This window comes from Culex pipiens, chromosome 2 (assembly GCF_016801865.2).
Source record: "Culex pipiens pallens isolate TS chromosome 2, TS_CPP_V2, whole genome shotgun sequence".
Classification (NCBI taxonomy): Eukaryota; Metazoa; Arthropoda; class Insecta; order Diptera; family Culicidae; genus Culex; species Culex pipiens.
The window spans coordinates 24,689,143-24,750,090 of NC_068938.1; the positions used below are offsets into that span (position 1 = coordinate 24,689,143).

At 34.8% G+C, this 60,948-nt stretch overlaps 1 protein-coding gene across 1 annotated transcript; it reads right to left on the reverse strand.

Moving 5' to 3' along the window:
* Positions 1-14,043: 14,043 nt before the first annotated feature.
* LOC120414555 (caldesmon-like) lies at positions 14,044-59,858 on the reverse strand. Its single transcript, XM_052709062.1, has 7 exons — positions 59,806-59,858; positions 33,928-33,985; positions 23,477-23,699; positions 18,848-19,844; positions 18,715-18,790; positions 14,375-14,566; positions 14,044-14,221 (listed from the first exon to the last, which is right to left on the reverse strand). The coding sequence occupies exons 1-7, from the start codon at positions 59,856-59,858 to the stop codon at positions 14,156-14,158; spliced, it is 1,665 nt and encodes a 554-aa protein (XP_052565022.1). The 3' UTR covers positions 14,044-14,155.
* Between the last annotated feature and the right edge of the window lie 1,090 nt (positions 59,859-60,948).

Here is a 60,948-nt window from a genome sequence, read left to right on the forward strand (position 1 = left end):
TAACATTTTTCAGTATCTTTTGCAATGAACGGTGAATTTAGTTAAAACATGGATGTTTGACATAAAAATTTATTAAAAAAGCGTTTTCTGAATTGCAGAAAAAAATGATTTTTTCAGCACTCGTCGTACTTATTTTTAAATGTACGATTCGTGCTGAAAAAATCTTCTTTTTGCAACTTGTTGCATAAACTACTATTTTGAAGAGATAAGAAAATTCCCTACATTTTGCTTTTTAAAACTTTGTTGATTTGCGATGTTGATGTGTCCATGCATAGTTCAAAATAAACAGGAAAAAAAAAGATTTTCTCGGTTTTGCCCAGTAAGCTCTCATTTTTTGACCACCGATTGAAAATATGTCTTTGCAAAAACAGGAAAAATTAAATTTTCTCAAACAGCTAATTATTTTATTTTTATCTCTATTCAATAAAAATTATTTTGAAATTTTAAAATCATCCTTTTTTGGACAGTTGACACAGACAGACATGTTGGGCAGAATTTGAAAAAATGTAATAATTTTTGTTTAAACGAGCAGAAAATTTCACTAAATTTTCATATCTTATATCGGTGGTCAAAAAATGAGGGCTTACTGGGCAACACTGAGAAAATCTATTTTTTCCTGTTTATTTTGAACTATGCATGGACACATCAACATGGCAAATCAACAAAGTTTTAAAAAGCAAAATGTAGAGAATTTTCTTATCTCTTCAAAATAGTAGTTTATGCAACAAGTTGCAAAAAGAAGATCTCAGGAATCATAAGTCGTACCAGCAAAGTTAGACATTTTTTAACCATAAAAAAAAAACATGTTACTTTTTTCTTAAAAAGGTTCTGAAAAGGGTTAATAACTTGAAAACGGTGGATTTTATTAAAATTCCACTGAGTAATTTTTATTTAAAAATTTGATTTTTCATCAAAAAAATAATTCAAATAATTAACCTTTTTAAAGTTTTTTTTGAAAAGTTACTCTTTTTTCAATCGTAACCTTATCGAAAAATGTTTGCCCCAACATGTTCTGAAAAAAGGCATTTTATGTCCCAAAAAAATATGTTTAAATCCATTTTTCACGGAAGGGGATTATTATGCAACTTTCTCGCTTTTCCGAAACCCCGATTTCAAAAATATTCTGTCGTTGAAAACTGATTTTATCTCAATTTGAAGTTAACAAAAACCTAACACATCACATAAAACATCAAAAATAGGTCGGTATAACTCAGAATGTAAATTTTCATCAAGATATCAATTTTTACTTTCCAAAATATATTACTGAAACAGCACACCCTAAATCGATTCTAGAGGTGCCTGCAAGTTGCATAATAATCTCAAAATCAGAAAAAAACTTTTTTTTCTTTGTACCATTTTTTTTGTTTTTTGTGTAGTTCTCATCCATATCTACAAGTTTGCCCAAGAGACTGAATCGATCAAAAAATTCTTCAAAAGATGCAGAGTTTTGGTTTCTTTTTTCTTTTGTCAACTGCCAAATTTGCATGGAGAATGATATGGACAAACTGTTGATGATTACAATTACAATTAGGAAGAAAATGTTGATTCCATAGATGCTCACATCATTTAATAATTAGTTGTTTATGGATTTATTGGTATCGATATTTCTTCTTCCGATGAGCTTGCTTTTAAGAAATTTATGCAATTCAATATTTTGACGAGCTTTATTTTACGAATGGTTAAGCAAATACCACAAAATTCCTAATTAATTATATTTTTTATAGAACTGCAAGAACGTCCAAGAGTTCTTTAAAAATAATATGTTTTTTAAGGACATTTTAATTTGCAATCCGTCATGTTACTATTTTAATATTCAAGATATTAAAATCATGTATTTTCAAGTTTCTTTTTTTTTGTTAAAACAAATACAAAAAAAACACAGTTTTCATTCGTTAAATCACACTAATCCAATACTTCGTAACAAATCTCATACGTCCAAATGACAAACTGCAAGAGTGCAGTGCACTCAATGGCAATCGCTTCATCGTTTCTAATAAGCCGACCGGAGTAAACGCTACTGCTGATGCTGCTGCAGTTTGTTGTTTGCTTGACATGCCCGAAATTGAAGTCGGTAATTGTTTAGTCAACCGAACGCGGTTCTCAAATTGGTCTCAATTACGGGTCCCGCCCCAGCATCAACTGAGGAGCACACACACACACACACTTCCGCACAAAACCTTTCCGGCCAGGCCAGTTTGAGGAAGGGACGTAGCAGACGTTGCCGGTGTGGTGGTTTGACGTATTTTGGGAGAAATGTTTTTTATTGTTTCGGAAAAACATTTGTATTAATTATGACAAGAGTTGATCTTAAACTTAAACATAACTTTTTTACAAAAATGTATGACGAGTGGCAAATTAGCACAACATACCACAACATCGACGAAATGTATTGGTCCGATTTCGGCACAAATTGAGGGGTTTGCGGAACCGTTGGAAGTTGTCGCAATTGCCATCATGCGCTGTTGTACCTTTTGGAAAGTCGTGGCAGCAGCAGTAGCAGGCAGTACGTGTGAGAACATTTCCAAGTGATTGTTTGTGGCGTCATAAACAGACTAAGCGATAAATCATTTCGTTCTGGGGAAGCCGTTGGCTGGGGGGAGGAAGCCAAAGTCCAACGTAGTCGGAGCAAATGCGACAGAGAGAAGCTGTGTAACGGTAGACCGGCTGGAAGGTTGAGCAAAAGTGCTTCCAATCGCTCAAAACGGTGAAGCCTTGGAGACCCGCAAGGCAGAACGTTGTCGAAGTTGATGACGACGAGGACGGTTCATCATCCCCAGGACCATAAAACTCGGAACGTCGTCGGTGGCGTCGCCGTCATCATATTCGAAGTCGATGGAATTCAAGTACAACATTCAATATTGAAAGAGATGAAATTACATTGGATTACATGACGTAATGCTTGTTTCAGGAAGAAAAGGGAGGGGGAGTTGGACCATCGTTGGTTGCAGGGATCGCATTATCCCGTGGGTTAACTTTCGGTTTCATGGCGATTTAGCATGTCAGGGATAAAATGTCATGCTGCTGCAAACGGCAAGATATTACGCAACATTGCCGACTCGACGCCCTTTTTTCAACAGCGAAGAGTCAACCGTCATACAAGACCCTTGATTTGTGATGAAGTTTGCATTTTGAAAAACATTGACAGTGCAGAGTTTTTTTCCGTCGCTTCCAGGCAGCAAAATCAGTGGTGATCCGCAAAAAGGACAACCGGAGAAGGAATCCACCAGAAAACAATTAACGATGGCTTACTGCTGCTGTTGTGGTTTATTCAGTGTGGCAGATTTTTCAGCTGAGTATGCAACTTTTTTTAATAAACTCAGACGTGGAATATTCCAGTTAGAATGCGCTGTATAGCGGAATCAAATTGTTGAGCTAACCATTTAATTGTATGCTGTTGCATTTAATGTTTGCAAGATTTTTTTCTTTACAAAATTGATTAACTAAATGTGTGCGCGATGTTTCTGCTGGAAGGATGATGGCCAATAGAAGAGAACACCCTTGAACATTTTCTGTATCTCAATTTCAATTCCTTCAATTTAATGCTGCATCTCAGCAACTCATTGCAATTACTGTAAATTTCAACATTACATAAATGTATAACGATTTTGAACACTAGTTTGTGTAATAAAAGATCAGGATTCTGTACCAAGATAGCAACATGGAATGATTTTGCAAAAAATCATAAAACATAAAACATAAAACATAAAACATAAAACATAAAACATAAAACATAAAACATAAAACATAAAACATAAAACATAAAACATAAAACATAAAACATAAAACATAAAACATAAAACATAAAACATAAAACATAAAACATAAAACATAAAACATAAAACATAAAACATAAAACATAAAACATAAAACATAAAACATAAAACATAAAACATAAAACATAAAACATAAAACATAAAACATAAAACATAAAACATAAAAACGGCAAAATACTCACCAATCAACCTCTCGCACACACAACAATGGTTCAGACATACATGGGCAGTAGTGTTGCTTTTATATGGAAAATCTTCAAAAAGTTGTCCAATTCAACCAGAACAGCCATTTTTTGGTCAGTCCTCGGAACAATCCCCTTAATTTTTGGTGCAATCGGTAAATATCCGGCTTTCTATAAAGCATTTCAATTTTGTATGTGAATTTTTGTTGCTGTTTTTTTATTTTTGTAATTTTCATTTTTCTGCCGATTGAAAACATAAACAAAAATAAATGTTAACAATGAGATAATTTGCAAAAACTTCTCCGAAGACCTTAAAGGTCATCCACAAACCACACTTTTTTTTTATTCCAAAAACCTGTTCAAAATTTTAGCCAAAATGCCAATATGATCTAGAAACGATACACAACTTTGTTTCGACACGAAAAGGGGTCAAATAGAATGCTTTGAGAAGAATGTTTCCCACAATTGCAGTTTTTTTTTTGTATTACATATTGCGGAAAAAATATCATTACCAGATAAGCAACTTTTCACTACTTAAATTAAAAAAAAAGGTAGAATCTTGCAAAACTAACACGAAACAGTACGTTCAATCGACGAAAACACCACAAACAGTGTTCCCATATTCTTTCCCAGCTCCAGCTCTCGCGAAAGCCTCCGGGGAAAGATAAATAAGGATTACGGGGGGATAGAATTGTTTCGCGCCGCAACCACCACATTAGTCGCGATTCCGTCTCTCCTGTTGCACTCCACGCGGTTCCAAAAGGTTTGCCGGCGGATTCCGCATTATTTTATTGTGTGGCTCAGTTTATGTCTTATTGATAAGTCTCACACGCCCCGAAGTTCAATTTTGTCACCATCGGAACAAAAAAAACGAAATAGAAAGGGGAAATGGGTTGGGTTCGGTTCCTTTTGGCCTCGGAAAAGTAAGGGGAGAAAGGATCATCGAGATTCCCGTTGACGAAGGTAACTTCCTGTGTTCAGTAATGTTGCTTTTTGGGTGCACCGAAGGAAATTCCAGCGAGACTAGTCTATTTTATTTTATTAGCATGTTGGATGTGACATTTGGGGCGAGTAGGCTTGCGTCACACTTTACGACCTGGTCCAGGCTTTGGAAGCGAATGAGTTATGGGCGCTTGGAAACTTGTGGAGCTGCAGGGGAACTCCGTTCATCAACAGTATCGATTCTTGATTCTACTGAAAATGCCTTCCGTAGAAGTATCCTCCAATGAAATTGAATTTTTCGAAAAAGCTGCGCTATCTATGCTTTGCCAGCGATCTTCCACGGGGAATAAACATATATATTTTTCCCAAAAAAAAAGGTACACACGTTTGGTGGATCTACAAATATCCTAAAAGCTTTTCCAATAACATTTTGCTGAACAGAACCTTAGCCCATACCCATACCGGAGAGCCCTCGCTGGGTTCGTGGTCGAAATTGAAACCGCTCTATCTCGAACGCTTAAATTTTAGACCCGCGTGCCTCTATTTTCTAACCATATCAATATCACCGAAATAACTCCAACTTCCGGTGCTGGAACCCACTCACGCTGCGATGGGTTGCCTTTTTGGAAGCTGTGCTGCAGGTAGGGGTTTCAGTACCGGCTAAAATTACTACAAATCCAATCACGGTTGATTTCAATTTCCAGGTCAAAATACTGACTTTCAGAAAAACGACATTATTTTTATCAAAATGCTATAGATTTCATTAAATTTGGTTGAAACCCAAGCTAACGCCAGCCTACTGAATTTCAAATGCATTGGAAGGAATCGTCTAAATGATTTTGCATGATTAATTCGTATGTACAAAAATTTACACGCAGTTTTGCCAGCTTCTTTTATATTAATCTTAGTTTTGGAAACTTATTTTTAATTTATTGTGTCTTTAAAGAACTGATAGTATTTCTGGATAGTGAAAAGCTGCTACAATGAGAAAAGGGAAAAATATGTTTTTCGTGTGTCATCAAAATATAATCAAATTTTCAAATACTTATGATAACAGACCCCAGCTTTGCAACGTCACGAAAAACTTTTAAAATTGATTTTATGATCGGCCTCGTACTCAGGGTTGCAAGGTCAACATTGCAAAAATCTGACCAAGTACCGAAACAAAAAATCTGGCAGTCGAATCAATTGAAATTTAGATATGAATTAATTCAAAATCTCGTACAAATCTTATGGTTTTATTGAGTTTCGGCCTCAAAAAGGTTGAATTTACATTTTAATTAAAATAAATATTTGCTAAATTCTTAGATTTTTTATTCATTTGAATCAAAAAGGCGTTCAAAATTAGCAGAAAATATAAAATCTTTCAAAATATGTCAAAATATGGCGATCCCACATAATGGTAAATCTTTATTCTGGATGACACTTTGAAACTAAGGCTATCCCAGATTTAGCAGGCAACCCTGCTCATATTAGAAAAAGAAAATGTATATCAGTTATTTGATTTTATATAAAATTATGTTTTATTTTAAAACTGGTTTGTGAAATAGATTTAAAATATGGGTCATTCCATCTCAACTGTGCACGAAAAAGTGCAAATTTGAAAATTATCCTCTCCAATACTGCTCAAATTTGGCAGAGCTGTTGATACTATCAAAACATGCAAGAATCCCGAATTTCATCCAAATCGGACCACCTCCTCCATTTTTGTACCTCCCCAAAAAAACGACTTTTTGGCGATTTTTGACCAAACCTCCTAGTTTCAAACGGCGATAGCTCAGAAACCACAAATCTTAGAAGTTCGGTCTTAGACTCAGCAGATATTGATCAGCCCGCCTGTGTGCTTCTAGCATATGCGGCGAATGAAGCTGATGTAGGTAATTTCGAAAACACAAAACTTTAAAATTCGATATCTCTGGAACGAAACATATTCATTTCTGTCGATAAGTGATTCTTGTGTAAAATTGGCCGGGGAACACAATGGTGAGGTCAAATAAAAAAAATAAGTTGGGGTGTTTTGAGATACGGCCGTTCAAAGTTTTCAATTGCGCAATACAGGTAGAAAAAATAAATTAATCAACATTTTGATCACGGAAATGGATTCTACGTCCAATTTCCTTCAAAATTGAGTCTAAGACCGACCTTCTAAGATTTGTGGTTTCTGAGCTATCGCCGTTTGAAACTAGGAGGTTTGGTCAAAAATCGCCAAAAAGTCGTTTTTTTGGGGAGGTACAAAAATGGAGGGGGTGGTCCGATTTGGATGAAATTCGGGATTCTTGCATGTTTTGATAGTATCAACAGCTCTGCCAAATTTGAGCAGGATCGGAGAGGGTAATTTTCAAATGCTGTTCCGCTTCAGATGGAATGACCCATATTGTGGTGAATGATGTATTTTGCAAACATGGACTCCAAAAGATCAAATAAGTAATTTTCAAAAAATTATCAACTCAAAATGTAATTTGTCCTGAACAATTAAAATACATTAAGAGCGAGTTTTTCACCAATGTGTAACAGGTCGTATCAAGGTGCTCCGATTTGGATGAAACTTTCAGCGTTTGTTTGTCTATACATGAGATGAACTCATGCCAAATATGAGCCCTCTACGACAGGTAATTTGCAAAAGCTATGAGAAAAAGTCAAACCAATTCGGATGTCTATGGCACATTCTAAAGGGCTTCAAATTACCTTTCGAATGCATCTAAGAGAATTGGAATTGATGAAGTTTTAAGGAAATGCGAGCAATTTTAAGATTTTTTATGTTTTTTAGACCTCAAACTCCAAAGCCCGTTTTACCCCACTTCCCTTTGTCGTAGAGGGCTCATATTTGGTATGAGTTCATCTCATGTATAGACAAACAAACGCTGAAAGTTTCATCCAAATCGGAGCACCTCGATACGACCTCTAGAACAAACCGAGCAATATTTACAAATACTGCCTCTTAATCAATCAAATTTAAAAAAAAAACTAAGCTAAAAATGCATTCATAACAACTTTTTTAGCTTTACATTGAGGCCACCATAAAGACATTTAATAAAACAAATTTGGAACAAAACTGAACACAATTTGTTATGTTTAACCACAAAATCAGTTACCGTAAACCAGGGTGACATTGATAGGATTGCAATTTATTTTTGGAATATTTTCTAACTGGAAAGGTTTTTCTCAAGACTATTATTTTTAAAACATGTACTGGGGTAGGCCACCCAAGGACCATGCACTATCTTTGAAAAAAATAAATAAATAGCGTTTAAAAAAAATAGTTGCGTTGAAAACTCCTATTTTGAATTCCGGGGTGACTTTGATAGTCATAGTTTTTCTTGTTTAAATCAGTTAGTCATAGTTTTTATTGTTACAATCAGATTTAATGTGTTCAAATGTTATGTTTACGTTAAATGTACCAACAAAAAGGTTGCTGATATAGTTTTTAAGAAAAAAATCAATGTTTATATTTAGCAAACTAAGTTTAAAACCTTTTTGAACAACATAAAATAAATTTTAGGTAAAATTGTTAAAAAGTCGGAATATTGCTAGAAATTTGTTGAAACTAATTTTGTATGTACAAATATAAATTTATATTGCCTTTTAAAGTAAATTCAAAGCACGAATCAAAAGTTTTCACATTTTATATGAAACAAGGCTTACCCAACAAACTTCGTCTTGTCTATTTTTTGTTTCTTGACGTATAGCTTGTTTGCTTATTCAGCCTCCTGTGATCAAAATGTGAGTTTACGTAAATTTTCCCATACAATCTGCAGATGCTCCGGAATCGGTCCCAGAGTGGCCAAAGTGGAATTTTTTTAGCATATAAACCTTCCTTGGGCTTACACGAAGCTAACGCAACAAAAAGCGCCTCGATTCGACGTTCCGGGTTCAACTGATTCGCGTTCGAACAAAACCATCGAATTTATATATATATATACAAGCCTTACCCGAAAAACTTCGTCTTTTCCTTTTTTCGTTTGTTGACGTTTTTAGCTTTTTTCCTTATTCAGCCTCCTATGATCAAAATTTGATTTTACGCAACTTTTCCCATACAATCTGCAGACCTTCCGGAATCGGTTCCAGAGTGGCCAAAGTTGCCACTTTTTGGCGTAAGAACCTTCCTTGGGCTTATACGAACCCAACGCAACAAAGAGCACCTCGATCCGAAGCTCCGTATTGAACTGATTCGCGTTCGAACAAAACCATCGACATTTTTTATATATATAGATATATAGATTTGTTCTGCTGAAAATTCCTATAAATTTGTTTTTTTTTTAAATTATTTTTCAAAAACACATAATTTTTATTATTTATAAACTTATTTTACTATTTCCTACTGGAAAATTGTCCAAAGAAGCCAAAAATGCATTCCGTTTTTAGATTTGAAATCATGTTCATTGAGAAAATCATGACACTTTGAGAACATTAAAATAATAATATTCATCAAAATTTGTTCAATTATAGTTAACTAACTTTTTAAACTTTTCTAAATTTTATGAAAGCTTCTTCCAGCAGTACTTTGAACACTTCTTAACCACGAGCAGTATGATTCCTTATCATTCCGTACGTATTTAATTTCTAAACTTCATTTTGCGGAAAAATCTCAAACCTATCAAAGTCACCCCGTTTTACGGTATGTGAATTCAAATGTTTAGATATTTTATTTTACTGCAAGTTAATTTTATTGAAACTTTATTTGCTTCAAAACCTTTAACAGAGAAGCAAAAGAACAAGATTCATTATGTGATTTTATAGATCACTTAGATTTTTTTCAGATTTTCACAATCATAATCATTCATCTTTGTTTTGTTTGTCAAATTATCATGAATTAGTGTATTTGTTTTTGTGTAAACATTATCACTCACTTTTCTGTATTTTAATTTTTAATATCAATCCTGACACGCGAAAATTATTTGTTCTTTTATCTTATTTTTTATTTTAATTTTGAAATTATCATTAAAAAAAACTTTTTAGTAGTTAAATCCCTTTTAAAAACTCCAACTCTTGTTACGTCCAATAAAGCACATATTTTGAATTTGACCCAGTTCGCCCACTAGAACAAGCCCATGAATACCCGCAAAAAGCAAGTTTTTTTAAACTCTAATATTTATATCCTTGGAATATTTGTTTTTTTACGCTTTGATAAATTTAAGATAGAATTTTCTCAAATATACGGAAATTACATGTAAAGACTAAAAAAAAGTTTAAAGTTAATTTAAAAAAAATGCCTGATAAAAATAAGCTGCCTTCAAAATTAAAAGCTTTATCGTAATCCCTTGCAAACTCTCCCGTGAAACAACCTGTTTACATTATCGGAAAATATTTCCCATCTCTCCGGGGCTGCACGTGAGCAGAATATTCACCTGTGCTGGGTGAACACGCGAAAACTGCCGTATCCTCTTGCTCCAAGAACGTGTGTGGTTGTGTAACTGTGTAATGGTACAATGCTGTAGTATCCTTGTGCTGTATCGATGGCTAGTATCAGCAACGATCTGGGGCTTGGAAAAATATACAAATCGTTTACAAGAATTTTCCGCGCAGAGTCTCCCGATTTCGTCGTCGTACTTTTGCCCTGCGGAGAATGTGTGTGTGTGCGTGCATGTGTGTGCGATGGTGATTTACGTGGAATATTAATGAAATAATCACCTACATTATCGGTGGTTGTTCCGACATATAACGCTGGGAACTGGGAAAACGTACCGCAAGAGTCCTCTTCCGATTGCTCGTCGCGTCGCGGTAAAAGCTCGCTCGTCGTGTCGATGGCAAAAGCTGTCGAACGGCACGATTCCAATCACATTACTGTACATCATTTGGCTCTTTCCGGAAACCGGGCAGCAGCGGACACGTGCGCGTCGACACACGCTCACACACTTCATGTATCGAGCCAAGTACGAAGGGACTAAGTGGGAGAAAGTGGCCCTGAATGAATCCACCACGATTGGCCAAACTGCGAATCTACTCCACATCGAACCAAAAAGTTGAGAATATTTTGTCAATTCACGTGGAACAGCACAACCTCGCCCATTCCCTTTCACGACAAAGAAGTTCTCCCAAAAGCATCGATTATGGAGCGTTAAATTTTTGGCCGGAAAACCGTTTTTGGCTGGGCCCACCCCGAAGTGGATCGATTGGGCGCGCGATAATCAGTCGAGATGGGGCTCGATCGGCAAAACTCACCCAAATTGATTTTTGATGTAATGGAGCTGATTTGCATGTTTATGGATTGAGGCCGACGGTACTATGATATGCAATGAAGAAAGGCAAATTTAAGAAATTTAAGAATTTATTTCGAATTTTAAAGAGGCAGGAAACTTTTGAAACATTCTCAATTTTACAATTGATGGACTCGTTTGAAATGTCTTTTAAATACCTTTTTTTTTTTAAAGTACCATGTTGCATTTTCATACAAAACCCACAGTTAAATCACTTTTGAAAAGGTCTTCGAATAGAAAATTTTCCTTATTCATATTTTAAAATTTTAAAATCATTTTTATTGAAAAGATCAGAAAAAATAAAATATCTGAATTTAAAATTCACCTGACTAATTAAATTCATGAATGCCTAGTGCCCAGAAAACATGTTTAACTAAGAACCGGAATCAAATAAAATAAATCATTGGAGCAATTCTCTACGAAATAGCTCTTTTTCAATTTTTATTTCTGTATTTTTTTGTCCGGCTGTAACTTTTTTGGTGCCTTTGGTATGCCCAAAAAGCCATTTTGCATCACTAGTTTGTCCATATAATTTTCCATACAAATTTGGCAGCTGTCCATACAAAAATTGCACATGAAAATTCAAAAATCTGTATCTTTTGAAGGAATTTTCTGATCAATTTGGTGTCTTCGGCAAAGTTGTAGGTTATGGATAAGTACTACAGGGTAATAACAAAATTCATGCCATTTCAATAACAAATACTGTTAAAATAACAAAAAATGTTATGGAATCCTCTTGAAAATTCCATTTTTGCATAAGGGTTTAATAACATTTATGTTATCATAACAAAATTTGTTATTGGTCTGATATTGGTTGAAAGCCACAACAACTTTGGAATAATTTTTTTTTTGTTATGGAAGAATACCTCCAACTGTTATTGGGATGATCGGATTAGTTGTTAAAATAACAAAAAATAATAACAAAGATTTGTTCGAAGAATAACTAAACATGTTATAAGTCTAAAATTACAATAACAATCCAATAACAAAAAATTCATCGCGATGAATAACAAATCTTGTTATAAAAACATAAAATGTTATTGGCCTAGTATTTTTAAATAACAAAAAATGTTATTACCAAGTTATTTTCGTGTGCTCGGGTATACTGAAAAAAATGATACACGGTAATGAAAATAAGTGATTTTTAATTTCACTTTATGTCACTAAAACTTGATTTGCAAAAAAAAACTATTTTTAATTTTTTTATTTTTTTATTTGTTTAAGGGACACCAAATGCCAACTTTTCAGAAATTTCCAGAATGTAATATATTTTTGGCCGGGTTATGAATTTTTGAGTCATTACTATTTTTTTTTAAATCGTAATATCAGTCGCAAAAAATTTCCAACCTATATTTTCGATGTAAAATCGAATTTGTAATCCAAAAATATTTTAGTGAAATTTTGAAAAAGTGCACCGTTTTCAATTTATTTATTTTTTTGAAAATAGTCGCAGTTATTCATTATTTTTTTTTTTAAACTAGTACCCATATTTGCCCTCTTTTGAAAAACATATTTTTGAAATGCTGAGAAAATTTTCTATATTTTGCTTTTTTAAACTTTGTTGATACGAGTCTCAGTTGCTGAGATATTGCCATGCAAAGGTTTAAAAACAAGAAAATTGATGTTTTCTAGGTCTCACCCAAACAACCCACCATTTTCTTATGTCGATATCTTAGCAACTAATGGTTCAATTTTCAATGCTAAAATACGAAACTTTCGTGAAATTTCCCGATCTTTTCGAAGCAATATTTTCGTCTGTTTTACTTTGAAACGTATAAATACTCAAAATTGATAACAAAATATTATATTTTTTTCTAAAGTACTAAAATTATCATAATTTGCAATACGGGTATCAAACGAAGCAAAAATTGGTAGCTTTTTCATAAATTTATAAGAGTTTTTTTTTTTCAAAATTTGCAATATGGGTATCAAACAAAGGGAAATTTTAACTGCATTTTCATTTTTTTTTTTTGTAATTTTTTTTAGAAAATACCGTATTATTTCGAAATAACTAAAATTTTAAAATTTAGCCAGATGGGTATCAAATGGAGCGAACTTTTAAAAGCATTTTCTTTTCATTATTTTTTTATGTAAAATTTTGAGTTTAAATAATTTAAAAAATACAGTAATTTCAAAAACCAAAATTCCATAATTAACAATATGGTTTATAAGTTATAACTTATAACATATTACATTTTCAACAAATATATTCTTTAAGAAAGCATTTAAAACTGAGTTTTCGTTCGTTATCAGCGATAAGTTTATCGCCGATAGAAAGCCCAAAATAACGAAAACGATAGTTTATCGTTATCGTTTCGACGATAACAATAACCACTAACATTATGGTTGGACGATGAAATTATCGACTAGCTTGATTTTCATATATTAACGCTCCCATTTTGTATGACCAGCCAGCCAATTGTATGAAAAAATAAAAGATGCAAAATTGCTTCCTTTGACGTATGGAAGTCGCTGTAATTTTTTTAGCTCTGCGACTTTCACCAAAGATTTCAAATCATGAATCTATGAATATACTCACCTCAGAAAACTCCCACGTCGAACCTCATTCGAAATCTCACCCGACCCGAGGCAACCCTTTTTCCCAAAATCTGATTTATGTTGATTAAATATGTAACCTCTCCCGGAAATACTCCCGAGCTGTCCGGAATGCAGCCGAATCCCTTCCTCTCCGTCCTCAGAGGAATAACCCCGCGTGTTAAAGCTCATCCCCCAGCATCGTTCTTTCATCATCCAGCGCGCCAAATTAAATTCCTCACCACGTGGAAGCCTCGAGCTTTTAATGTTATGAACACCAAAAAGCTTCGACGACGGACGAGCAGCAGCGAGCAAAAATCAATTTATCTAATGAAATTTAAAACGTGTGCCACGTTTGGCTTTGGGTTATAAATTCGAAAGAATTCTAAGCTAATCGAGAGGTGCTTCCGTGGGGTGTTAGTTTTGATGAGGAATTTAATAATTGCTGATAATTAAATATAAACACACTCGTGCTTCGGTGGCTGCTGGTCCGGAGCTCGTTGAAACTGGGCCAACTGCGGATTCCAGGTCACTGCTGAATCAGCTCCTTGAGCGCATCGATCACGGCGACCACCTTGTCAACACCGTTGGAGTTCTGGGAAATAGACAACATTACCCAAACAAAAAAACAGTCAAATAAAATTCCAATAAATCAACGATGGAAATCAATCTTCCAAAACCCCATGGCGCAACGGTGTCTACCACGATTGACTCCGCTCTCTCGGAGAAGAAGATCTGACGTACTAACCTTCTTCGGCCGTTGCAGCTCCGATTCCAGTTGATGTTGTGGTCGTCCCCGCTGCTGGTCATTAATCTTGCGCCGGTTCTTACCTTTGCTGTCCAGCTTGGACAATTTGGACAACACCTTGGTCCGGCTGGGCAGACGTGGGGCCACGTGCGTCCGAAGGCTGTCACTCCTGTCCACTAATTGATAGATGGCCTGGAAAGGGCGCGCGGGTGTCGCAGGACCGGTGTTTTTTGGGGGTACATTGTAATCATGAGATGGGAGAGGAAAGAAGAGGTTTGTTGTAAATAAGAATGGACCGAAATGGAGGAAGGTGTCTCCTCGGAGATTCGATCAACGGTAATCGAGTTGGAAGAGGGTGCATCGGCCAGGGACGTAGAGGTTGACCTGAATGATCCCGTAAACCATTATCGATCATCTATCATGACTAAGAAAAAAAAATACTAAATTTTGCTTGAAAATACAGATAACCTTTCCATGCTTAAAAAAAATTTGCAGCTCAAAAAAAATTCGATTTTGGATGCATGATAAAATATATGGATTTTTTAAACTTAACTAAAAAAAATTAATGTAAAGGAAATCAATTATAAAAACGTTCACAAATTGTATTATTGTAAAACTTTTAACATATCATAATTATTTAAAAAAATAAGTTTTGTTTGCAAACAGATAGCATTTTCCGATTTTGTGCTCAATTTTATGCTAAAAACCGAAAAATTGGTATTTTAATTACAAGTCTTAGAAGTAATTCTATCAGAATTCAAAATTACATAAAAAATAAAGATAAACTTCATTTTGTAACTTTGTTTAACTGAACCTAAACACCAAACAGGTTTTATTTAAAAGTGATAAACTATGTTAAACAAACATATAATTTTGAAATTTTCAAATGAAACATTGAAAGATAACACACATTTGATTTGCAATTTGCAAGAGAAACATTTTTACGTTGTCTAAAGAGTAAAGTATTTCTAACGATTACAAAAAATAACTAAATATCAGAAACAACATCAAAAAAATTCAATGTTTAACTCCAAAAGTATATTTAACTCAGTCTGTTTATTAATTTTCACAACAAAATATGATTTTGAACAATTGAATATAAAAAATAAATAAATGAAATCTACAGCTAAATTAAAATTTCGCAAAACAACTAGATTTCCTTAAATTTTGTACAACAAAAACATCATATTTGTGCTTCCGTAAACTGGGGTGACTTTGATAGCCCGGGGTGACTTTGATAGGTTTTTCAAATGCCCGTAAAATTAATATCTAAATATTTTTGAGAATTTTGAGTATGTAATCATTAAGGGATAGCTTATTATCAAACATATATGGGTAATTCTCCGCCAACTCATACAGCAGTTGCCCCGACCCCTCTTCGATTTGCGTGAAACTTTGTCCTAAGGGGTAACTTTTGTCCCTGATCACGAATCCGAGGTCCGTTTTTTGAAATCTCGTGACGGAGGGGCGGTACGACCCCTTCCATTTTTGAACATGCGAAAAAAGAGGTGTTTTTCAATAATTTGCAGCCTGAAACGGTGATGAGATAGAAATTTGGTGTCAAAGGGACTTTTATGTAAAATTAGACGCCCGATTTGATGGCGTACTCAGAATTCCGAAAAAAAACGTATTTTTCATCGAAACAAAACACTAAAATAGTTTTAAAAATTCTCCCATTTTCCGTTACTCGACTGTAAAAAATTTTGGAACATGTCATTTTATGGAAAATTTAATGTACTTTTCGAATCTACATTGACCCAGAAGGGTCATTTTTTCATTTAGAACAAAATTTTTCATTTTAAAATTTCGTGTTTTTCTAACTTTGCATGGTTATTTCTTAGAGTGTGACAATGTTCTACAAAGTTGTAGAGCAGATAATTACAAAAAATTTGATATATAGACATAAGGGGTTTGCTTATAAACATCACGAGTTTTCGCGATTTTAGAAAAAAAGTTTTGAAAAAGTTGGTCGTCATCGATCATGGCCGTTCATCGTCACCCGCGACAGACACGGACGACAAAACAAAGAGAAACGCAAAAAGTAATGAAAAATTTTGTTCTAAATGAAAAAATGACCCTTCTGGGTCAATGTAGATTCGAAAAGTACATTAAATCTATATATAAAAAATATCGATGGTTTTGTTCGAACGCGAATCAGTTCAATACGGAGCGTCGGATCGATGTGCTCTTTGTTGCGTTGGGTTCGTATAAGCCCAAGGAAGGTTTATACGCTAACTAATTGACACTTTGGCCACTCTGGAACCGATTCCGGAAAATCTGCAGATTGTATGGGAAAAGTTACGTAAAATCAAATTTTGATCACAGGAGGCTGAATAAGCAAACAAGCTTAAAACGTCAAGAAAACAAAAAGGGCAGGACGAAGTTTGCCGGGAAAAGCTTGTTTCCCATAAAATGACATGTTCCAACAATTTTTACAGTCGAGTAACGGAAAATGGGAGAATTTTTAAAACTTTTTTAGGGTTTTTTCGATGAAAAATACGTTTTTTCGGAATTCTGAGTACGCCATCAAATCGGGCGTCTAATTTTACATAAAAGTCCTTTAGATACCAAATTTCTATCTCATCACCGTTTCAGGCTGCAAATTATTGAAAAACACCTCTTTTTTCGCATGTTCAAAAATGGAAGGGGTCGTACCGCCCCCCGTCACGAGATATCAAAAAACGGACCTCGGATTCGTGATCAGGGACAAAAGTTATCCCTTAGGACAAAGTTTCACGCAAATCGAAGAGGGGTCGAGGTAACTTTTCCCGATTTCGTGTGAGTTGGTAGAGAATTACCCATATGCAAAAATGTTACTGATACATTGGATGTATCAAAATTAGTGGCCAAATCAAATTTCTATCAATGTCACCCCGGGCTATCAAAGTCACCCCAGTTTACGGTACTTATGATCAAATGATTATTTATTCCACATTTTTGTTTTGTTATTTTTCTGAAACTTCGGACAATGCTGTATGAAAAGGTAGATCGATTTTTCAAAAAAATATGTTTTTTTACTAAAAATTGTCTATACATTCTCTTAGTAATTTTTTTTATTTAAATCGTTAGTACTTATGAAGGCTACAGTCTGTTTAAAGATCATTTGTGTGTGTGTGTTTTTTTACTGTAAATAAAAAAAAGTTTTATGTTTTTTTTAACCATAAATAAAAAAAACTAAAATTTATTTATTTTCAAAATTGGAAAAATAACAAAAAATATTTTGCAGCTTTTTCAATTTTGCAGTCGTTTTCTCGGAAATTCATTTTTGAATAATTTAAATAAACACACAGAAAATATACATTCGAAAAACAAACCAAATCCTTATACAACTTTTGGCCTTTGTTGCTCAAAAACTAATACACAGTGTTTGATAGCTTTCAGTGACACGACAAAAAAGTAGTTTTTTATGCAACAAAACTTCAAAAATAAAACAATCAGCACGAAAAGTGTATTTAACCAACAAGGTTTACCGTCAAGATTAGTGTCTAACTCAAAAACAGTATCGAAATGTTTTTTTTTTTTTCTAAAATGAATGCTGAAAAGTACATTTTTTTGTTTTTATTGAAGGATGAGACCATTTCGTCATTCGAGCGTGATAAGAAAATTAAGAAGTTTCACAAAGGAATCGCAAAAAGATTTTTCAGAATTTCAAATAACAATAAACGATCGGATGTTAAAAATTATATTATAAAAAACGAAGTTGACTTTATAGCTGTCGGCCACCATTGCTAGTACCAACCACTAGTGTCTTCCATTTTAACTACAAGAACTTCGCCGCCCTGGGCTTCTAAGTGTACTAGAGTATGGCATGGAGCGACGGCACCGAATACCCATATTTACACAAAGAATTTTAGAGCGCCCGCCGCGGGATTCGAACCAGCCACCTCTGGATTGTGAGCCAGTGCGCTGTCCGATTGATCCACACGGGCGGGACAATAATATTATATGGAAAACATAATAATGAAAAACTTTCAAATAATTACACCATTTTTTCAAGTAAGAATATTCAACATCTCAACAAGGTCAATAGAAATATTTATTTAATTAATGAAAAAAAAATTCAATAATAATGAATATCTTTTACAATGCCAACAATTTATAAAAAAATTAAATTTGTTGAATAATTATAAATAAACTGCAGTAAAAACAACTTTGCCAACAGCACAAATTTGAAAACAGTATAAATTAATTTAAAAAAAAATCCGAGCACTATGACAGATAACAATAATACGATAAAATCAGCGCACGTCACTGGCAACACTATTTTCGAATTCAATTAGACCCTTTCAGCTGGTTTAAACGAAATGTTTTTTTTTTTTTTCGTCTTAAAAATCTCTTACCTTAACCAAACTAATCGGAAAATGGGCGTCTGAAGAGGGTTTCTGCTGCTGTTGCCGGAACGTTCCAAGCTGATAGCTGTAATTAGTTGGGATTAGGTTAACTTTAAGGGTGTTATTTAAGGAGAAAACGCACCTCAACTCATCTCCAACTTTTTCTCTTTTCACCAAAATCTTCCGATGGAATTCCAGTGGTTCAGAGTCCTCTGAAAGACTCCCATTTCCGACACTCTTGATTCCAATCTTCAAATCGATGTACACTTCTCTCTGCTTGGTTGCTGTTCCGTCGGCCTCTGATGTGGTTTCCTCTGTGGTCAACTCCTCCTTCTCCTCCTCCTCCTCCTCCTCCTCTTCCTCAGGCTCTTCCTGCTCATCAACAGTCCCTTCCTCCTCTTCTTCTTGCTCAATTTCCTCCGTTGTCACCTCGTCATTGTCTCCCGTATCGCTGCCTGACTCTTCGGTGCTAGTTTCCGCTTCCTGGAGAACCCTTTCCGAGGCACACTTTGCCACACAATCACACCCATCTGCCACCGTGGTCGATTCGACGACCTCCGGAGCACCTGGGCCTCCCTCCTCCTCCTCCGCCTTGTCCTGATCATCATCCACCGGCGGGTATCGCTGGCGATAAACCGTACTCTCGTCCGGAATCGTTTCCCGCCGGCCCGTATCATCCAAACTATCCCCGGCTCGGCCACTTTTCCGGCTGTCAACGCGTCGTTGTTGATCCATTTCCTGCCCCCTTCGCAGGGCCTGATTAGCCCTGTTTGGCCGTGACCCCCACCTCCTGGACCTCCTTTGTTGTCCTCCGTGTTCCTCCCGGTCATCATTGCCGCCATTGAACTCACTCGACGCTGTCAGTGCCGCCTTATCAACCCCGTAATCAGACGCCTCAACGGCGACGGTGTCATCTCTATCATCAACGGCCGCCACCGGATCTGCTTCAATGGAGAGTAATTTTCTTGCCAGCCTCCCCGACGACTTCTTCTGCTTCTTCTTTTCAGCCAAATCTCTGTCATCTTTGCCGTTGACTCCCTTGTCATCGATTTCCACCCCCGGTTGGCGACCGCCTCCTCCTCCCTGATGGTTTGCAATTTTATACTCGTAATCATCGACGTTCCACTTCTCCTGGGCGGCTGAAAAACCAAAAAAAAACGTTCCATTGAGAATCGGTCGAAGACCATCAACCCCCCCAAAGCGGGCGTTCTCCCCCTCCTCTTAACCATGGCTGATTAATATTCTCGACAAAATACTCGGAAAACAAACCCCTTAGCAAACCTCCGTTCGGTTTGATGATGTCGATTCCGATTGACTTTTGTTGGCACGCTTTACGATGGGAGTTTTTTTTTTGTTCCCCTCTCTATTTTCCCAGAACAGGATACTCCACTGAAGTTGTGCTAATTTACGCTTTGAAGTTTTGCCAACAATAGCCATCCCGAGCAGCGATGATGGAAATGATGACTTGTGAATCACAAGTTGTGATTACCGTTTGAAATGAATCGGGGTCAGTTGGGAATATGTGAATGACCCTCATCAAGTCAAGTGTGAATGGTTGTGGAAGTAGTTGAAAGCATCGATGCCATGAAGTTTAAAAATGCTTCACTTGAAGTTTGAAATTTTGATTTGATTTGATTTCATTCGATGTGATAACCAACAGGGCCACAATGATGACCTATGTAGCGGTTGGATTCACTTGAAATTTGAAATTCATTCTTTAATTATAAAAATATTTTCAAACCAATATAAGAAAAACAAAAATAAATAACATATAACAATAACAAATCAAAAGTTTATAAATTTCCTTCAACAAAAAAAAAATAATAAAATTTAAAAAAATCCATAGTTTGCACAATTTAATTTAAAAATTGATCAAAACATTTAGCGCTAATTCAGTTGTTTTTCAATCACAAGTTTTCAGAAGATGTATGATTTGACGAAAACATTTTTTTTACAAAAAAAAAACTTTGGCGGTACATCGAAAATTCACACAAAAGGATTTTTGAATAATCCTAAACCTGCTAAAAATGATTTTAACGCAAGGGAATGCATTTTAAATTGATTTCAGCTGATTGCACTAGAATTTCCGTTGAAATTTTTTTTTTGAATATACAAAAAATTTGAGCCCTTTTCTTCAGTCCGATTTTGGTAGAGGAATCTTATAAAATACTTGCAACAGCCCGATTTACACTTTAAAAACTCAATCCTCTACAACAAAACCCAGTGTTCACACGAGGTAAATCTACTTTTATTTCCTTTTTATATTTATTAAAATTATTGGCAATTTCAAAAGACTATAACCAAATCTTTCTCAAAACTTTAAAAATTAAAACAAACTTTTTATCAATAATTCCTAGTTTCTTAAATATGGCATTTCAAAAAGAAACAACAAGAAACTCCAATTATTTTGAGCAAATTTGTTTAGTTAAAAATTGTTCTACTGTGAGAAATAAAATTTAAAAAAATCTTGTTGTCAAAGTTGAGAATGAATAAATGAAATGATTATTTATAGGCGTCCCCAAGAATAATTCTAGAGTTTTATTTGAAAAGATCAAAATAACAAACAAAACTCCGAAGGTTATAGGATTAAAAAAAAAACTTTAAATTTACGGCCCATACGAATCACATTTTAACTGACTCTATTTGGGTCTTTTTAGGCTTAAATATGATTTAAAAAGCTCTAACATCCATGTAAATAAATAATCCAAGATGGTTGCGGGAGAACTTTGAGAATATTAAATGGGTAATAAAACAGACAATCAACCACTCAAATTTGGCTAATATGTGTTTGCGTAGCTTGTCAAAAGACGTAAGAAAATCTAAAATAATAAAACTTGCAAAGGAAAACCCAGTTCTTCTGGACTGTAAATTAGGGGTCCCAAAGAAAAGCGATATTTGTATAAACTGAGAAATGATCTAGTAGTTGATAAAAAAAAATCATTTATTTTTTCTCTAAATCATTCAAAAGGGCTACATAATATTGTTTCGCATTTGTATTGATCCAAAAAGTCGTAATTTTTCATTGGAAACTTAAATTTTTTTAATAATTATCCTGGATTTTTCACAAATTTTACTCTTGCTTGAGCCAGCAAAAAAAAAATTTACCATCTTTAACAACATCTTGTACACAGTAAAAATTATGTAAATTTGGAAGCTGCAATTTTGGAATGTTGAATATAACCTCTTTTATGATGTAATTTTACCGCAATTTAGACTGAAAAAGTGACATTACACCAGAAAAGTGGTAAAATTACACATTTCCAGAGGTAAAATTACACTTTTTTTCTGACATTAAAGATGTACCCCTTCCCAAATGTAATATTACCATGATTCACATCACCGTTTCAGGCTGCAAAAAAAACACCTCTTTTTTCGCATGTTCAAAAATGGAAGGAGGTACGTGCCCCTCCGTCGCGAGATATCAAAAAACGGACCTCGGATTCGTGATCAGGGATAAAAGTTACACGCAAATCGAAGAGGAGTCGGGGCAACTTTTCTCGATTTCGTTTGAGTTAGTAAAGAATTACCAATTTTTTAATTGTTTTTGAAACTAAATTTTACCATTTAAATCACTGTTTCAAACTAAACTGGCTGAAATTTCGAGTATTTTTTTTTCGAAAATACGTAGTTTTTTTAATATTCTTGAAATGCGAGGTATTTTTTCGAAAATACGTAGTTTTATGAATTTTTTTAGTATTTTCAAAATTTGTGTTATTTTTTTTCGAAATGTAAAGAAAGTCTCGATCATTTGATATCCATATTGTCAAAACAGAAATTTTGAGTATTTTTTTTCGAAAATACGTAGTTTTTGTATTTTTTTATGAAATACCAATGTACAGTCCCGCAAAAGGGTTTTTTTCTCGCGAAATTTTAAAACACTTTTTTCATCCAAAGCTTGGCTTGTAATTTTTTTTTTTAATATGAATATTCCATTTCATATATTTATTTTTTTACAACTTTCTGGATCTAATAAGGCCATATAAAAATGTAAGTTTTAGTCCCTCAGTCCCTAGCTGAAGTCGAAAGAAGGCGAAACTAATTAAAAATTGTTATGTCACTTTGAGTAAAATTTCAATTGGCATCATCGATTATATTTTTTTAATAAAATGTGAGTTTGTTACATTACTGAGAACAAAATGTCATGTCGGGATGAAGTTTTTCAGGGTAATCAATACAGATAAAATCATCTTTCAAAATCATTTATTTTAAATAAAAATTAGATTTCATCGTATTTTTGTATAGACAATTTTTGATTTCTGGTTTCCGGCAAAAAATTCATAACAATTTTATAAAAATAAATATTTGATTTTTAAAACCATTGAGCTTAAAAAAAACTTAGTTGTCTTAGTCCAAATATGTTTTTTTTTTGCAGTTACGAAACTAGGTCTTATCCGTGTAAACGTTGATACCCATCTGATTTTAAATGGGGCTATTAAATAATAAATTACAAAATTCGCCGAATGCAACCTGATTAATGACTTTCAGGGTACTTATTATTCATGGTGCAAATTTCCTTCTTTCAAATCAAATTAAAATTTCAAACTAAATATTGAAAAACAAGCTGTCGCTTTAAATATCGTCAAAAAGTTAGATATTCAAAGATGCTGCATAAACAGACTTTTAACCAGTTATATAATTAGTTCTTTGATTATTTGAAATGAGTAAATTTTTAAATTTTAATTTTCACTAAATTTGGTTTAGTTGTGCAGAAGGGGAAGAGTCTGAAAGTACAGAATACGGTATATGAACGAATTTTATCATTGATACTCACCATATCCATCCACTTCTTTTCCAACAACCCCAATCGGCGCACTGTTGCTATCATTCTTCCTTCGAGCAACTTCAAACCGGTCGTGTTCTTCAATCCGTTCCGATTGATTCCAGCTCGCCAATTTCCGATCCAGCTGCGAAACAACTCTGGATTGTTCACTGAAGTGCCGTGTTGTATTCCGTCCCACTGCTCGCCGTTGTCGAGTCACTTCTGCCGACGATTCCTGCCCACGCGGATGGAAAGCAGGGCTGTGGAGTCGGAGTCGGAGTCGGAGCCGGAGTCGGTGGAGTCGGGTCTTTTTGGGGACCCGGAGTCGGAGTCGGAGTCGGAGTCGTCAAAACTCGAACAGCTGGAGTCGGAGTCGGAGTCGGAGTCGGCTAAATTTTTTAGAGCCGGAGTCGGAGTCGGAGTCGGAGCCGACAATTTTAGATAACCCGGAGTCGGAGTCGGAGTCGGAGTTATCTAAAATTCAACAAAAAATATTATTTTTATTATTGTTCCTAATTTGTTACAATGCAGGTTAATTCATAAAACTTCTTATATTTTTAATTGTCGCATGCACTGCGTTGCCTCTTATTTTAATTTTTTAAAGAGATTTATCAGATGCCATTGTGTTTTTGAAGCATTTTTATTGTGATTGGAATGCTATAATTTTTTTATTTCACTATGATCACTAAATGATAACCTTTTAGTCCTCTCTAACTCAAGTATGTAGTATCATAACTTAAAAAATAATAGACAATATTGGTTTTGTATTCAGAAATAATCAATCCTCGATTAAATTTTCAAAAGGCCCTATCTGCATAGGAAACCCATGAGGGATAGGTTGTTTTGAAAATTTAATCTAGAATTGTTTCTTGACTGCATTTTTTTGCCTATATTTATGTACCTTTTCAATTCAAATTTCACCAAATTTAATCCAGTTCATTCTGAAAAAAGTACTTTACCCCGATAGCAAATATTTTGGAGGTTTTAAGTAAATATTTTTTCAGGAAAAAAGTTACGAGGTACTTAAAAATATTAAAAATAATAAGCACTGTTTTTAGAAATCTGAAAAACACTCAATGAGAGTATAACTCTTCCATCAAATAATCAACGATTAAAACAATCTACTACTTGGAACTCAACATGCGCATTTTTTTTATAACTAAGTAGTACTTAGTACAAAAGTACAAAAAAATTAAAGTTTCACGTTTTAAATATTTGAAACTGAAAAAAAATATAAAAAAAAAGTTGCAACTAATTTTGAAATAATCATTGAATATGTTGAATATATCGATTATTTTAATGTTTACTATTTCTCTACTAAAATCTGAAAGTGTCGATCCTTGGAAAAACTATTTTGATATCATTGCATATTATCGTTGAACGAATCTCTAGATTTGAGTTCCAAAGGACATATAAAAAAAGTTTAATAAAAAAGAAAGGATTTTAATTTATTTTCCAAACATTGTACCAACAAAATCTTCTTGTAAGGTAGCTTTAGGGGTCGTTTTGAAATATCTGTGACCTAGAAAATATTTTACCGGAGGCGCGCGATCATTCATAAAGCTTCGTTTTAGGTGAAGATTCTAGAAATATCGCGCGCCTGCTTTAAAATATATCGAAAATTTTAAAATTAAATAAATAAAAAAAATCCTGGGTAAAATATTGTTCATGTTGCGGATTTTTGAAAAGGACCCCTTAGGCGTCCTTCCCACGAAGAAATTTTTCAGGTATATCGAGAAATTAAAAGTGAGAGTGTGTGCGTGCAACATGGAGTTAAACTTTTTAAAGTGCCATGGTAATCTTCACAGCAACTTCACAGAAAGTTTAACTCCATGTTGCACACACTCTCACTTTTAATTTCTCGATTGATTTGCAATAACAATCTCCTTCAACCATGGCGTGATGTCCATGCACGTCTAATCTAATCTAATCTAATCAAACCCTAGCGCAGTCAATCTTTCGAAGGGATCCTGGAGAGTTTGTTGGATTTGTTGGATGACGTTGTAGGGCTTTGGTGTCTTGGGAAAAGTTGTAGAGGAGAAAATTTCATGAAAGTTTGTCGAAGGCGTCAAATTTGTAACTCTTAATCTACTCGAGATATACGCCATTTTTGCAAAAAAAGGTCAAAAAAAGCACTTTTTTGGTGATAACTCGAAATGTTAGCTTAGAATGCATTGAAACATCACAAAACGTTAAACCGGCCAGGCCTACTGCGTAAAGTTTACCGCAGAGATGAGTCGTTGAATTGAAATGAGTTTGAGTACGGGGTGTTCAAACAACAATACAGTTCTGAATCTACAGGAGAAGAAGAAGCGTGGGGACACACCACCATACGCTCCGAGTTTTGGTGATGTCCATGCACGTCTTAAATATAAATCAATGGAGCTTAAAAGAATTGATTCGTTTAAAATTATATTTTTATATCACAAGTGACTTTAAGAGTCACTGCGCTTCTTATAAATGTCAGCCTAAAAGTGAACAAATTGAATTTATATGAGCAATTCTCTACCAATACCGGAAATGGATTTTATTTGTATTTTTTGATTTGGCTCAAACTTTGTGGGGGCCTTCCCTATGACCAAATAAGCTATTTTGCGTCATTGGTTCACCCATACAAGTCTTCATACAATTTTGGCAGCTGTCCATACAAAAATGGTATGTAAATATTCAAACAGCTGTAACTTTTGAATGAATTTTCTGATCAATTTTGTGTCTTCGGCAAAGTTGTAGGTATTGTTGAGGACTTTTGAGAAAAAAATAGGTACACGGAAAAAAAAATTTGCATATTTTTTTATCAACTTTTTTTTCACTAAAACTCAATTTCCCAAAATACGTATTTTTTGATTTTCGAGATTTTTTGATATGTTTTAGGGGACAAAAATCCGCAACTTTTGAGCCATAGAGAAACATGGTCAAAAAATCTGCCGCCGAGTTATGAATTTTTGAAAAAATAGTGATTTTTGGAAAAAATCGAAGTTTCATGCAAAAACAAGTTTGACATTATTTTTTAATGCAAAATTGAATTTGCAATCGAAAAGTACTTTACAGATTTTTTGATAAAGGGCTCCGTTTTCAAGATATAGCCACAGAAAGTTTGATTTTAGCGAAATATTTGCAGTTTTTCAATTTTTAAAAATAGTGACCATGAGTGACCATTTCTAAAAATATTTTTTTTGAAAAGTTCAGAAAATTTGCTATAAAATTGTCTAAGAGACATTGAAGATTGGACCTCTGGTTGCTGAGATACAGCGGCTTAAAGAAAAAGAAACACGAAAATTGAAGTTTTCTAAGTCTCACCCAAACAGCCCACCATTTTCTAATGACGATATCTCAGCAATTAATGGTCCGATTTTCAATGTTAATACATGAAACATTCGTGAAATTTTCCGATCTTTTCGAAAAAAATATTTTGAAAATTTTTAAATCAAGACTAACATTTTAAAAGGGCCAAACATTGAATATTACGCCCATTTAAAATGCTAGTCTTGATTTAAAAAAATTCAAAATATTTTTTTCGAAAAGATCGGAAAATTTCACGAATGTTTCATGTATTAACATTGAAAATCGGACCATTAATTGCTGAGATATCGTCATTAGAAAATGGTGGGCTGTTTGGGTGAGACTTAGAAAACTTCAATTTTCGTGTTTCTTTTTCTTTAAGCTGCTGTATCTCAGCAACCAGAGGTCCAATCTTCAATGTCTCTTAGACAATTTTAAAGCAAATTTTCTGAACTTTTCAAAAAAAATATTTTTAGAAATGGTCACTCATGGTCACTATTTTTAAAAATTGAAAAACTGCAAATATTTCGCTAAAATCAAACTTTCTGTGGCTATATCTTGAAAACGGAGCCCTTTATCAAAAAATCTGTAAAGTACTTTTCGATTGCAAATTCAATTTTGCATTAAAAAATAATGTCAAACTTGTTTTTGCATGAAACTTCGTTTTTTTCCAAAAATCACTATTTTTTCAAAAATTCATAACTCGGCGGCAGATTTTTTGACCATGTTTCTCTATGGCTCAAAAGTTGCGGATTTTTGTCCCCTAAAACATATCAAAAAATCTCGAAAATCAAAAAATACGTATTTTGGGAAATTGAGTTTTAGTGAAAAAAAAGTTGATAAAAAAATATGCAAATTTTTTTTTCCGTGTACCTATTTTTTTCTCAAAAGTCCTCAACAATACCTACAACTTTGCCGAAGACACCAAATTGATCAGAAAATTCACTCAAAAGTTACAGCTGTTTGAATATTTACATACCATTTTTGTATGGACAGCTGCCAAAATTGTATGAAGACTTGTATGGGTGAACCAATGACGCAAAATAGCTTATTTGGTCATAGGAAAGGCCCCCACAAAGTTTGAGCCAAATCAAAAAATACAAAAAATAAAAATGGTCGAAATCGGCCGATTTCGTAGAGAGTTGCTCATATGTTAATCGATCATTAAGGCTAGGTTTCTTTTAATGGTTAATTAAAAAATAACAATTAAATATTTAAATTTATTCGTTTCTAATAAACTAAATGTAAATTAGAAGTTATGTTAATAAATCCTTATTTTCTTACAAAATTGTTCTTCTAAAAATGCCTTCAAACTTGGTTTTTTTTTTATTTCTGTTTTAATAACGTATAAAACTGGTAACCTAGAAACTTTTTTTTTATGTTTTGTGATTCGAACTTATTTTCCTTGCGAAAAACTTCCCAAGTAACATTTTTTCCAGGAGTACTACAAGAGCTCTTCAAGATAGCTACAGCATAGCAGTTTGGACCGCGGTAGGATAAAATTCTCTTCAAAACTTCTTCAGGAGTTTGGAAGAGTACTTGAAGAGAGTTTTATCCTACCGCGGTCCAAACTGCTATGCTGTAGCTATCTTGAAGAGCTCTTGTAGAACTCCTGGAAAAAAATGTTACTTGGGTTGACACTTAGAGAGTAATTAAATAATCCTACTTATCGTTTTTTTAAAGTAATAGTTTACTATTTTTTGAAAAAAAAGTGGAGTCGGAGTCGGAGTCGGAGCCAACAATTTGATGAAAACTGGAGTCGGAGTCGGAGTCGGAGTCGGCTAGAGTTGACAGGCCGGAGTCGGAGTTGGAGTCGGAGTCGGTTGGAGCTGCAAGCCGGAGCCGGAGTCGGAGTCGGAGTCGGCTAAACTCAGAAAGCTGGAGTCGGAGTCGGAGTCGGAGTCGCTTAAAATATGACCCGACTCCGCAGCCCTGATGGAAAGAAACAAAAACTCATCAAAAATTAACACTTTTTAATGTGTAACATATTTTAAGAACTCGAACTGCAGTCACAACATTAGGAGGAGGGGGAGGGGGGGGAGCATGTAACATTTGCAGCACCAAGTCTCTAATGAGCAAAACCCAGTGACTTGGGTTGAGATGGTTGTTTGGTAAAGTGGCAGCGTTGCATTAAAGAAGCGCACATGCACTCCAGGCCAACCAGGCAAGCAGCCTGGTGGCCAAAGAACAACAACCTACAATATTTTAGCTCCCTCCCGGTTCCGGTGGTTCTAGAAAGAGGAAAATTGCACAACACTTTTCAACCTGCCAGCAGGCAGGCCGCACCAAGAGAGCGGAAACGAAAGAGCTTTTAAGTGAAAATGACACTAATATTAAATTTAAAGTATAATATCCATCCTCCGCCAACCGACCGACCGACCAGCCCGCAAAGCTCTTTGTCACGAAAGGATAAACTAAGGGACGGAAACGCATCCTTGACTGTAGAGAGAGACGAAGAGTCTCTGCCTCACTAGACCGGAAACTCTGGCAAAACATCGGAATTCCGCAGACAGTTTTTGAGTGAAATGAGTTTTAAAGTTTGTGCTTAATAGCATTATCTACTTACGAAAGTAAAACGATGAATGTAAACAACAGCTGAATCAAACAGATTATGGTGAGGCGATTTGCAGCGCGGAAAACATGCGAAGAATATCAAATTTCGTGACAAAACGACGCGCAGTTTTCTCACGACGGAAATCCCATAATTAATTTTAATCTTAATCGAACTCCCTAACAATTGCTCGAACCAGCCAACCGGAAGGACTCGTTAGCAACCAAAAAATACTTCCCCCCAAATTGTAAGCAATTGCACAATGCCTTCGAAACGAAAAGGTTCAACTGCAACTCGGTATGCAAGAATGGCAAAAGTCAACGAGATTGTAATCATCAGTCCAAAAAATTCCAAAAAGGACTCGAGAAAAAAACTGCCATCGATAATGGTATTGAAAAGCCTACCTTTTTGGAAGAAGTATAGGAAAATACGACAAATGAAGTGAGAATAAGGGCCAGACTCAAATGAGACTACTGGTGAGCTGAAGTTAGGGTAAGAAAAGAATCAAAATGGAGTGGCCTTAAATTGTTGCTCACCGATTAAGATTCCAAAAACATAGGTAAATAATAACATGAAACAAGAAAGTTGAGTATCGACAACCTAACAAATACAATTATAAAGTCGTTTTTCATGCATCCATAATAGTTTTGGAATATTGACAAAGTTAGTGAGTGAATAGGGTGCCCAGAAAAAATGACCCCCTGCTCCACAAGCAGAAAACGGTTTTTTGGGCTATTTTAAACATCTGTGCAAATTTTGAGCGAAATTGATTGAGACTAACCCATTGATACCCGAGCCTAAAGTTGGTGAAAAAAAAGGTTTTCATAAGCATTAAATTTCCATTGAGAATCTCACTTTTGAGAATATTTGGATGGAAGTAGCGCACCGTGCAGACCAAACCGTAAGAAAATTGAGATTTCCATACATTTTTTCGATTTTTCCCATACAAACTTCACCTCCGAGTATCAATGGGTAAACGTTGACCGATTTTGCTCATATTTGGCCCAGAGTCCTAAAATAGCTCAAGGAACAATAATCAGCTTGTGGAGCGAGGTTTTGAGAAAAAGTTCCATATTCTGGGCACCCTAGTGAGCAAGGATTGTATTACGTGAGTAAAAGATTTAGTCTGTTAGATAACAAGTGGAAGAGTGAGTGAGAGAATGAGTAATTGAGTGGGTGAGTGAGTAAGATTGTGAGTTACTGAATAGGTTAGAGAATCAGTATTCTAATAAGTGAGTAATCTTATGAACAAGCTGGTGAATGAGTGAGTGAATAATTGAGTAGTTGAGTGAGCTGATGAGCTGGTGAGTGACTGACACAGAAATGTGAGTCAGTAAGCTATTAAGTGATCAGTTTAGTGAACAAGTTATTTAATGAGTTAGTGAGTGAGAAATTGAGTGGGTGAGTGAGTGAGCTGGTGAGTGGCTCAGCTGTCCGAAGGCTTGAAATGGTGAGGCAATCAATCCAAACCTCTTGTTACAATTAAGTATTAGGGTGCCCAGAAAAAATGACCCCCTGCTCCACAAGCGGAAAACGGTTTTTTGGGTTATTTTAAGCATCTGTGTAAATTTTTAGCGAAATTTGATGAGATTAACCCATTGATACCCGAGCCTAAAGTTGGTGAAAAAAATTTTTTTCATACAAAAATGACTTTTTTAAATCGCTAATAACTTTTCAGGATCGAGTTTTACAGTTTTGGTATGTTCTACAAAGTTGTAGAGCATTAAATTTTCAATAAGAATCTCACTTTTGGGAATATTTTGATGCAAGTAGCGCACCGTGCAAACCAAACCGTAAGAAACTTGGGTTTTCCATACATTTTTTCGGTTTTTCCCATACAAACTTCACCTCCGAGTATCAATGGGTAAACGATGACCGATTTTGCTCATATTTGGCCCAGAGTCCTAAAATAGGTCAAGGAACAATATTCAGCTTGTGGAGCGAGGTTTTGAAAAAAAGTCCCATATTCTGGGCACCCTATTAAGCATCCATCCACCCCGCGATTCGAGTAAGTGGTAAGTGGTAAGTAAGTGAGTAATTGAGTGGGTGAGTGAGCTGGTGAGTGACTGAACAGGTAAGAGAATCAGTAAGCCTATTGGCCTATTAGTGAGCCAGTTAGTTAAGTTGTTAGTGAATAAGAGAGTAAATGAGTAAGAGAGTGAGTGAGTGAGAGAATAAATGATAGAGTGAGTGAGTTGGTGAATGACGAGTGAAAAAGTTTATGAGTGACTGAACAGGTTAGTGAGTCGATAAGCTAATATGTAAGCAAGCTAATGATCAAGTTAGTGAATTTGTCAGTGAGTAATTGAGAGAGAGTGAGTGAGTAAACAAGTAAGTGAGACAGTAGCCAATGGGTGAGCAAGCTAGTGGACGAGTTAACAAAATAGTCTGTGAGTAATTTAATGGGAGAATCAGTGAGTTAATGAGTGTCAAGAACCCAATAAGTGAGCGAGCTCGTGAGTGTGTGTGTGAGTTAGCAAATGAGTGAATTAGTGATTATTTTGTAAAATACAAAACTACTGGTAACACGATTAGAGTGTCCAAATTCCCGGGGTTTCAAAATTCTTGGTAAACAGGAAATTTTCATCAAATTTCCCAGGAAATCCCGGAAATTCCCGGGAAATTTAAAATTTATCGAAAATTGATCTGATCCTGGCTCTGATTAGTATTTTGCAACAAAATTTAATAGAATAGCAACCATTTAGGTATGCCTGTATAAAAATATAAGCATTGAATTTACCTTGAAAATCTATTTTTTCACTTGAAATACCGTTTTTATGAAATCACAACTCAAAGTTTTCAAATATTTAGAGCGAACTTTTGAAATATGTTTGCATTTTTTGGGCACTTTTTATATAATACGAAGTTGATTTTTTATGATTATTTATTTCAGGTTAATAAATGACTTAAATTAATGTTAAAAAGAATTTTCAGAGCAATAAAAGTAGTTTAGAGATTTTTTATATTCACATTTCATATTTTCATCCAATTTGGTCATGGTAAACAAAACGTAAAATAAATTGAATTTTGATCTTGGCGGAGAGGGGTTTCTTATTTTCAATTCTATTTTCAAAAAAAAAACAATTTGTGTTTAAAAAATTACCGGTAGTTTATGTTCATGACATAATATCGTAATTTTTGTTGCCCAACAAATAAACGAGATCTTTTCCTTGTTGTGAATGCTTCAGAAATTACTATTATCTGAAATAAACCTTGACATGACATTTTCAAACGAACTGGTATGTTCAAAAAGATCAATAAATTGAGTTTAAAAAAAATAGTAGCTCTTTCATATTTTTTTTAATTGATAAAAATCCAAATAGTTAAGGAAATGTATACTGCTGCTTGAATTTCGGGAATTCCCGGATAATTTAATGAAATTTAGCAAACTTCGATCAAAACGACATCCTTTTGTATTCAGAGATGAACATTTTTTTCCAAAAATCAACAAATTTTTTTTTCTCTTTTTAAGTTTATCTTTTAAGGACGACCCCCAACTCAAATCCAACTGATTTCCACCGTCTTACTTTCCCCATCCGCCCAAATCTTCCAGTACACTCATTTCCCTCCCTCTCTGTTTATATCTCGTTGCGCTACAAATTGGTAGATTATTTGGAATCCACCCACCCATGAAGTGGGCAGTGGGCACAAGATATGATTACGATCTGATTTTTATTCAATTTGTACCTTGCTCGACGTCCAACCCAAAGAATTATAGGAAAGGGGAGAGGGGGGCGGAGTACAACAAGATGTGTTTCTGGCAACAGACAACGGTTTCGGTTCCTGGATCTGACTTTTGGACCACTTCATGTAGTGCACTCAGTGGCTTTTTTTAAATATTCAATTTCTCTTCAAATCCTTAAAATCGCAGGAAAGAAAAAAAAATGCAAACAAATTAACAAATTTGAATAAAACTTTTTGGAAAACTGAGTGTACCAAGAAGCAAAAGTTATTTCGGCAGCGCAAAAAAAAGAGGTGAGCTGAATTAGTAGCCGGGATTACCGAGGGTGTGTCAATGGTGGCTTTCACCCTTGCGGCAGGTCTTCAGGGTTAAGGATTCCTCGGGTTGTTCCCCGAAGAGAATGGATTCGTGTTTCCACGAGGGGCGTGGAATCTCTTTACTATTATCATATCATCGTTATTTCTGTTATTGGCCTCGTATTACCGTCTTATTACAGTGAATCCCTTTTTCCGGCAAGGATTCCGTTTCCGGCAGCATGTGTATTGGTTTTCAATTTATGTTAATAATAGATTTTGTACTATCTTCGCACAGACACGGAACGGGTAAGTCCCTTATTACCGCGCAAAACAGCTTGTCCCGTGCAGATGTCCTTCTGGTCCAAGGATTACAATGTAATCTTAATAATTATCCTCCCCCTCGAGCGAGGCAAAATCTTGGTCCCTTGACCAAATAGACTCAAGCGTAATGGAATTTCGTCTAAACCGCGGCGGTAATTTATCATTTTCATTAATTTATTCACCTTCCCGCAGGGCCATTTCCCTGCGCGAGCGAGCATTAACCTAGCTTTAAGAAGAAAGTGCTTCCGAAAAGTTTTTTTTTTTGCCTGCCACGTGGACCGCCGGGCCGGAAAATCGCTCTTTACGTAATTACATCAGAAAAGGTGACACTCACCGGTGTGGAGCCGGAGTAGAAGTGATAAGTGTCAGTCAGGGCCGCCCAAAAGGGGCAGCTGGCGTTATGGGGGAAGAAGACAAAGCATAAACGACGAAACTAAGTCAAATCAATTCCGGCTGACGAGCGGTAATGGCGTGAAATAGGACTTTGTTTTGGTTGGTGTGCGGGGAGTTTAATTGTAGTGTTTCGTTAATTTAATGGTGGGCAAACGAACGATGTTTTTCTCTCGAAAACAAGCCGACGTTGTCGTGCTATCTAGTCGCACGTCGCTTTTTGACGTTCCGACACTAGAGCACGCCATGTAATCAATAACAAACATGTTTTGTTTGGCTGACCAATCTGTGCTTTGTCCCAAAGTTTGGTTGAATTTGGTTGCCGAAGTTCCGAGTCATAATTACACATGTTTACGGTAGTCGAGCATGTTAAAACAAAACAAAAAATGTATTTTTTTAAAGTATATCACTTCTATACAAGTGCTGAAAATGTAAAATTTTGAGCACTATTTTTTTGGTATAATAATAAATTGATTATACTGTTATTTTTGGCAATGGAAAAGTTAGTAGCTTTACAAGGGAACTGCAAAGGAAGGTAGGGTAGGGTAGTCATCAATGGGACACTTTTGGTTTCAACTTTCAAAGATTTTTCTCATTTTTACATCAGCATGTTTTAATGAGCTTTTTGTTGCATTTTCTTTCTTTTAATTTGTTCTAACATTGATCAAAATATGAGATCTATCTGACGTATACAGCCAAAGTTATTTAACTGTCTCATTGTAGACGCACTTGGCAGGAACAATGAGACAGCTGGGGAACAATGAGACACACTACGAAAATCAAGATTTTTCTAGTAAAACATCATGTTTTTGTATTGTTCCATTGCAGGTAACTTGCCTTGAACATTTTAGAGCAATTTTGCCAACATGAAACTTCAATTAACAAAAGTTATACTAAAAAGTATTTAAATTTTGTAAAATCCGTATACAGTCATGCCTCGGTTTTGCACGCCTCGGTTTTGCACTGCCCCGGTTTTGCACCGTTCAGCTGCCTCGGTTAAGCACGACCCAGTGCTTAACTGAAGCACAGAGCTTATGGGTTTTTGGCTATATGGGAGACATTGGCTTTAATCGTACGAAAAATCATTTAAACATCACAAATTATAGTGTTTTGGAATCGGGATGATGTCAGTTATCCATTAAAATTATTATTTCATGAAAATTTTCACAAAAATACGTATTTTTCCTGTATTTCGAAAATGCAATTTTTTCCAAAAATATATTGTTATTGCAATATGGGTATCAAATGATCAGGTTTTTTCATACATTTCGGATATAATAACAACATTTTTAGAAAATACTCTAAATTTACACAAAACTACGTTTTTTCGAAAAAAATACTCAAAATTTAAATTTTTACAATATGGGTATTAAACGATCGGGATTTTTTCATACATTTCGAATGTAATAACAACATTTTTAGAAAATACTCAAAATTTTCACAAAACTACGTATTTTCGAAAAAAATACTCAAAATTTCCGTTTTTACAATGTGGGTATCAAACGATCGGGATTTTTCATACATTTCGAATGTAATAACAATATTTTTTGAAAATACTCAAAATTTTCACAAAACTACGTATTTTCGAAAAAAAAAACTCAAAATTTCCGTTTTTACAATGTGGGTATCAAACGATCGGGATTTTTTCATACATTTCGAATGTAATAACAACATTTTTTGAAAATACTCAAAATTTTCACAAAACTACGTATTTTTGAAAAAAATCTCAAAATTTCAGTTTTACAATGTGGGTATCAAATGATCGGGATTTTTCATACATTTCGAATGTAATAACAAAATTTTTGAAATTACTCAAAATTTTCACAAAACTACGTATTTTTGTAATTTTTTTCAAAATTTCAGTTTTTACAATATGGGTATCAAATAATCAAATCATTCTTTTTATTTCAAATATACGTAGTTTTGTGAAATTTTTTAGTATTTTCATTTTTTTAATAACTTTCGAAATGTATGAAAAAATCCCGATCGTTTGATACCCACATTGTAAAAACTAAAAATTTTAGTATTTTTTTCGAAAATACGTAGTTTTGTGAAAATTTTGAGTATTTTCAAAAAATATTGTTATTACATTCGAAATGTAGAAAAATATGATCGTTTGATATCCACATTGTAAAAACGGAAATTTTGAGTATTTTTTTCGAAAATACGTAAAAAAATACGTAGTTTTGTGAAAATTTTGAGTATTTTCTAAAAATGTTGTTATTACATTCGAAATGTATGAAAAAATCCCGATCGTTTGATACCCATATTGCAAAATTTAAATTTTGAGTATTTTTTTTCTAAAAAACGTAGTTTTGTGTAAATTTAGAGTATTTTCTAAAAATGTTGTTATTGCATCCAAAATGTATGAAAAAAACCTGATCATTTGATACCCATATTGCAATAACAATCTATTTTTGGTTTCTTTAGAGAAAAAAAAATGCATTTTTGAAATACAGGAAAAATACGTATTTTTGTGAAAATTTTCATGAAATAATAATTTTAATGGATAGCTGACATCATCCCGATTCCAAAACACTATAATTTTTTGATGTTTGCATGATTTTTCGTACGATTAAAGCCAATGTCTCCCATATAGCCAAAATCCCATAAGCTCTGTGCCTCGGTTATGCACGCCTCGGTTTTGCATCCCCCATATGCGGTGCTAAACCGAGGCATGACTGTATTTATACCAAATAACTTTGTATTTTTGGTTAAAAGAAGTAAAAAACTCTATAAATATGCCAAAAATCACTTTTAATTCATGTTTTGAAAGATTTCCATAGATTTTGAAAAGTTTAATGAAGAAAAATCAAAGTGTCTCATTGTTACCCATGACCTGAAATTAGTGGGGAATAGGGTGCCCAGAATATGGGACTTTTTCTCAAATCCTCGCTCCACAAGCTGATTATTGTTCCTTGAGCTATTTTAGGACTTTGGGCCAAATATGAGCAAAATCGGTCAACATTTACCCATTGATACTCGGAGGTGAAGTTTGTATGAGAAAAATTGAAAAAATGTATGGAAAACTCAATTTTATTACGGTTTGGTCTGCATGGTGCGCTACTTCCATCCAAATATTCTCAAAAGTGAGATTCTCAATGGAAATTTAATGCTCTACAACTTTGTAGAACATACCAAAGCTGTAAAACTCGATACTGAAAAGTTATTGGCGATTTAAAAAAGTCATTTTTGTATGAAAAACTTTTTTTTCACCAACTTTAGGCTCGGGTATCAATGGGTTAGTCTCAATCAATTTCGCTCAAAATTTGCACAGATGCTTAAAATAGCCCAAAAAACCGTTTTCCGCTTGTGGAGCAGGGGGTCATTTTTTCTGGGCACCCTAGTGGGGAACAATGAGACAGACCTGGATACTGGGTATATTATAAATTTTGGCCAAACCTAATGAAAGGACATTGTAGCCCAACTCAATCCCTATGGAACGTCGAAAGAAATTTGAAGAAATATTAGTTTTGGAGTTAATGGCAGCCTACGAGCGTAAAAGTAATTTTTGTCCATAATTTACTTTTACACCACAGAATCAAACATTTATGAATAACTTTTCAAGGGAGCGTCCATAACCAAACCCACTATAATGGCAGACGTGTATCCAGAAGACACACCTTTCCCCCAAATTAGAGCGTCCAATTTCCCGGGGTTACAAATTTCCCGGGAAACGGGAAATTTTCAGCCAATTTCCCGGGAAATCCCGGGAATTCCCGGGAAATTTTAAATTTATTGAAAATTGTTATGATTTTGGTTTTAATTAATATTATGCAACAAAATTGTATAGGACATCAACATTTATGTTTTAAATAAGTGTGAAAATCAATTAACAGCTTGACTGCATGTAAAAAATCATTCAACTACAAGAAAATGTATATTGGTAGTTTTTGATAAGATATATTTTTTATCAATGTGTTTAAACTGTGAGTAAAATGAATCCATAATCCACAATCATAAAATTTCTTGTGGTTTGGTTGAGCGTTTTAGCAGAATGCATTACTATGAATTCAAAGAGACGAGTTGTTCCTTCTAATTCCGCTATATATTTTTAATATCTTGATAGATACGTATTTCGTTTACTACTTGCAGACTTCATTAGTGTTCTGTTCTCGAGTCTTAGTCTTAGTTCTTAGTCGAGAACAGAACACTGATGAAGTCTGCAAGTAGTAGACGAAATATGTATCTGTCAAGATATAACAAATGGTAAAGCTTTTTAGTGTTGGTTTTACTCCAAACAACCCAATGTTTTCAAATATTTGAAGCAAGCTTTGATGTATTTTTGCATTTTTTGACAACAAACAATAGAAAGTAATTTTTCAATGTTTTTTTTTTGTTGTATTATTATGCAACATGATTTAAATTATACGATAAATTAACTTCATTTCACAAAAAGTCTTCTATTTTTTCACATCTAACTCTCAAACACCTGGAGTTGCACCAGTGCTCCATAATTCTTTTACTTCAAATTGTAATTTGTTTAGTACTAGGTATTCAACCAATTGAATTAATTCTTTTTGCACAAATTCGATTTTCATCTCATTTGATCATGGTAAACAAAATCGTAAAAAAATCTCAATTTTAATTTGGAGGTAAGGAGTTAATATTGTTTAAATGAAATAACATCAATCTGTTAAAAGCCTAACTAATTGTAATAATTTAATACTCACTAAGCGAGATCAATTCCCAGTTGCTTCAAAAATTGATATGATCAGGAATAATTCTGATATCATAATTTCTGATAATCTGATTAATTATATATAAGCCAAACAATACATTTCATTGAACAAAATCATGTTGAGTTTGTTGATTCATTATTTTATCAGAGCTTTTTAAAAAAATGGTTCCAAAAATTTAAGAAAATGTATACTTCAGCTTGAATTTCGGGAATTCCCGGGAAATTTACAAATTTCCCGGGAAACGGGAAATATTTTTTTTCGGGAAATCCCGGGAATTCCCGGGAAATTTTTTCCCGGGACGGGAAATTGGACGCTCTACCCCAAATATGAGCCTGATTGGTTGAAACTACGACTTGTGAGAGCCATTTTATCATTGTTCCCTGTGTCTCATTGATGACTACTCTACCCTACTTTCCAATACTCTTATTTTTGACGATGTAAAGCAGGTTGCTTCGGCATCCAAAAATGACATGAAAATTAAGTAGTTACGCAACGGAATAGCAGCACTTGTATTGAAAAGTAATACTGTTAGAAACTTTTTTTGATTTTTGAGTTGACAAATTGCAAAAAGGGGATTTTCAGCACTTGTTTCGAAAAGTAACACTATTTTCGATACAAGGGCTGAAAAGATCTTCTTTTCAGCACAGAAATGGGTGTTGAATAGATGATCTTTTCAACTCATGTATCGAAAAGTAATATAATTTTGATTTTAACGGTGAATTGTTATTTTTGGTGATGACCAGTAGGCTGTATTCCCAAGTAACATTTTTTTCCATGAGTTCTACAAGAGCTCTTCAAGATAGCTACATCACAGCAGTTTGGACCGCGGTAGGATAAAATTCTCTTCAAAACTTCTTCAGGAGTTTGGAAGAGTACTTGAAGAGAGTTTTATCCTACCGCGGTCCAAACTGCTATGCTGTAGCTATCTTGAAGAGCTCTTGTAGAACTCCTGGAAAAAATGTTACTTGGGTTGTCACTATAGAATGATATAAAAATGAAGTATTTCTAAAACGGAATTGCAAAACAAATTGTTGTAATTAGTCTCCACACTCCACCCAGTTCTGAACTGATGGCCACCTTTTAAGTAATCTTACAATTAGGTAGCCGCCTGGATTACTCTGGATCGCGAGTTTGGCCCGAGGAATCCTGGGGGTGCTGAATTTAACGGTTAGGCTTATCCACGGATCCTTTCCCACACCGCAAACGGAAGTTAATTTAAAATTTGTTTCCGCTTTCACTGCACGCCAGGGTGGGATGTGACTAAATCGTGGTAGAATTATGGAAGAAATATGCCACTTTGAGCACCTCCCCGGAGGGAAATGCTAATGGTGTACGGAAACTCTGGAAAGCCGCGAGAGAAAGCTGAGGAGTAAATTAATAATAATAACATATTGCATTATTTTTATTATTTTCGCTAAAATGCGTTTTTGAGAAAGTGCCACTCGTTCGTGGGTCGTGCCCTGAGCGGCCAACACAAACCTGGGGAGAAAGCCACTTTGGGGGGGCCCGAATGCGGAGGAAATTGATATCCAGCTTTGCAAAAGTGTATAAATGCTTCGTTTTGGCCACCTGATGCTCGGGACCTGAGGGAGGTCCCGGTTCGTGCTTGCTTTCTTCCTGCCACACAAGGCGACTCGTTGGCTTGGGTTTCGTGCAAAATTGTGTTTAACCACGACGCCGTTGTTCGTGGTGAAGATTGTCTTGAAAGTTGGATGAGTGAAAAAGTTGAAAAAAAATTTCACCAAGATGGACATATTTTTTTGCGACATAAGTTACATTGGACAAGTTTATCTCAATTTGTAAATTCACAATTACGAAACCAATTAGTTTACAAATAATTCCAAATGTCAGCACCGCGGACAAAACCGTCAATTTTAACGAACTCCCACTTCTTTTCGCCCCTACCGCCAAAAGAGCATTCATTAGTTCCGGCGAGTTTTCCAATCATTCACGAATCGCGGAAAAATTGGCAGGAAGTGATTATCGGTGGCGGTGTTGATGTTACTGTTGTTGCAGTCAACTCCAACTGAATGAGAAGCTGGCGCGCCATTATTGACTGCCACGTGATTATTCAACGTTTACTATTGGCACTCGGTGCTGTAGGTTGGTTTCCCACCCAACCCCATCGACCGCTCTGCCATTGAATTGTGTTCTAATGGAAAGCTCGACGCTGTACAATGATTGATGGTAATTGTGTCTGGGGGCGGCCTGCGCTTTGGCGGAAAATGGTCCTCGTTGGGGACGATGTTTGGCAATGGATTTAGAGGAGATTAGGGCAAAATTTTTGCTTGATGCTTTGTGCTTTGTGATATTGGTCATGTGTAACATAACATCTTGCATTTCTTTTTTTGTAAAATAAAAACATTGCAATATTGCCTAGATATCGTTAGAAAAATCAAAAAAAAAAATGCGGGCCATGATTGCAACGATTCAATGAAAAACATTTTTGCAAAAGGATTATAAAAAGCCTAGCCATAAATAGTTTTCGAAAATTCTATATATCAATGAAAGAAATGTCAGGAAAAATTGCATTTTATAAAGCAAACTGTTGTTTCGAATTAACAATACTGAACATTTGTGTAATTTATAACATCAGCACTGAACAATTCTCTAGAATTTCGCAAAAAAAAACTTTGTTTAATTTTAGTATTTTTCCATTTGAATGAAAATATTTCCATTGATTATTTAGGTCCAAATTACCCCCTTTTGCAGAATTGATTTCTCCATAAAAATTTGGGGCTGTTCATAGAAAAGTTCTTTGAATTTATTCGTAAATCTGTACTTTGAGAAAGGATTTTCTAATTGATTTGGTGTCTTTGGTAATGTTGTAAGTTATGATTAATAGTTTACGGAAAAAATAGGTACCGTCATCAGGGGTGACAATGGGTCTGGTGGGTAAGATTGGGTCCTGACAGTACACGGAAGAAATACCCACGTTTTTACTAACTTTTTTCACAAATACTCGATTTACGAAACTTAAATCCCGTCGATTTTATTCACTTTTGATATTTTTAAGTGCACATTTTTAATATGTTTAAGTGAAATTTGTTTTTTAGAGGTTAATCGCCGCGAGTTAATTTTGGTGTTTTTAATCGATTAGTTTTCGCCGAAAACTAATCTATTAAAAACACAAAACAAATAAGTGGAATTTGATGAATTTTTGAAAAAAAAATATTTTTAGAAAGTATCCAAAATACTTTTTTGGATTAAACATTGAATTTGGAATCAAAAATAACTTTCGAGATTTTATGATTTAATTCACCGTTTTCGAGTTAAAGTTTTAAGGTAAACTTGTTCAAAAAAATGTCTTTTTCATTTCCTATAGTGTTCGTCCTCGTTCATCTCTGAACATAAATATTTGAAAAGCTGAAAGGCAACAAAAAAAGGTTGGATTTGCATAGCCCAAAAATGAAAATTTTATTGATTTTTTTCAGCTCTTCAAACTTTTTTTTTCGGAGATAGAAGAGGATAGCCAAAGTTTTTTTTAATATTGAGTACTTTTTTTCAAGTAAAGTTTTACATCCATAAATGATATTGGGAATTTCAAGGAAATTTTGCTTCTTTGCTTAAAAAAATTTTTGCAATGAGTTGCATACAACACTTTTTGCAATTCCGAAAAGCTCCCTTTGAATAGAATTTGAAGTCAAAAGTCCACAGGCTTAGCCAATTTTCCCGTTCAAATCAAAACAATATTAAAACATATTACTTTTCGATACAAGTGTTGAAAGTTCAACTTTTCAGCACCCATTTCAGTGCTGAATAGTAAAACTTTTCTGCCCTTGTGTCGAAAAGTTTCACTTTTTTAATTAATCTTTTTAGAAACGATTCGTTTTTTATTGATACCCCAACTTGCCCTGTTTTAATTGCACTGCAGCCTCAAGTGGATCCATTCATTGCACAGTGGTCCAGATCGCAAAATTAAGTGGAAAATGGATTTTCCGAAAAATGGTAAAGTTTTGGAGCTTTGGTGTCTTCAGAAGAGTTGTTGCAAATGGAAAGGGGCAACTTTTGGTTTGGTTGAAAATTAGGGTGGTTCACTATTAGGGTGATTTTGAAAATCTAACTTTTCAGGAATATTTTTGGGAATTTTTTTGTCTTCTAAAAAGTTGTTGGGCTTGCCAATCCAAGCAACTTTGTCCAAGACACCAAAATTTTATCTCGCAATCTACGCCTTCTACGAACAAATTTAGAAAAAGCATCTGAGCAAACCTTCGAAAATCAGTTTTTTTAGCGTAGCAATTCAGGGTTAAGTTTTAGAGAAAAGTGTTATTCGAGGCACTTTTAGAGCTCTAAAAAATGAACATTTTTATTATCTGACAAGTCAATTTGGACTTAAGGGTCGAAAGTTACAGCCATTTTAATGTAAAAAAGATGCAAATTTAAAACTTAAATATCTCGAAATGGCGCAAGCCAAATTTTAAGCACTAGGTTGCATTTGAAAGAGGAGATCTAGCACTACAAACGCTTAAAAAATCTCAGGGGTATTTTTCTTTAAACTCGAGATATCTTCATTTGAAAAAGTCTAATTTTCAAGGGAAAGCCATATGGGACCACCCTAACGAAATTCGAAAATTTTCCAAATATATGTTTTTCCATGTAATTTTGCCCGCTGAATCTGAATCTGCCCTCAGAATTGACCCAAAGTGTCAAAAAATCGATTTTTGGTCATATTTTGGGTTTAAATGATAATTTTACAAGGAAAAAAAATGGAGATAAAATTTTGGTGTCTTCGACAAAGTTGCTTGGATTGGCAAGCCCAACAACTTTTTAGAAGACAAAAAAATTCCCAAAAATATTCCTGAAAAGTTAAATTTTCAAAATCACCCTAATAGTGAACCACCCTAATTTTCAACCAAACCAAAAGTTGCCCCTTTCCATATGCAACAACTCTTCTGAAGACACCAAAGCTCCAAAACTTAACCATTTTTCGGAAAATCCATTTTCCACTTAATTTTGCGATCTGGATCACAGTGCACTGTGCATTGGTAGCATTTTTGGAGTCTTGAGCCTGGGTGAAAATTTGTTTGTATTTATCTTCAAACTTGAGCTTTCTCCACTAGCCACACAAATAGCAATTTTCAAAACATAATTGGTCGACTATTAGACGAAGTTTGAAAAACTCTATATATTATTGAAGCAGGCATCTGTTTGCGCCAGTCGTCACGATTTGACAGAAACAAATAACCAGAGAAAAAATCTTCTTTTCTTAAAAATTCCCCGCACCAAAAAAAGCAAACATTTCCTAGTTGCATTCCACGAAAGTGCTGAACCAGAACATCATCGTCCTTCGCCATATCTATTGCAAGCTGGCAGGGGCTCGAGTACGACAATATCGGGTGGTATTACGTTGGTTTTGTTTATCTACATGATCCTCGTGGGTGGGGTGGGGTAGGCGGAGAAGCCGCAAATGTGGCCCGGGATTTGTTTCCGGCCGCACCCCCTGATTACGGCAGGTTGGAGGGGACCCACGAGACAAGAGCACAAGAGTGGGATAATAATCGTAATAACATGACTCTGGGAGGGAATCTTGGAGTTTCCAATCAGGGAGGTAGGGTGTGGCGGCACCCGCCTAGTCATGTGTGCAAGTTCTTTTTTCACTCCTTTTGGATCACTGCCAGAATGCATTCCGGAGAATCTCGAGTACAGGAACGAATCTTGGGAGATTTTAGGATGATTCCAATTTTCGTGTTTATCCAACTCGCCACGTTGGATTAATGTGCGAAAAAAAAACTGAAAAAAATCATAATTTTTCAATATTTGTAGCATTCAGTACAAAAAATGTTTAGATTAATTTTATCAAAGGATATAAGTTTGATCTGCATCACCCTAGTCGTTCAACCTGTTCCGAGCCATCTCCCGGGAACAAATCTTATCGTTTGCATTTTCCACCGTTTGGAGTAGGAAAAAAAATACGGTCCACTGTTTCGACGAGGGTGGGGTGAGTGAATCACTGTAAGCCAACAGCAGCCTCATCCTTGCGCGGTGAGGAGCGACACGTGTGTAAAGACCGATTCCACCGCGTCCCCGGGTTGGTAATCCGAGGATCAAAATAACAAATAACCTCCGATGGGCTTCGCGAGCAACGAGAGTGCGAGAGGGGTCGCGCCGTGAATAAATGTGCAAGAAGGCAGCTTTTTTTTTTGCTAGGTGCGGGGTTTGAGGGTGGCATCGTAAATGGGTGTTTGTTTTCTATTTTCCCCCTTAAATGTGGGGGAGGTAAAAAGAATCTCTGTGCGTGGGTGCGTCAAATCGCATCAAATAACTCATGGAAATAGACGATATCTGATGGATGGGTTTTGGTGGGTGTGATTGATTTTTCGGGTTGGGCGATAAATCGGTACAATTTTACAATTGGATTTCAAATTGACTCACTACCCATGTTCGCATGAATGTCCGATATGCAAAAACAGCGAGTTAAGAAAAACGCATTTGAAGTTTATCCCATACATAAGGCTACGTATTAAGTTTTCGCGAAAAAAAGATGGATTTCCTCTTGATTTCTAGAACAAAGTACTGGATGTTATAGGCTCTTTTGAAAGAGCACCCAATTTTGAACCAAACTGCATCAATAACTCGAAATCGATGAAAATGCATATGAGACAAATATGCGATTAGGGGCAGCTCAGGACTTTTAAAAAATTAAATCTGTGAGTTACAAAATGGTGCAATGTGGCTAAAAGGATTTTTTGTCTGCGGCCGTTTTGTCACTCGTATGATGTATAAGAAATCTGGAGCAACATTTGAAAAGGGCGCATAAGCATTTTGACAGCTAGAACTATTTTGCAAATTCCGAAACAACAGGTAACTATTTAACAAAACTCGCTACGTTAGATGGTAGCTGGGAAGGCCAGCTATTGTTTAACACATCGAGTTTTGTGAAAAAGTTACCTGTTGGCTCGGAATTTGCAGAATAGTTCTAGTTGTCAAAATGCTTATCCGCCCTTTTCTCGTGTTGCTCCAGAAATGTACTAAAGTCACTCACAGTTTAATGTTGACACTATGCCTTTTCAAAATTCCTATAGGCTCAAATAGCTATAGCCTCAAATTTTGTTTTGATTTGGTTTCTTCCTCTATGGCAGTGAAAGATTGTGTAACAATCAACCCCTCAAATGTAAATCAAATTAAATGATGAAAATAAAAATGCAAAAATAACAAAAAAAAATAATCATGACTCGGACTAACAGAAGTTCCACTAATACCTATAATAAAATTAAAAATCGGGTAATCGATGCTTCGGGTAACCGATCTTATTGCTTTCACAATGTTTGAAGTTTCAATCAGTACCTTGCCCTTGACAGCTTGTTTTTTCGACCATTATATTAGTAAACTCTACCTTTTTGTTGGTAAGAATCTGGGTGATGAATAGAGAGAATGCGTAACGTGATTTTCGAATGATCCCACTTTGTTTACATCTACAAAGGAGGAGGCTGTTCAAGCACAAGCATGACTTTTTTCTTACTGGTAAATGAGCTGTTTTATAATCAGTAGTGTGTGTTTTATTTTGTCTAGTTTTTTAAACTTTTTGCTGCAAAATTGTCGCGATTCAATCGCTTAGAAGAGATTTTTCTTTTCTACGGGTGACGAAGATCTGCGGCGAGAGTGTAATTCTGCGATGTCGCAATTAAATTCCCTGGCTGATTTTAGAATCCTGAAGCTCTTCCTGATCCAAAGAAAAAACATCGCTAATTCTAACGAACAGAAAGGATTTTCACTAAACCAGATTTTCAAACGGAATCAAACAATAGAGACAGCTTTTGGATGGATACAACCGCATCGACTCCATAAACAACTTCAATTCATAATCATAAAAAATACGATCTCGCCTTCAACTTTTTTTAGGTCTCTTGACTTCAACCACAGGTTCTCAAAAGCCACAAATTTTTCATTCCAGCAAAAAAAAAAAAAACAATTTTTAATGATCGATCACAATACTCTCTACTTTTGGCGAACCGTAAATTGGTTCCACTTTGACAGTTCAAAATTGAGGCCGTTTTGCGAACCACTATTCAGCACCCAGGTAAGAATCATGATTTTTGTGACCTGGCTTGAACTGTGAACTCCAAAAAATTTCTTAGGATTAACCAATTTTTTTTAGAAATTTTAACCAGTCTTTAGTAAGTTTTGCGAGAAGCCTCTTCTCCGAAAATAACAATTTTTTGTACTACCCTAACACGGCTTGACCACCCTAAAAATACGGATCTAATTATTTCGGCCAGGGAACACCGAGTCCAATTTTGAATTTTAAAATCTAAACATAAAATGCAAAATGTCAGCGAATTAGACAGTAAGTTCTGGATTTAAAAACAACATTACATACATGTAGAAAATCACCAAATTTCATGTTACAGAAAATTTATTTAATCCACTAAAAAGATGATTTTCAATAACTCCTGAAAGTTTCATGAAGATATTACATGATTAAACGAAGATTTAAAATCAAAGTTTTGCCATGCGCAAAGCGGAATGTCAAACTTTGTGAGCGTTTTTCTCTAAACACCGAGTTGATTTACGGGTGCCACGATCTATGCTTGAAAAGGGATCTATCACTGAATGGGACTGCTCGATATTCGATAGAACATTCTGTCAGCGATCATTTCCCAAAACGATATTTGATCGCTGACACACAACACCTATCATGACCGTCGTTGCTTGGCGACGGTCAGTGAACGTAAACACGAAGACGAAACGAACGAAAAATGCCTCAAGCTCAAGCAGCCACCCGAACGAGACAACGTGCTCTTTCTCTTTCTCTCGTTTTTGTCTCTCTCTTCCTAACGTATGCTGCGTTGTGACAGGAGTCATATGATTGCTATCATTGGAGAGATGATCGGAATCGCGGTAGAATGTCAAACGAACGCTCTCCAAGCGATTTTTCTCCTGGAGGGAAGTCAATGATTGTGTGAGTGACTTTGCGTAGCACTCATTCCTTTGTGTGTGAAACGAACGAAAGTAGAATGTAAAAATCAGGTTTTCGTGGTGAAGACGATTGGAGTGTTCTGTCAGCTATCACCAAAAAAGTCGAAATTTCGCAAGCCCTGGCCACGATATCTCGAGATGGGATGGACCAAATTGGCTGAAATTTGAGGTGAAGACTCTCAAGATGTATCCCGTGTGCATGACGAAGCCCGATTTTTAAATTTTGCTTTTTAAAAAAATACAAAAATCAAAAACTGACGATTTTTTATATGAAAAACATAAAAATATTTTTATCTTTTTTTTTTAACTAACCTTTTGAAAATCGGCCTTCGTCATGCACACGGGAATAGTTTGACGAGTCTTCACCAAAATTTTGAGCCGATTTGGTCAGAGCAGTGTTGAGATATCGTGGCACCCGTTTTTTGAAACTGCTAACTTCAAATAGCTATATCTCGGCAACGAAACAACCAAATGGCTTCAAATTTGTTTTGTTAGCAGATGAAAATGTATAGTTTAATGCCCTGAAAACAGATTTAAAGAACAAGTTCAAATGTGCGGTCAATCAACCTCTGACATTTTTGCCGATTTACATGTATGAAACCCCTTTAAAAAAAAAATCATTGTGAAGAAATTAAAAAGCATGTTGGGTACAAAAAATGGGCAGCCACCCTGCCATAAAGTATCCAGCGTGGGTTCTTTAAGTATTTTCCGCGAAAGCCAAGCGCGAAGTTAACTTGGCTAGATTGAAATTTTTATGACACTCACCATTCCATTCCGCACTAGACAAGACGACCTCCCAGACGGTCTCCTAGGAGAGATCTATTCTGGGCTTACTGACTGAGCGAGGGAGGGCGAAAACTGTATAAATCAGGTAATGTGCACTGAATTGTTGTTTTATGGGATTTCAAGGATTTGGACACGGCTGCCAGACACCAGGTGAAAAGTTGATTTGAAATATGTTGAAGTAGATTGAGCTAATTTTCTACCTCTACGATCAGTAATGCAAGCTTGAAATCTTCCGCAAAACCAGAAGGTAATCATCTCCCTCCTTGACTTGCACCATTAATCTTCCCCTCACTGCCTCCAGAAACAAAATCTGAATCAGAATGCTAATATTAGCTCGTATTCATTACAAACCATTTTCCGCAGCCAAACAAAGCTTATTTGATTTGAGAGACAATCATTTTAAAAGCACAATCTCGGCGAATGGCCACGTGGAACGTAAAAAAGTAAAAGAAAGAAGATAAAAACCACAGAAAATTGACGAAGCCGTCAGGACTCAGAGGGTGGGGGAAAAACTTTTTCCGATTCACTTGCTGCTTTTTTCTTGTTACTCCCACGAATAGGAAAAAAAATCTCAAAAAAGGAATAATTTTGAGGTTGGTATAAGGTAAAAGCGCAGCAGCATCGAGCGAGATGAAAGAAAAACTTTGGCCAGCAGCTCTTTTCGGTGGAATCTCACCATTTAATCACTCAAAAACTGTCACTGCTGTTTAGTGATGGAAAAAAGTGCGGTTGTAGTAACTAAACAACCGAAAATGAAACATGAAAACAATTCATAGTTTTGCTTTACGCAAAGGTTCGCTAAATCGTATGCCCACAATTTGTCTTTTTTTTTTAATTTCTGTTGGGGAACTACTTACTCTTCCTGTTATTCTAGATTGACGAACGGCCAACTTTTCATCGCCAAAAACAACAGTTCTCAAAAGTACTTTTTGCAATTCCGTCGTGAAACTACTTACTTTTCCTGTCATTCTTGAACGACGAAATAGCCTACTTTTCTGTACCAAAAATAACAGAATCGAATAGCAACACTTTTCAAAATAAATGCTGAAAAGTTCTACTTTTCAGCACTGAAATGGGTGCTGAAAAGTTGAACTTTTCAGCACTTGTTTCGAAAAGTAACACTTTTCAACATTTTTTTGATTTAAACGATTTATTGACAAAATACATGAAAATTCGACTTAAAATTTCACTCAATGGGTGTTTTTCGAAATTGCAAAAAATGTTGTATGGAACTCGTTGCAAAACTTGATTTTTTCAGCACTAGTCGTATTTATCCAACTCGGTGAACCTCGTTGGATAAATGTACGACTCGTGCTGAAAAAATCCTCTTTTTGCAACTAGTTGCATAAACTACTATTTCAGCATCCATTTTAGCGCTGAAAAGTTCAACTTTTCAGCACATGTAACGAAAAGTAATATTTAAGATGCCTTGATTTTAAAGTTTCAAAGTTGTATGGTAAAAAAATCCCCCAAAACACACAAAAGGACACCAACAACAGATTGAAAGTTGTTTTTTCCACCGCGAACAAAGGCAAATTTTCCCATGGCCGACGACGACGACGACCGTCAGCAACTCTTTCATTAACAAACGGTGCTTTTCTTCTATGCCGACTGAGTTGCTCACTTTTTGTTGTCTTCTTGCCTTTCATTTTTCCCAACTGTCCATCATATTTTGTCCTTGAGAGAGAGAGCGAGTGAGCTTTGGAGAGGTGGTGGGAGTTGGTCTTTTTCTTGTGAAAATTGCGGCGCTGATTTCAGGCCCTTTTGCTTTATTAAAAAAGGTGGGGTTATTTTTCTCTGGTAAAAACTCCCCTTTCTCCCGAAGGTCTGGACCAGCGCAACCGAGCTGAGGCGGAACCACCCCGTTATTTTTGGAGAGAACATAAAAAAAGCCAGCAGCACTGTGCACTGATTATTATGATTGTTGTTGTTGTTTATGTTGGTTAGGTGTGTGTAAGGCTACCAACTCTTGCTGAGCAAAAATCCGTACACTTTGCCGATATGATATATGTATAACAAAAACTGTCAAGGAATTATTTGGATAAATTTGGAAAAAAAGATTTAAAAAAATAAAACTGTGTCATTTTTGCAGCTAACTAATTTCACTTTGCTATCAGACTTGAACGTTTAAAAATATTCCAAAAATAAACCGTGATTTGCTGAATCAAATCATGTTCTTCCATTTTTTTGTTAAACGTGACATTTCGTAAAATTTTAAACGTAAACATGTGAAACATAGCTTATAGGACCTTTTCAAAAATTACTCTAGATTTGTTAATTCAAATTATCATAGGTTTTCAATAGCTTTAGAAAGCCTTTGGATCTTTTGTTAGATAAATATGTTTTGTAAGGAATTTGAAAAGAACAATAATTGATAATCAACTTTGAACTGAAGAAAACCCGGAAAACTTAGAGACCCTAAATAGGGAGACTGGCAGACTTTGCTGAATCGATCTGGCAACGTATGTTTTGTGCTTGCCAACACTGCCAAGTTTTGCTGGGCGTAAAGTCAAATGCTCTTTTGGATACGTCAAACTTGTGTCTGTTTGGGACGTCAAATTCACATCGACCAGTATCCCTATTTAGGGTCCCTAGGAAAACTATCCAAGTTATCCCTTTAAAACCAAACTGACAGTTAAATCAAAATTTTCTACTAGCAAAAGCTTTAGCCGAATCTAAAAAATCAATTCAATTTTTTTTTTTTTTTAAGTCAAAGTTTTAAAAATTCCGTACAAATCCGTATTAGGCAAAAAATTCCGTACAAAAATTCCGGCCTGTCAAAAATCCGCGAAGCGGGTCGAAAATCCGTATGGTAAGGAAAAAATCTGTACAGTTGGTAGCCTTAGGTGTGTGCAATAATATGACCATGAGATGAGTGACGTGAATCGGAAAAATGCCCCCTTCCCACGAGCTTACCTCTTATTTTGCGGTAGAAAACCTCAACAGGAAGCGTAAAAAATATGGTCATGGTTTGAGGGGATGTAAAATGAAAATTTTTGGACATCAGAGTTTAGAGTTGTTGGAGAAAGGGGTGAACAAGTGAACAATAAAGCGAAAGTGATATGCCGCAATTGTGATGACTGCTTGGTATATCTGGGATGATTTTTGTGTTTCAAGTAACTGCACGATGAAAAAAAACTGCTTCACAAATCAATATCTCTGCAGAAACTTATTTAAATTTAGCGTCATCACAAGTCTTTATACAATTTCGACAACCGTTCATACAAAAAAAGGTAATTAAAATATTCAAAAATCGATATCTTGAGAAAAGAACTTCCCATCGATTTCGTGTCTTCGGCAAGGTTGTAGGTATTGCTTACACATTTTTCAGAAAAAAAAGGTACAAGGTTTCAATAACTGAATAAAAAAAAAAGTGTTTTAAAATGCATTTTACAAGAATGAGATTTCAATATACCTGAGGAATACAAAAAAAAATGCGGTGCTGTACATCAAAATTTTGAAATATTGTTATATGAGTCAAAACATACTGAGTATTATCAACGCAGGGAAATGTATTTCAAATTGTTTTCAGTTAAATAGAACCCTATTTCCAATAACATTTTTAGACCCTTTGAAAAAAATTCTTGAAAGATGTTTTTTTTTTTGAATGATTTTGCAGGGAAGCGGTGACTTTGAAAATTATGGAAATGGCCTTAATGTGCGCAGTTATTTATTTTTGTGTAAACGTTCAATAAAAAATGGATTTTTTTTAAGGAGTGCGGCTATTTTTTCTGAAAAAAATAATCTAAGCATTAGTTATAACATTGCCGAAAATCATCAGAAATTAGTAGCCTTTTGTTTGACAGGTTGCCAAAATTGTATGGATAGTTGTATGCAAGAATCAAGGATGTAAAATGATTTCTTTGGTCATAGAGAAAATTACCCAAAGTTTCATCCAAATAAAAAAAAATTAAATTGAAAAAATACCATTCTTAAGAAAATTAAAGAAGAAGGATGCCAGTAATAAAATCTATGTTTCATTATATTTGTTATGTTTTCAAGCTTAAAATCATTGAATTAGCTTAATAATATCAAATGGTGATAATCCTCACTTCAATATAAACAAAGACGACAGTTTTAAAATAGCCTTAAAGATTTTTTTTTGTCTTTGTGGTGTTTAGGATTTTTTATCAACTACTATTTTAAATTCCAGTATGATTAATTATTTTTTTATTTGCAAATCAAATTACATAATTCTTGAGTTTTTTTTTTGAAAAGGTCCAATAAGCTTTTGTCTTCCATATGTTTATAGGATCTATTCAAAAAAAAACTTTGGGATTCTTTTATATTTTTTTTTTCTTTTATATATATATTTTTATATGACATGACTAAAACAGCTTAAAAAAAATTTTTATATGTCTAAAAAACAATGTAAAATTTTATATAAGTTTTGAACTCATTGTTTTATATAAAACATATTTTACAAATTATCTTCAAGTTACTACCGCCAACCGAGGGAAAATCAGAATTACAGTTTAAATAGGTACAGGAGATTTTAGAGCAATACATTTGGAAGTACAGATTGTTTTGTTCTGTTCCTGTTTTAACCGAAGTCATCCAAAACGTCATGCAATTATTTTTTGCTTTAATAGCTGTATTTATTCGTTAAATTTGTACGTATTTGCCCTAGATGCTGGTGTTTGATTATAAATAATTCGATATGTGATTTTTTTTTTTTTTTTTCAAATTTAAAATCGAAAATATACGTAAATATATCCAGTCTTAAAAAAAATAAAATAATAGAGAAAAAAATTTCAAAGCACTAGGCATTTTGCGGACCTGTTAATTAAAATTATAATATTTTTTCCTAAAAACCAATTTAATGCTGAGATTTGATGAATACAAATTTTAATTCATTTTTTTTGTTCTACTATTTTCACAACCAAATCTGAATTTCCAGACCAAAATATGTTTTTTTTTTCAATTTCGGGAATTCCCGGGACAAATTATAGAAAATCCCGGGATTCGGGAATTCCCGGTTTAGGAAAAATCCCGGGATTTTTGTCCCGGGAATTCCCGGGATGGACGCACTACTCAGGAACAATGTTTTCATGCAACGAAAAATTCACATAAATCGTTTAGAAGTCGCGATTTGCGATTTACTGAAATATGGTCTGTTTCCATAAAAAAAAATATCATATTTTGCTATTAAATCTGAAAATGCATTCAAATTGCCCCGTATTTAATACTAAATTATAGTTAGGAGTCCTACCAATTACGTTCTGTATTCATATTGATTTAGGAGGTCGATATTTTTCATTGGCAGCATGTCAAAGCCGGATTTTTTTTTTGCCTGAAAAATTCACGAATTTCTCTCAATAATCCATCTAAAAATATTGGCACCACAACCAATACCATCTTGTAGGTTACAATTTTCTGAACAATTTTGCTATTGTTGACAATTGGTTTTTGTCACTTCAGTGCCAAGATACAGCCATTTTAGTAAAATAAAAATGGCAAATTTTCAAAATTCCCTATGAAAACTCAATTTTATTACTTACACCACTGTTTCAGCTACTGCCAGCATTTTATATGTTTCCAAACCTTTTGCATTGTTTTATAACAGCAATTTACAAGCAAAATTTATAGTTTTCATTGATTTGACTAAGTGTATTTTAAATTAATCGCTTTAGTACAACAAACTATGGAGTTGGTGATAAATTAAATCAGTTTATTAAATGATCAACAAATTAGAATTTTTAGACCGCATAAAAAAGTCAGAAAAATTCAGATTCAAATTTTTTTTAACATAAGATTTTTTTAAAGCCATGAAATAAGATTGTTCAGTTCCATTTCAGTTATATCGTTTTTTTCAGTGCATTTCCACAGTGCAGTTTTCCGTGTATCACTCACGTAGGCCCAGCACACCCCTCTTTTTTACAGGAAACATCACCTCCCACTCCCCCACCCTCCCTCTTTTAAGCCAAGTGAGTGGTGGCAGCACATGAACATTTGTTGTAAAAGTGACGGACAGGGAGGGGTTGAATGTGTTGGAGGTATATGTGTGCTGCCTAGCTAGTTTTGAACGTGACGTTCTGCGAGTGATGCCCATTTGCGTAGGCTCGATGGATGCTGCATGGCAGTGGGCTGCAGTTTGGGGGGTTTTGGGTTGCAAAACATTATGTTGATTAGCCCAGCCCTCATCCCGTCGACGTTGACGGTTGTTGTTCAGTTGTTGGTTGAGGCGGGCGTGTGTGAGTGAAGACTGTATGGGACTCTCGCTGCAAAGACATGCCTTCCGGATCCTTTTGAGTAGGCAAAAGCAACAGTTTGCACCAAAATGGCCAAGGTTGTGAATGATGGAATGACTGTTGAGTTGAGAATGGTCTACCCCACCAGCAACAAAATAAATTGTTTAAAAAAAAGTGTTATAAGAAAACAAAGATACGATTTCATGACATTTAAATCAAAGGTTGATGAAAGAAAAACAAAAAAAGTAATTTAGGGACATCCCTCAACCTTAAATCAATTGTAGGTTTTTTATTCCTCGTACAGCCTCCAAACAAAAACACCCACGTTTTGCAAAACTAAAATGTGCTGCTAGTTGTGATGTAGCTATTTTTGCCTGAAGTCAGTCAAATCCACAAAACATGAGGAAGGGAGGGAGGTTTTGAGTTTTAATTATGCAACACATGTCTTTTATTTGGCCGTTTCAGGCACTGGAACTAGAATTGAACAAAACGTACGTGAGGCAACCTTCAAAATTGTGGTGATGGATGAAAAGCATTCCGATTTGGAGCCTGTCAGAATCGGTTATTGAGGGAAAATTGAACACTTGACTGTGCGTTGAGTTGTTGCCGGTGACAGATGGTGCATTTGGAGGGTGGGTTTCAGTTCGGTTGACTGTTCAGCAGTTGGCTGTCAACATGTGGAAGCAATTCATTTTTCAAAATTGCTGTGTTTTGGTAATTTAGGTTTCGGTAAAATACTTTATCGTAATCTTTAATCTTAAATCAATTCTCCAAAATAATTCAAACTCTTTTGAAAAGATCTCATACTTCTTGAAACATGTTACAAATCATCAAACTCTTTATCCCCATCAGCAACATTCTAAAAACCAAACAAATGAAAAGCTCGTTACTCTTTTCCAGCTCAGCCCCAAGAAAAAAGGGCACCTTTTGTTTCCGATGCTCGTTCGACCAGTTCGACAGCATCCGATAAATTACATTCCCAAATAGTTTCCCGGTAATAAAAAGAGCAGCTTAAAATTTAATCATGCGGTAAATATGTTAACGGAAAGCCACCATCACACAACCAGAAACCGAAACGACCCCACCATCGTGAAGAGCCAGCCAGAGAAAATTGAAACAAGCCAAAATCGAAACAGAGAAAATAAAATTTCCAAGCCATCATCCAGTGTTGGTGCCAGAACGCAAATAAAACCCTCAGGAAAAAAAATAAAACAACGAAAAACCACAAACCAAACGAGGACTGCATTTTATGGGACAGCTACGTTGCAACGGCAAGTTCAACAATAACCAGGAAAAGTTGCAAGTCTTCTGAACTTTGAACAGAAGACGAGCCAAATTTGGCGAAACTAACCATCGACATGTGGATTCCAAGTCAAAGGTGCCCGTAAAAGTTGGTGCCTTTTCAAACTGGTCGAAGATTGTCCTGTAAGAACAACACATTTCGGCAGTGTTTGCAGAGTTGAAGTTTTCAAAAACTTGCACTCCAAACCAACTACCCTCCACAATCGACGGTGGAAATCAGAAATTCAATTTTCCAAATTAAACCGACTGGTCTCACTGGAATTCCAGCACAGGCAGAGTGGATTCCCCGAAGGACACAAAAGTATCAATTCCGTGTGGGAAACCACCCGGTATTACGGTTAATCCTGCTCCACATAACCGTGTGCAGGGGCATGTTTCATGACCAGTTTCGATGTTCATAGAGGGAAGAGTCCTATTCGATATGTTCTGAACAAAAACAGGGTTTTTTTTTGTTGCGGAACCGTAGAAAGGATTTCCATGGCAAAACAGCTACTAATCTTAGAATAAAAACTCTAGAATATCAGCAACTTTCGTTGACGAGAAACTATTTGCGATGTGTGTCGATACTCGATGAAATTAGTTTATAAAATAAACTTATTAAAAAATATCTCAGTCTTTGAAAGCTGTTTATAACAAACCAAATTTTATGGTGCTACATATTACATTTTCACAAAAAAAACTATTTTTTTAAATACTTTTCAAAATATTTTCATAAATCGAAATATTAATTTCAAACGGTGCATTTTTCCATACATTTTAACTATACAACAATTTTAAGTGTATAATTATAGTTTTACAACGCGATTTATACATTCCCTATGTCAAAAAAAAGTAAATTTGCATCATTAGTTTTGTCATGCAAGTATGTATACAATTTGGAGGGCTGATCGTACAAAATGGATATGGGAAAATCTGTATCTCGAGATGGAATTTTCGGATCGATTTGGTGTCTTCGGCAAAGTTGTAAGTTTTGTTAGGACTTTTCGGGAAAAAATAGGATCATGGAAAAAATCGGATATTTTTATTTAACTTTTGATGACAAAAAATTTTAATTCCAAAAAAACATTTTTTTTAATTTTTGTTTTTTTTTAATATTTAAGGGGACTAAAAATTACGAAAATAAGGTCACAAAAATTAAAAAATATATGTCTATAGACCAATAAATTTACAATCAAAAAATATCTTACCGTATTTTCTCTAAAGTACAGCCTTTTTTTGGTTAATAATTTTCTGATTGGAAAGCCACTTCTTAGAAAATATATATATTACTTTTGAATAGCTAGGTAAATTTTCTACAATTGTTACTCTGAGACTTTAAAAATTGGACAGTAAGTTTCTGAGATGCAGCCTCGCAAAAAAATCGAATCGATGAAAATGAGTTGTTCTTATATATCTCAGAAACTTGTGATTCGATTTTCAATGTAAAAAAACTTTTATAAACTTTTCTAATAATTTATTTTTTTTTTAAATTTAGCCTAAAATATAAAAGAGGAAAAGTATATTTTTGTTGACCTTTTCAAAACTTGATTTAAATAAATATTAATTATACTAATTAAAGTATTTTTTTTAAAAGCGATATTTTGCGAAAATTTTAGTATTGCACACATAGATGTAGTTTAAATCTATGCAAAATCCGCAGATTAAAATGGATTCAAACATGAGAATTTAAGAAATTTGAGTATTCTACGTTAAAATGAATCCACAATTTTCTTGTCCTGTAACTTGTGTTATTTCCAAAAAAAAGATATTGAGACTAGCTCATAAAATCTAATAAAATTTGGTTTCATAATAGTAGTTTATGCAACAAGTTTCAAAAAGAGGATTTTTTCAGCACGAGTCGTACATTTATCCAACGAGGTTCACCGAGTTGGATAAATACGACGAGTGCTGAAAAAATCAAGTTTTGCAACGAGTTCCATACAATATTTTTTGCAATTCCGAAAAACACCCATTGAGTGAAATTTTAAGTCAAATTTTCATGTATTTTGTCAATAAATCGTTCAAATCAAAAAATGTTGAAAGTGATACTTTTCGAAACAAGTGCTGAAAAGTTCAACTTTTCAGCACCCATTTCAGTGCTGAAAAATATAACTTTTCAGCATTTATTTTGAAAAAGGTTGCTATTCGATTCTGTTATTTTTGGTACAGAAAAGTAGGCTATTTCATCGTTCAAGAATGACAGGAAAAGTAAGTTGTTTCACGACGGAATTGCAAAAAATAAGTATTATCATACTAAATGAATGCCTGAAAACATATTTTTTACAACTTCAGATTAGTTATAGAGAGTAACCAAGAAAAAGAACAAAAAACATAATTTTTAAACAAACAAATATCGTGTCAGCTTTTATCAAATTTTTAAGGGCATTAGTAAAATTTTTGGGCAAGCATTTTCCAATTCCTCAAAAGTTGAGCAATTCTCTACAAAATCGTTATTATTTTTTAATTATAATTTTTGATTTTGTTTATCTGGCTGAAACTTTTTTGGTGCCTTCGGTATGCCCATTTTGCATCATTAGTTTGTCCATATAATTTACCTTAGAAATTTGGCAGCTGTCCATACAAAAATGATATAAGAAAATTCAAAAATCTGTATCTTTTGATGTAATTGTTTTGGTCGATTCGGTGATTTCGGCAAAGTTGTAGGTACAGATAAGGACTACACTGTTAAAAAATTATACACGGTAATAATATATTTGGTGATTTTTAATTTCACATTTTTTTTCAACTTGATTTGCAAAAAATACAATTTTTAACTATTTTTTTCTATTTCATGATATGTTTTAGGGGACATCAAATGCCAACTTTTCGATGTAAAATCGATTTTGCAGCCTTTTTGACTACTTTAGTGAAATTCTGATAAAGTGCACCGTTTTCAAGTGGTAGCGATTTTTAAGGTAACTTTTCTGAAAATAGACGCAGATTTCATTTTTAAAAACGATATGTTTTAAACAAACAAATATCGTGTCAGCTTTTATCATTTTTTTTAAAGGCATTAGTAAAAATTTTGGGCAAATGAAAGCATTTTCTAATTCTTTAAAAGTTGAGCAATTCTCAACAAAATCGTTATTTTTTTTTAATTTTAATTTTTGATTTTTTTATTTAGCTGAAACTTTTTTGCATACATATAAAAAATAGTGCATTTTAAAAAAATAGTACCCATGTTTGCCCAATTTTGAAAAAAAATGTGAATGGCTTAGAAAATTCTCTATATTTTGCTTTTTTAATTTGATGCTAAGATATTGCCATGCAAAAATTTAAAAACTAGAAAATTTATGTTTTCTAAGTGATGATTTTTATTGATCCCTACAAAAAAGATTGTTTTTGTATGAAAAATTGTACTCAAGAGTGAAGGGTAAAAGGGGCTTACTGATGGCCCCAAATGGAAGGAAAAACATGCATTTTTTTCCAAATTGAATAAAAATATTTTCATATTTGACTTTTAACGCAATACTTTTTTCCATAGCCATATCAAACATGTATGCAAAGCTTTTTTCCAAAAAGCATATTTTTTGGTTTAATGATAACTTGGATAAATACTCGTAACTATAAAAGTCTTCTTATTTTCTAATTTAAAAAAGTTCCTAAATGGCTGAACATTTTAAAATCAGGTTGAATTTATTTTAATTTTATAATGTTTGAAAATTTGTTTAAAAAATATGCAAACATTTAAGTATTAACATTTCCAAAATTCCATGGAAATAAAACTAATTTTTCAATACTCAGGTAAGAAGTTAATGTTTTGACATGGAACCCATAACATATGTCCGAGAGCAGAATCCCGCTAGAACAAACGGAACCCATCCGGAATCGGCAAGAAAGACTCCAAACCAACAAAACGGAAAGAAACACTATAAAATACTCCTCCCTCATCCTTCCACATTCACTGCATCGATGCAGTTCTTTCCTCTCCTGCACGGTACTAAATTTCTACATCCCGGTGCTTACCTTGTTGTAGTAGTCATTGCCACTGGAACCGGTTCCTCCGATGCCACCTCCATCTCCACCACCAACCACTCCGTTGCACCATCCATAAAATAGAATAAAAAATAACCACTGAATATTTAAAACTATTTTGAAATTCATCTCAATCGCGCCCTGCTCGGGATCCACTTTGGTCCACCGTCGTTCAGACGATGCCGAATGTCTGGTGCAGTCCGAGACTCTTCGGAACCCCGGTCTTCCCGGGAAGTTGGCTTCCCGGTACTTGATGGTTTATGTCACTGATGCACGCTCCTGCTGTTTGTTTATAGCTCTGTTCTTGTCTGGTGCAACCGATTTTTGCCCCTGTTTCCGGTCACTGTGTGGGATTCAATCGTTTTCTGTAAATTTTCCTTTTGTCCCACGATTTTTTCAACCAATAAATTAGCAAAGCTAGAGCAAACATCACTGACAGTGGCATGGTGAATGACCTACTACGATTAGCTGAATTCAATTAAATTTCAAGGGTAGAAGTTTCAAATTGAACTCATTTGAAATTGAACGTAAAACTGACTTAAAAGCCCTAAAAAGCAAAAAAATCCCTTTTTAACTCCTCATAATTTTGGAAATAAAACGCTGAAAGCCTTTCCCCAACCCGGTTCTCCATCATAAATTAGTCGCTAAGAAACGATTTTATTGGCGAAAAAAGTCGTTCGAAAATTTCCCAAACTCGCACACACCATCAACAAAGTGGAACTGGCAATTTGGGAAACGCCAAAATGCCACCATCATGGCCCTCACCTTAACCAAGCTCAAGCGAGGGTTGATGGTGATGGTGGAGTGCTTAAAATATTTATTTATTGCCTGTCACATTTGTTAAACCGATTTCCCGGAGGACCAAAGCCTGAGCCCGGGACAAAATTTCCACCCAGTTTTTCCCTTCAAGATGCTGGCGCGCGCGCGAGTCGATAAATAACGCTAATTAATAAGTACAATATTTAACGCTCGAGCGTTGCCATTAACACTGGAACGCCCAACGCTTGTCCAACTTACACGGACGCCCAAGCCTCTCAAAAAAGTTGGAACGGTAACTTCAACTCGCTGGTTCTCGGGCATAACTCAACCAATCGGGACGATTCTTGTTTCCAGTAATTTGTAAGAATGTCTAGA

What these genes read in the sequence shown, in the direction of transcription:
- LOC120414555 (XM_052709062.1), bottom strand. Translation starts at nt 59,858, where the DNA reads ATGGAGGTGGCATCGGAGGAACCGGTTCCAGTGGCAATGACTACTACA. An exon ending in GCAATGACTACTACAACAAG is followed by an intron (nt 33,986 to 59,805) that starts GTAAGCACCGGG and finishes CCATAACGCCAG; the next exon opens with CTGCCCCTTTTGGGCGGCCC. An exon ending in AGCTGCAACGGCCGAAGAAG is followed by an intron (nt 14,222 to 14,374) that starts GTTAGTACGTCA and finishes TCTATTTCCCAG; the next exon opens with AACTCCAACGGTGTTGACAA.